The sequence below is a fragment of the Engystomops pustulosus genome, chromosome 3 (genome assembly GCF_040894005.1).
Source record: "Engystomops pustulosus chromosome 3, aEngPut4.maternal, whole genome shotgun sequence".
NCBI classification, from domain to species: domain Eukaryota; kingdom Metazoa; phylum Chordata; class Amphibia; order Anura; family Leptodactylidae; genus Engystomops; species Engystomops pustulosus.
The window spans coordinates 108,056,662-108,119,384 of record NC_092413.1 but is presented as its reverse complement, the minus strand read 5'-3'; the positions used below and the strand labels follow the sequence as shown (position 1 = coordinate 108,119,384).

Below are 62,723 nucleotides of genomic sequence, written 5' to 3'. Positions count from 1 at the left end.
ATTTCTTGAGACGGGCCCTGATATAAGGGGATTTACTTTGGCAACTATATTGGGGGTTGAGCAATTTTTCCCTGCTATAGGCTATTTGGCATAGGCCTTTAGCATCATGCCTTTTCTTCAACAGCACTGTAGGATTATAGAAGGAACTTAATGAACCCGTGTTTGTTTTTTTTCTTAATCTACTATGATTTAACTGAAACCTCTTTGTACCAATTCACACCTTATTCCCATTTTCCATCTCTCTCAGCAGTTTTTTCAAAAACATCCCAAGCTCGACTTTGTGGGGATGCTAAGGCCTCCAATGGCAAGACAAATTCATCATTATTTACATCATATATTGGTGCAAATTATGTCTCAAATCTACATCAGCTTCTAATTGGTATAGATTTTGTTTTGCTGATGTGTGCAGGGTATAGAATGCACCCAATAGGTATAAAGGCATTTGTTCTGCAGCTTCTTTGACTACTACTTTTGTTCATACAATTTGGGTGAAAATTTTACTTTTGGGGTTTGCAGTAAAATATTAAAAAGTTTATATAGTGTTTTTGTGCTGCTTGGGAGGCTGCTGCGGCATTCAGTGAATATGTTTATTTATTTATTTTTAGCTTTTAGATTTAACTGTTCTAGTGTCGACTCCACTCAATTGATCTATGGAAAATGTACATGATAAAAATGTTTAAATATAAAAATCCAATCCATGGAATTTTTTTTGCATGTTTGGTGTGGGGGCAGTTGGATTTCCCTGTACCTCAGTAGCTGGCTTGATGTATGGGCTAGTGCTATTTGTGTCACAGGGAGCTTGATCCAGGTGATCGGACCTATTCCATGCCAGGCAGCGCCAGCATGGGGATGCAAAAAAACGGTGAGGCCGCAATAAGATGGAAGGTTCCCTCTAGGAAACTCCCGCTGTATGTGTGAGGTGTAGGGATACCCAGGCAGATATTGAAGTAGAGACTTGTGATGTTTGCGGCAGCCATGGATCACACGTGGAGACAGGGTTATGAACATAATAAATGAAAGTCTTTTTGTTCACAGACTCCAATATTGCAGCTGGTAGCAGGCTGAGGTAGAAAGGTCCTTCCTGCTTGGTCCATGAGGTAGCTGGTGGTTGAATGAAGTGGGGGTAGCTGGTCCTGTTGGAGAATGGCTACGTTGCTTTGGAGGCAAGTTTAGGCATGCTCTGTGAAAAGGCAGAGCTGCAGGCCTGATGAAGGGGAGGCCCTCTTATAGGGGAGACAGCAGCAGCAGGTTGTTAGTCTCTGCAGACATCTGATAATAGCTGATGGAAAACTCTAGACTGACCTGGAATACAGTCAGAGGGATCATTTATAACTTCCAACCAAGGGCTGACCTAGTTGCATAGAGAGAATTGCGGAACAATGTATCAAAATTATCATCAACAAATAGAACTTCAACAAATAAACCATACCTTCAGGCAGTTAGTAATAACCGCTGCAACGCCAGAAATGAGCAGTACATGGCAGCAAATACTAAGAAAGAACAAGGCTGACCATAGGAAACATCATCTAGATTGGTATAAAAGAGTTGGCCATACTCTACTAGGTTGCTAGGGATCAGATAAATTGCTCAATTACATATGCATGCTAGATTTTATGTATTGTACTAAAGTTTTGTATTTAAAAATATATAAAAATGTTCACACCAGGCTAAAAATACACTACTTGGGACATTTGCAACAGAACATAGGATTAAATGTTCATATTATAAAATAAACAAAAAAAATAAATAAAACAGAATGGAACATTTCTCTTCAATGAGTTTATGGTTGGAAACTTGAAAACAAAGTTAGATTTTGTATAAATGTTATAAATACTAAAAAGTTTTCATCAGCTAATTAATTCTTGAGATTTGGAGTTTTTGCAGACGTCTGAGTCAGGTAGGACAGACTTGGTCCGTATGTCTGCCAGATTTACCAGGTGAAGCATGTACAGCTGGATTAAAAGCAGAAACTCAGTGAAGTTCAGTTCTACTGTTCTGGGATCATGTCAGTAAATTAACAGCCAAAAACAGATTGGGGGAGATTTAACTTAGTGTTGATGATTAGACCAATGCAGAGTTAGACTAAACAGTAGTATTCTGCACATGGCTGCATCTGCCATGAGGATGGATGAAAAATCCACCTCAGGCGCCAGATACGGAGCCCGAAAAAGAGCGGCAGAACAGCGGTGGGTGATTTGGGCACTCGGCCAAATCGCCGACCAGCAGTACGAACCTGCCGCTGATAGTCCACGCTGTCAGTTTACCATCAGTCTTGGCAAGCGGTATAGCACAGCAGTGCAGACTTGTTTGTCTGTGCTGTCGCTGATCTATGTCTAAGGAGGACGCAAGTGGCGGTTGATGACATCCCGCCACCTGCGACCATGCACAGTAGCGCTACACGGCAGAAGAGTCGGGGTAGAGGATAGGACCTTGGTGTGGGAGAGAAGGTAAGTAAAAGTTTTTTATTATTTTTAAACTGGTCATATAATTAATTAAAAAATAAGAGAGGGAGATTTAAATATCAGTGACGGATCCTAACTAAATTAGGGCGGAGGGATCTTATGGGCTCTGTGTATGACAAAACTTGGGGGAAGGGGACGCCATGACTCTCTATGGTGCCCATGATTAAACTGGGGGTGGGGGCTCTATATATTTCTATATAACTAAACTGGGGGATGGAAGAGGCTTTTTTTTTAATAGAGGATGGGTATTAATTGAACTGGCGGGTGGCCTGATGGGCTACGATATATAACTTAAAAGGGGGTGATTATATATGGGGGACATGTCTTAATTAAAAGAGGGACATTTATGGGGTAGGTTGTTATGGGGTACTGTATATAATTTAATTGGGGGCTGTATATACCATAAGTTTATTAGGGTGGTGTTTAATATATTAATTTATTAGGGTGGCACTATTTATTATATTATTAGGTGGTTATATATTAAATTGTGTCGTTTGGCATATATACTACTTATGATCACAAGGGTAGTGGTGTGTAGAGTGGTTTTGAGAGTTCCGTTGGAGCCAGGTGCCTAAAGTTGTGCACAATACAGTCGAATACATACACGGAGGTGTGTTATCAAAACAATGCTGTCAGGAGGGGAAAAAGTTGTTGCAGTGTCAGAGCCTGGTCTGGATGAAATCCAGTATGTGTATGAGTGTAAATGGAAAAAGAAAAAAAGTGGTTGCTATGTGACGCTCTACAACCAAGACAGAAGTCGATATTTATATGGATAAAAGTCTTTTTATTTTGCATTGATTTTTATAAGACTTTTCTGTCTTGGTTGTAGCATGTCACAGAGCAACCCCATTTTTTCATTTTCCATTTACACTTATGAGATCAGTGTTCTCAGGGTGACATTATACTTTAAGTGACTGTTGTATTTTTACAGGCGCAGTGTGGAGATGCTGCACAGAACTGAAGACATCTTCTTGTATATACAACAATGATTGTTATGACCGTGAAAAATAATGAAGTACTAGACACTGATGTCTGTGTCACTGACTGACTACTAGCGTGTGAGACAGTGTCAGTATGTGTAGTATGTGTAGGAATCATCAGTGCTGTGTGAGGATATTGTTAGTAGTTAATCAGGTTTTAGATTATTTTTTAAGATGCATTTGTAAATTAAAGGGGCTGAATATAGGAGGTGATTACAGCTAGTATTTTTCCTTTTTTTGGGGGGGGGGGCAGCATTCCCGTTTTCGACCTCAGGTAGCAAAAAAACTAGAAACGGCCCTGATTCTGCACCAGATAATTCATGCTAGATTTTATGTCTGGAGTACTTTAATCTTGTCAAGTTATACTTTAGACCAGCCATTAGTTGATTAGTTAATTAGAATTTACAACTGAATTTTCTAACATACAGACTGAATTTTTTGGAGATTAAGCTAGACCACCAGCCTTCTCCCGAGGCCAGGTCCCTTTTTAGGACAAGTTAGGCTAATTTCACACTACTGTTCAAACCTCTGTTCCTTACCTAAAGTATGGAGGTTTAACGTATCAGTTAAAAATCCCATTGATATCAATGTAAATCTTTTATGGTCAGTTAGGCAAGTACGCATTATCCATGCGTTTATTTTAAACAGAGGAAAAGTACTGCAGCCTCCTTCTTTTTTTCCATCCTAACAATGCATGAATAACGGAAACCTGCCTAAACAGAACATAATGGATGTCATCAAGTTTACATTGCTGTCCATGGGATATTTCATTGATACATTAACCGGTTAAACCACACGAACATTTTCTAAAACCCTTAATAAATTAGACATTTCAGGTGAAAATGACTCCATAACTTTGGCATGGACATATTGATAACTCTACCCTATGGAGTTTGTGCTCCTAAACTCAGCCTAACTTTCACTGAGAAACATTAGGGAAGCTTTACTAATTCTGTGTTAAAGAGAGACAGGGTAATCCTAGACTAGAATGCACAGCATTTATTGCAGGGGGTGATAAAGGATTATAATTCAAATACCTCTTTGTCCTTTGTACCGTGCACCAGAATGATGTTATCATTAGCATCTTAAACCATACCACTTTCTGGTAGTACAAGGTTTATTTTTATGTTTGTCCCTATAACTTCTAATACATACTTCTATATAATGGAGAATGACATATTCCACACATATTTTAAAATGAACTCCTGCCATGAAACTCCTGACACTCCTGACACTACTATCAGCTCTTTTAGGCATTAGTTCATGCTTGTTTGTATTCCAGATTTAATGTACAGTATGCATTGTTTCTTATTGATTTGCGTGAGTGGTCTAACCAGCACAGATTGTCTTGTAAAGTAGGTCAAGCGAAGTTAATGAAAATGCTTATTAAACACTGTTGTAGCATTCACATTTTAGCACTTTGATTTTAACATCAAGCATGCATAAAATATATTGTTAGATACTGTACATTGCATGCAGCAAGTCTCTCTGTTATTTTATCACATTGTTTTCACATACATCTACGGGTGTTATTAAAGCTGGTCATCTGAGCCAACAGATTTTTATCACTTACATCAGATTTTCTTTTGGATGTGGATCTAGGTAGTTTCCAGTGAAACAAACCACAAATGAGTTACAGACAAAGGAATGAAGCTGATGCATGGCTGGGCATCCAGCACAGTGGGGCTGTGCTCTTCACAACATTCCATTGTCACTATGTTATGTAAATTCAACAGGGGCTTTGGGATTTCTCTTTGTTTCTACTGGGAGAAATTTGTGCACTCCCCAAATGGTACAGAAAATGGACCTCAGAGCTAGGATAGTTAGGGTCAAGAGTATAACACAATCAAACTAAACAAAACACAGTATATGTCCAAGGCAGTTCATCATAAAATGAATATGGCATAATCATTCAATGAGACCTAATATGTCATACATTAATAATGAAGCTGAAGATGAAACACATATGTTGCAGTACAAAATTTGTTCTTTATGGTATCTGTCAGAATTTGATCAGCATTTGGAATCAGGTCCAAAACACATAACAGATACAGACTATTAAACCCTTACTTTGTAAAGGTTTTACCTTCTGGCTTTGCTTTGCAAATACTCATGCACAATACTGATCCAATCATGCAGGTTATTTATCATTGGTTATCCTGGGCTTTATTGGCATAAAAAAATCAAGTATTGAGGTCTTTTGAGACTTTTCACTGCTAAAAAGTCTCACATGACTATTTGACATCTTCATTAATCTGGTGTAAACATAGAACTACCACTAGTGAAGCACCGCAAAGCCAAATTGTAAAAAGTCTCATAGTTACTGTAGTCCCCCACTGGTCTATGTGCTGGGACTTTATATGCATTCTAGACTTTTTGGGACTTTTTAAAAAAAAAATCCTAGACAGAAAATAGACCATAATAACATTTATTAAAGAGCCAAAGTCACTTTAATGAATCTGATGGGCAGTGGAACTCCAAAAATAGACATGTAACTGTCTGAAGGAGCTGGTCTAATGATAAGTCACCCCCTATGTACAAATATTCTTAGATACCGTCTAAGCCTGCCGTTTTATACTGTGCATAATGTGCAATCTTCCTTTAAAAGGGTTATCCAGTATTTTAGATGGTCTATCCAAAGCACATGCCGTCAATATCTGATCAGCACGGTGGCTGAGTGGGTAGCACTTCTGCCTTGCAGCGATGGAGTCCTGGGTTCTAATCTCACCCAGGTCAACATCTGCAAAGAGTTTGTATGTTCTCTCTGTGTTTGCGTGGGTTTCCTCCCATACTCCAAAACATACTGGTAGGTTGTTTAGATTGTGAGCCCCATTGGGGACAGGGACTGATTTACCATGCTTTGTGCAGCACTGTGTAATCTGTAGATGCTATATAAATAAAGAACTATTATTATTAAGGAATTATCAGTAAACTGACCCTGCAGTTACAGATTTTTACCACTACACAGCATACATAGCCTCCTGCTTCTGGCTCCATGCACTTTGTTGTGTCAGACTTGAACACTTGATCAATGTCACTGCTGGATGTCCACCCCCTTCAGATCAGATATGGCCCCTTGATAGTAGATGATTAAAACAAGAGAAATACATTTAAAGAAGCATACCACAGAATTATATAATATAATCAAACAGTATTTTATTAAATTAGATTTCCCCATCTCCTTGATTGTTACAAAGATTTGCATATTATTCAAGAATATAGTTGAAGTATACATGAATTATTTACCTTGACTAGCATTAGTCACTCAGGTACAGCATTACTTTGTATGTTGTACTGATGCACATTTCTGATGCAACAAATGAGACCAAGGTGCTGCTTTCATTAGAGAAAAGTGTTTTCTAAGGTCACGAAAAGAAAATGTGACTGCAAGCTATTAGTGTAAATCAGCAGAGTGAAACATCAGCTCTCAGTCAGACTTTTTGAGTTGGAGCTTAAAGGAAACCTACCACTTGTAGTGGCAGGTTTCCGATGGAAATACCGGGCACCAGCTCAGGGTGAGCTGGTGCCGGAGCTTATTTTAGTTAGTGTTTTAAACCGCGGTATCGCGGTTTAAAACACTTTTTAAACGTTGTAGCCGGCGCAGGCAGGTACACGCTCGGCGCTTACCGTGCACGCGGCTCTCATTCACTTCCTATGTAGCCGCGTGCACGGTAAGCGCCGAGCGCGTACCTGCCTGCGCCGGCTACAACGTTTAAAAAGTGTTTTAAACCGCGATACCGCGGTTTAAAACACTAACTACAATAAGCTCCGGCACCAGCTCACCCTGAGCTGGTGCCCGATATTGCCATCGGAAACCTGCCACTACAAGTGGTAGGTTTCCTTTAAAGGAAATCTACCATCAAAATAGAGCATGCATAAACCAGGGGACACTTACTCACAGATCCAGGCACTGTGACTTTGTTAATCTTTCCTAAAATTATCTTTAAAATTGTGTAACCAGAGGTTGTGCTTCAGTTTCAGTTTAAACATTGATTTTAGAAGGAAGAAGGCAATGGATATCAAATATAAAAAAGATTACCACAATCACACTGCCTCCATCTATGAGTATGACTTTAAACAGAGAAAATCAAGAATGTATATTTATTTTTACAATCATTTTGCACTTAAATAAGTTATATACCTTTAGCTTACTGTCACAGTAAGAAGCAAATACTATATGCTCAGTAATGAGACCCATGTAGGGCCATTCGATGTAACAAATGGAACTATGCTTGTGGCACTAAGATGGCCCAATATCAGTAAAATCTCTCTTTTTTTTAAATGTCAATAAAATTGCAAGTTATACATTGGATATAAGACTGGCCATAAGTGACCTAGCTACCTAAGCTAAATCACTGCCTACTGCTACCTGAGGCATCACTGCAATCATTGTCCTCTGTGCCTATCCCTGACAAATATGTCTACTGAGATGTGATGGAGCAAAGCACCAAAATAGAGACCCAGGGTGCAGGTCAGGATCTAGAAAAATGAGCTGTGTGGGCATAATGGGGATATACAGGAAGCAAATTACAGTGATGAGGACAACTACTGTAAAACCTCATCTTTAGCACATTTACACAATTGTGTTTTTCTCAAAATTTGCATTAGACCACATTTATACACTTTTGTGCAGCGTAAATAACCTTAAATGACATAATCATTTATTAGTCCCACAGTGGTAAAATTCACAGAGTCACAGCAGAGAGAGAGTGTAGTACAAACAATGGCACGACAATAATATTATAGATAAATGAAAAAAAGGAAAAATGTATAAAAAAGACAAAATGAATACCAAACTGTCGATCATTGCTTGTCTTCTGTTTGTGGATGGGACCTGCAGGGACTGGTTAGATGGTGAGCACAGCTTACTCCCATTTGGGCCTTTCCTTTAACATTTGTGGCAAAGCAGTTAGTCACTGATGGTGCTACCCAATGCCACCACAGTGTCATGCGTGAGATGGGAGCTATTCTCTAGAATGGTCACAGCCATGTGTGTCATCACTAAGGGAAATTGCTGATGAATGACTCCCTTTCTAAAAGGATATCCTTCCACATCAGTTTTGTAAAACAACGTATATAAGAAAATTGTCCCGTACCTTTGAAATAATTCATGTTTTCAATAGATACACAACCGCACAAAAGTTTTGGCTCACCTAGAAATTTCCTTATTTTTGAAAGAAATTACATTTTCTTTCAATGAAGCTAACATTAAGTGAATCATAAATACACTTCACAATATGCATTGTTAATGTGGTATGATTCTAGCTGCAAATGTCTGTTTATTAATGCAATATATACAGAGGTGTATATAGGCCCATTTCCAACAACCACCAATCCAGTGGTTTAATGGTACATTAGGACACATTTACTTACCCAGTCCGGAGGATTTCCCAAAAGTGCATTGTCCGACGATCATGCACTGTGCCGCAATTCAATAAGATTTCCTGAATGTGTCGATTCCCCGATCAGGTTCGCTGAAGTTCACCATCTTTCTCCTGGTGCATGTAAGTGCATTGTATGTGACACAATTTTAAAGTTAAATCCCGCGGTTTGTCCGAATCAGTCGGATCGTCCGACGCCCTCCCCCCCCCAATTTGTGTTGCATGAAAGCCAGTGCCAAAATCCCTTTCTAAATGCCTGTCCAAGCAGCACAAATCAAAAAACGTTGGAATATCCGACGAAAGTGTGGTCCGTGGGACCCTTAGTAAATAAGCCCCATTGTGTTCGCTAATTGTGTAAGAAGGCTAATGGATGTTTAGAAAACCCTTAAAAACCCTTGTTCAAGTATGCTAGCACAGCTGAAAACAGTTTAGCTGATTTGAAAAGCTATAAAACTGACCTTCATATGAGCTGGTTGAGAATCTGGAGCATCACATTTGTTTGTTCTATGAAACGCTCACAATAGCCATAAAAAAAGAACTTTCATGTGAAACTCGAAAGTCTATTCCTGTTCTTAGAAATGAAGGCCACTCCATGCGACAAATTGCCAAGAAACTAAAGATTTCCTAAAACAGTTTGTACTGTTTCCTTCAGAGGAGAGCACAGGCTCTAACCAGATTAGAAAGATAAGTGGGAGGCACAGCTTCACAACAAAGCAACAAGACAAGTACATTGGGGTTTCTAGTTTGAGAAACTGACGCCTCACAGAACCTCAACTGGCAGCTTCAGTGTCAGCCTTTACAGTGAAGAGGTGACTCCAGAATGTTGGCCTTCAGAGTAGAGTGGCAAAGAAAAAGTCATATCTGAGACTGACTACTTAAAGGAAAAGATTAATAGGGGCAAAAGACATTGGACAAAGAAAGATTAGAAAAAAGTCTTATGAACAGATAAATCGAAGTTTGAGGTGTTGGGATCACACAAAACAACATTTGTGAGACACAGAACAACTGAAAATGAGATTTGTACAAAGTCAAAGGGATTTTGAATAAGGAAGGGTATCATTCCATTTTGCCACTCCATGCCACACCCTGTGGACAGCACTTGATTGGAGTCATTTTCATCCTACCACAGACAATGACTCAAAGCTCACCTCCAAAATTATGCATGAACTAATAAGGGAAGAATCCTGCCAGTCACCAGATCTCAACCCCATTGAACTGTTGTGGGTGCAGCTGGGCCGTATGGTACACAAAAAGTGACCATCAAGTCAATTTAACTTGTGGATGGGGCTTCTGGAAGCATGGGCTGACATTTTTCCAGATTACCTAGGCAAAAAAAACAGCTAGAATGCCAAATGTCTGCAAGGAGAAAATTATTTATTCAAATGAAAAAAAAATATTTCAAACCTTGTCAATGTCTGGACTATATTTTCTATTCATTTTGAAACTCACTTGAAAAATAAAAGTATGAATTTTCATGGAAAATACAAAATTTTCTGGAATACCCCAAACTTTTGAGTGGCAGTGTACATCTAATCAACAGAAAGACATCTAAGTGAAATAAATGCCATTTATATTTTACGATGCCACATCCAAAGTGTATTTATTTACATTAGTTACAGAAATAACATGTATTTCTATAGGAATGAATGCACATTTTTTATCTTGTATTGAAACATACTTAAAGGGCACCTACCACCACAAATCTACCTATAAAGGTAGATTGGGTGGTAGGTGGATCATTGGGACGTGAGGATAGCCCTTTTAAGGGCTAATCCTCACGTCCCTGCACTTTTTTGAGAACTTTAATTTGATATTTATTCAAATGTACTTATGTGGCTACCGGGGCGTGGAGTAGCCGCTTATGAGATTACACGAGGCGGCTACTCCACGCCCCGGTAGCCACTTTACTCCTCCTACTCACCCATCTTCGGCGCGCAGCTCCGCGTAGCTGCGCGCCCTCGTCCGGCGAGCCTGCCGTCTGCGCATGCGCAGAAGAGCAGGCCCGCGCCTGCGCGGTCACAACTCCGAAACAGGCGCGGGCCTGCTCTTCTGCGCATGCGCAGACGGCAGGCTCGCCGGACGAGGGCGCGCAGCTACGCGGAGCTGCGCGCCGAAGATGGGTGAGTAGGAGGAGTAAAGTGGCTACCGGGGCGTGGAGTAGCCGCCTCGTGTAATCTCATAAGCGGCTACTCCACGCCCCGGTAGCCACATAAGTACATTTGAATAAATATCAAATTAAAGTTCTCAAAAAAGTGCAGGGACGTGAGGATTAGCCCTTAAAAGGGCTCTCCTCACGTCCCATTGATCCACCTACCACCCAATCTACCTTTATAGGTAGATTTGTGGTGGTAGGTTCCCTTTAAAGAACAACTGTAAAGGTTTTTTTTCCACAATCATTAGCTCTCGGGATGTAGAACATCTTTGCCTATTATCTTTGTTACCTATATCCAGCAGTTTCTTTGGTATACCCCTCAGATAATCCCAGTGCTGAAGTAGAGCAGCTCTATGCCGATAGGCTATTAACCCTTAGTGCTCACACAGCGCAGGCTCTAGACTGCATGTAACTGTTTACTGTTTACTTATGATTTCTTCCACTTATTACATGTTTCCTGCTACTCCATGTAATAGAAGTTGCCAGACTGGTCACCATATACATCTTGTATGTGCTCTGTGGATTTAGTTTTGGTAATCTAAATGGATTAAATGGTAAACTACTTTAAGAGAGAACATAAGGCATCATAGGATCTGTGGGCAGATTATATTTGTTTCAACTTAAGAGCAGACACAGGAAGAGGTGAGTCTCTGCCTATGGTGAGAAATAGAAAAATGCCATAATTTTGGGAATAAAAGAGCAAGCAGCAAATATGGGCATAGTTCTGTTTGTTTTAAAATGGGGAATCATTATATTACGATTTAGGGGCATTTATCACTATATTCAGCTTGTTGTATGCTTTTTTGCATCCATTTTATCATATACCTGGCTTTGTGTTTGTGGAAATTTGTGGCACTTTTTGCACCTAAAAAGTCACATATCCCTAATGTGCATTCTGACTTTTTCCACAAAAAGTTACAGATTCACAGCAAATAATTCACAAATACTGCCCATTGGTGAGTTTTGAGGTTTAAGCAGCAACATATGGGGTGCAAATCCCAGTGATTACTGTGATAAGTAAAGTTGAGTGCATTTCATTCAAATGTCGCAATAAACACTGAAACAACCCAAGAGTGACAGATCAGTCTACAAAAAAACAGAAAACAAGCCAAACACAATGATAAATCTTCCCCTATATGCCTGCAGAAACTGCCAAAATTCTAACTTGGACACTGCAGTACATATGTATGTATGGAAACTATTCCAGAAATATGTAACTATTATTTCCAGATTTAGAGACAAGTTTCCATGGGAAATTTACATGCTTGTATATTCAAAAGGAATGTCAGATGAAAACTTCAAGGGCATAATAGGCCATTGGACTCAACATAGTTGCTGTTAAGTTGATAACAAAAGATTTTATTCTTCGAGGACAAGTGAATCAGCTCATTGCATTTTGTTTTCTGTCCCCTACAGAACCACAGAATTTGAGGATGAATTGAGCCCCTTATAAAATGATTCATGCAAGGTCATTCTGAATAGTACTGTTTTGTGTCCAACCAGACCTTAAGAAATTTTGTGATGACCCTCAAAATAGCCACTAAACTATGCAACTATAGTTCTGAACCTCAAGTATTAGCTGAGCATTTAAGGAATGTATCGATGTTTCCACACTGTAAAAGTGTCACTGTTTCAAAAAGACTTCATTATAGAAATTGTATGTTATAGATATGCATCAGATACCCTCAAGTGGAAAGGGTTGTCTCTTGTCATGTATTTCATAATTTTTTTGCTGAAAGAATTTAAATTGATGTTTTATACTTATACCCCCCATGGGACTATGGTAACCAAATCTCTTATATGCAGTTTTCATCAAAAGTTTGAAAAATTATACTGCTATTTTTTTGCTGCTGTTCTTTGGTAAATCAGCTGTACAAATTCTAAAAAATCTTAGCTGAATGTAATTTACTCTAGAGGGACAATCTGGCCAATAGGTGCCTTCTAGTGCAAAACTGGCCATGTATTTTAGATAAAAAAAATGACAGTATTTTTCGGACTTTAAGGAGCACCGGATTATAAGGCACACCATCAATAAATGCCTGCTAAAACGTCTAGGTTCATATATAAGGCGCACCGGATTATAAGGCGCACCTGATTATAAGGATGAATGACCAGCAGGTGGCAGACCGGTGCACAGTTCAAGGCAACTGTTGTCTGTAAGTAAGGTTCATACATAAGGCGCACTGGACTATATTTTTTTGTGTGCCTTATAGTCTGAAAATTATGGTACTGGCTTATTGTTTTTTGGGTTCAGTAACAGAGCAACATGAGCTCATGAGGTATTTTAGTAAAATGTTCTGATCACTGGGGCTACTGGTTCTCATTGTAGAGATCCAGCTGAGATCCTACTTTTTTGAAATAAATAAGAGTAGAAGTGCTATAGAAATACATATCTGATATGGATACAGAAGAGATGATTAAGGATATACACTCACAGCTTAATAATCTCTGCCTCAGGCTGTTAACCTGATTTATGAGAGGAGGTGAACACCTGCCAAAACAATGATTAATAAATGACCATGATAGACGCCTGTGCACGGCTAGTTCGGGAATACTAGAATGACCGAAATGTAAAAGATAAGTCCTTAAATAAAAAATTCTCCAATTAGAAGTTAAAGGGGTTGTCCACTTTCAGCAAATTATTAATATTGTTTGTGTCATTAAAAGTTATACAAATTTCCAATATACTTACTGTATCAATTACTCCCAGATTTCTAGATCTCTGCTTGCTGTCCTTTTAGACCATGGACAGTTTAATGTCCACTGGAAGTAAACATAGAAGCTTTCTATAGCAGGACAGCAAGCAGAGATCTAGAAAAACATGCGGAATTGTTACAAAAAGTATATTGGAAAAATGAATAACTTTTCCTTACACACCATATCAATTAATTTCTGAAAGTGGACAACCCCTTTAAAATGTAAATGCCTAACGTGTGCGTGTGTGTACAAAAACCTTTTACATTGGTTTTCTCTTATACAAATTTACAGATGAACAGTTTTATTTTAATACGAAGTACACAGCAGTGGTAAAAAGAATTGTGACACATCTATCTTTATAGAGAACAGAAATAGGGACACGTAGGATAATAATGCATGTATTCATTGGAAGAATTCTCACACTGCAGTTTTTTTTCACTGATCAGTGGTCAGTTTAGAACCGTTTTTTTTTTTTTTGGGTTCACTGACAACATTGGATCAGTGGAAAAAACTGAAGTTTGAAAAGACCCATTGACAGTGGCATAACTTGAAGTTGATGGGCTCCAGTGCAAAGTCTGTTCCAGGCCCCCGACTATAATCTATGGTTTATAATACTAGTCTCCTCATATGGGAAATTGACACCTTATGGGCCCCCTAACCCTCTTGGTCCCGGTTGCGACTGCACCCCATCAAGTTATGCCCCTGCTCATTGAAAAGAATGAATCAGTAACCCATCAGTGAAAAAAATCACTGAATCATGAAGAGAAAACCAAACTGTATGTGTCCATAAGCCAAAATGGCTTTAGTGAAAGCCCAAAAAAAACACCAATGTGAAACCACCCAAAAGCTGGGATCACTTTTTTTAAAATTTGCACCTAATAAGACACAAAAAAAACATTATTTGACAAAGACAAATCAGGTGCAAAAAATAGACTCACGAAAGGCGCAAAAAGAGCTGTGTGTAGTTAAATTTCAATGATGAAATGGGCTGATCTGCAATACTGAGCACTGCCACTGCACTCCTTATGGTGTTATAATTGGTAAGAGAACTGATTCTGCACAACTCATATAAGTTAATTCAGTGAATATTAAGCTACAAATAAAAATTTGATTTTTGACGACTGCCATATTGAAAGTTATTTTAATAGTACAATGGTAGAATGTAAGACAATTTCTCCCTCATTAGATGGGCAGTCAGTGGTGGCTCAGTAATTATTAGGCATGGCTATTTACTGATTTAACCACCTTATGTCACAATGGATTAATAATCTCCAAATTCAGAGCACCAAGGGACACTTACCTTCCTTTAAGGCTTAAGACACTATTGCCATGTGATAGCCACTGTGAATTTGCTAGTTCCTAACCTCAAGAAATTTATAGTTACTATGCAGTAACTATCCACATGCTGTGTGAAAAATCTACAGTCATCCAAATCAACTTGAACTGTGGGTTTTAAATACACAGTATTTAAATGTATTTTGAACCCTGAATTAAACTTTTGGACCTCAGAGTAAAATCTGCAGCATTACTGCAATGAAATGCACAACCATAATAATATTCACCATGTTGTTTTATTTAGTTTTTTATGCTAGAGAAAGATTTCATACAGATACATCGTAGATCTTGGAGATGTGTAATGTTTCTTCTTAAAGGGGCTTTCCAGTTACTGTATCTCTGCTTGCTGTAATTCAACAGAAAGCTTACACGTTTACTTCCTGTGAATAAAAACCACTCCGTGGTCATGGGATGTCAAACTGGTGCTTGACATATTATAACATACAGCTCAGATTACTGTGCTATGATTGCAACAAGTCTTTACCTGTGTGACATCACACGACTATGGAGAAGGGACCATTTTATGGCATTGAAAGCATTTCGAAGCAAGTGGGTACCATGGTCACAGTATGCCAGTATAGTCACCAATTGGCTGCTGATCCTAAATACAGGGTATATATGAAAAATATGTAAAAAAAATTACAGGCTCTACATAAAAGACAACATTTTATAACAAACATGTGGCGCTTGGCTAAGCCACAACTTGGGTTCCTTCCCTTCTGCATAAATCAGAAGAAGACACAACCCGAAGCTGCCTACCAGATTCCTAAATAGTGGACCACCTGTAGAGGAGCGCTTAACTGACCCCCCACATAAAACATCAATAAGACTTCTGTGTACATATCCATTGAGAAATGACTCCATCACTAAGGTGGGCTATACATTACGTACACTACAGCCTTAACTGTAAACCAAGTCTGTAAAATGGCTCACCTTGTCAAGCTCTGATAACTCTGTAACAGAAGCTGTCTGTCTATTACACCTTTTGCAGATTATTTCACCACAAGGTTAATGATACATCTGACCTGGCAGTCTGAACATGTAAATAAAGGAAAGATAAGCTTTGTTAGCTGGGAAGCATTATTGACACTCAATATACTTAAAAGCAACATAAACATGTCAAAATCACAGCAAGTCTTGCATGAGAAGATGCTTATTGCTGTGGAATGAGTTTCCAATACCATTCATTACATGCTAAATCTTTTCTGTAAGATGGAAGAGCTGCTATAAAGCCACTGATTACTAAATAATAGTTTTTTGTTCTCTCCGGATGTTCACAAAGAATAACAGAAGAATAAAAAAGTTGCTGGTTTTAAATGATATAAAATAAATTCCACTATTTCTATTTATTATTAGCTTTAGATTATGTGGCTGTTTGTGGAGTTAGAGAGTGGCATGGGGGGATCTCCATAACTAAAAGTATTACTTATTGTACAAATAATTTAATATACTCTAGCGTACATTTATCAAAAACAGTGACTGCACTATAGTGTACAGGGGGTGCCAGATTCAGGATTTGTGGCAGCTGTTCATTAAGAATCTGGCACTTCCAACACTGCTCCGCTGGCGTGCACCAACTATTTTTAACACGGGGTGTGTAACATCTGTCTGACTGTGCACCACAGTCTGTGTTGCGTCGGGTATAGTTCATCCACGACACAAATGAGTCACTTGCAGAAATAATGCAATATACTGGGGCACATGTATAATAGTTTCAGCTGGGCAAATTGTCAAATTTTAGCGACTATTGCCGTTTCTGCGCCATTTTTGCGACTTTTAACTCTGTTCTTTTTCAAGTACGCCTTGTCTGCACCTTTGTGCAATTTGCCTTATGTATTTTTGTTTTCCAGATGTTCCTTGCCACTTTTGCCGTTTTTGCACCATTTTGTGCCATTTTTGGCGCAAATCTGTACCTGGTCCAGAGCAGGAGCAAAAGAAGTTTTTTTTCATGGATCTGATTTTTATATGAAATTGGAATTATTTCACATGCTTTAACGGTTTAACATTTTTCACAGCAACCTCTTTTGTCAAAATTCCAAAAAAAAAAATTTTAATGGTTACTTCTAAGGGCAAGGTCACACGTAGCAGTTTAATTGTGTTTTTAATGCATTTTGGAACTAATTACAACAGCTGAGGATAGATGATTTGCCTTATTTCATTACTGTTAACATTTGTGTTTACAAAACGCAATATAAACGCCACGCTAACTTTGTAAATTCCTCAGCTGTTGTAATTGGTTTAAAAATGCATTAAAATGCAACATGTTAAATCCGAAATTAACAGTAGTGTCCACTCCTGTATACAACCCCCTCAGGTGGCTTGTATCCATGTGGATTTGAGACATTTGCAACAAAAATTTTGCACCTGCCGGGATAGGAAAAGCTGAACGTGTATCACAAGTAAAAAGACAGGATCATACATAAGGCGCAAAAAAGAGCTGTCAAATGTCTCAAAAGTTCACCACAGAGAGACAAAACTATACACGTAGCCCAGTATGTTGTTGACTTCATGAACTGCTATTTGATAACTCTTTAGGCACATTACAAATTGCAAATTTCACATTTTAATAGAAGGGTTAAAACCAGACAGCTTTGGGTCTCTGTATGACCCAAGGCTGTCATGTTAACACATCGACGCGCCCCATAATGTCACGGGGAGCAACGATCAGAGCCAAGATGGTGGTGCATGGCTGCCAGCGATCACAGAGTTAACACCTGCAATCGGTGCTAGCAGCAATAATCCCACAACAGCAATAATTCCACCATACTACAAAGTCCTGACATTAAAATATTTTGCCAACAATGTTCTATTTTGTTTTCTGGAAAATTTAGGGAAAATTAAATATTTTATTCTACAATCTAATAGTACAAAAACAAATGAAAATATAAATATGAGAATGAGTATTGTATTAGTACTGCATAAGTACATTAACAACCTTTATAGTATCCAAAACATGAAAAGACTTACAGGTAGCCTCCATTAGTTTTTTAAAACATTGTAGGCACATTCCTTTTCTTATCTGTACAAATTGTACATGAATTAATAAGCAGTTTATAATGGCAGATTTGACTGTTTTGGCAGATGTGGAATCTCAGAGGCATATTTATGGATTACACTGTTAACTAGTCACTTGGACAGAGATTGACTGACAAATCAGCTCAGGCTTTGGTTTTAGTAATTAAACAGAGCTGAACAGCACCAGTCCAAGCACTATTAATGTGCTTATCTCAAGATTAGCTTCTCTGAAATCATGTTTTTCTGGTCAGGTTTCCCATTCTAAAAGCAAATTCTAGTGAGTGTATCTATCCTAAATAAATAAAAAAACCACAATACAAAAATATAACACACCTAAAATTATTTAAATATTTAAATATACAGGCGGTCCCCTACTTAAGAACACTTGACTTACATACGACCCCTAGTTACAAACGGACCTCTGGATTTTGGTAATTTATTGTACTTTAGTCCTAGGCTACAATAATCAGCTGTAACAGTTATCAAAGGCGTCTGTAATTAAGATTTATTGTTAATCCTGATTCTAATGACAACCCAACATTTTTAAAATCCAATTGTCACAGAGACCAAAAAAGTTCTGGCTGGGATTATATTGATAAAATATACCGTTCCGATTTACATACAAATTCAATTTAAGAACAAACCTACACACCCTACCTTGTATTTAACCCGGGGACTGCCTGTATATAAATTTAAAATATAAAATGTGTCAATGATGATTTATTTATGCCTTGTTGGTAGCTATTTAGAGGTTACTAAACTTTTACTATTCGAAATAATGTATGGCACAGTACAGGTTTTCTTGTTGATCATCTAACCATATACAGGCAGTATTTGGGTTACGTACAAAATAGGTTCTGTAGGTTTGTTCTTAAGTTGAATTTTATATTATTTGAATTGTAACCGCAGCCAAATTTTTTTGAGGCCTCTATTACAATTGAATTTTCAAAATGTTGGATTGTCATAAGAAGCAGAATTAACAATAAAGTTTAAAGGGGTATTCCAGGAATCAGCATAATTCATATACAAATGGGTACTCAAAATATAAGCTAATGTGTAATTAGTTTGTATTAAAAATATTGCTCCCCTTAGCAGAAAATGCTGATGACATAGACTGTAATGAAGAATTAAAATGCTACTGGCCCTTTAATCAGTCCGTTAATTTCCTCCGCGCGGTCCGTTGCAGAGCATACATAGGACAGAAGATGGCCGCTGGTCACATGTCCACATCACATGTCCTGCAGCTGCCTGGGCAGGTCATGTGATCACCACTAAGTTTGGCTGTAGTCAGTTGGTTGCAGTGCAGCCAGTATGGCCAGTGTTGTGGTGATGGCAGTTGCACATCATTACCATGGTAACAGAGCAAGAAAACCTATTACATCATCACTGGGAGCAGAGCATAAGAGGGAGGAGGAGTTACTGAGAACTAAAGGATCATGGAACTTGTAGTTTATAGTGGCGGCCATCTTAATGATAACTCCACCTACTTTAGAGAGGCCATAAATTTTGTAAATCAGAAAATCAAACTATTGAAGCTCCATTTTGTGACTAATGACATTGAGCATTGTTGTATTCATTTATTTATATCATTGTGGGTTTTTGTGTCAGATGTTCATATTCCCGGAATACCCCTTTAACTGTAGACACCTATAACTGTTATAGCTGTTTATTGTAGCCTGGTACAGTAAATTACCAATTACCAGAGTTCCGTTTGTAACTAGTGATCATCTGTAAGTCGGGTGTACTTAAGTAGGGGACTGCCTGTATAAAGATGCACTTCCTATAAAGTCATGCCTGGGTTTAGTCCTGCACCAAGCTTCGGAGGAGCCTGTTAGTGATGGTCCTGGACATGAAGACATCAATACAGGAAATAGGGCGTTCTGAGGAGAGGATTGCTTGACTTAAATGCTAAACTTACATCACAAAACTTACTGGAAGCTGTTTAGAAGGTTAATTTCTGATGACAGTCACCCTCTAAAGGGACTGTCTCACTAAATACACTTAATCACTTTAGTCTGCAGTGTTCACTCATGGACCACTCACTAGTTCACTCATGGACCACAGAATATGTGGATTGGAGATATGTGTGATTTCTGGAAAAACCCTTCTTAGCTAGCATATAAAATTTCTTTTAGCATATGTATGATAGTTGGGCAGCATTAATGTAGAACAATATAGTCGGCTAAATTCTTCCTATTATAAAGTGACATAATAATGTGCATGCATTTGTTTAAGCCCATTGTATTACCACTTCCATTGACTCTTCTAACAGATTTGTTACTTATATGTAGTTGTAGTGGTATAAATGTTTGTACTCATAAAAATGTATGGTGTTTCTGTATGGGTTTCTGAAAGTCACTATAACTAGACAGGTAGTTAAAGTGCAAATTGGTGTTATTTATTTGTTTTACTTTTCTAATGACAGTTAGAAAATCTTTACTAAAATACTTCCTGTGAACATTTCCTATCACGGAAATCTGTGACAAAATCCCTCTCCCACTGAACTCCATAGGAAGTCATCGGATCTTTTCTCTATGAGCAGCATTGTCCAATTGAGGCATAAATGAAACAACATCCTTGTATGCTACAATCTGGGAATACTTTGGGCTGTTATTATACTATTTGATAACCACAGCACATTGACATTTTCTATTGCTAATTTAACCAATTAGTAGAAAAAAAATTAAAAATTGTATTTGTATTTTGGAAATCCATTTTGGAAATCTAATGCATCCATAGGGAGCGAGGGGGGCTTTCTATAAAATAACCATGAGGGGGCTGTATATAAGATAACCCAGGAGGGGGCTGTATATAAAATAACCATGATGGAGCTGTTTGGAATGATAAACTAGGGCATATTTTAGGGAACAGGAGTCTGTTTTATTTTCTGAATTTTTAATACCGCAACGTGAGTTCACTGCAAAGGAGCCCACTGGGGCTCTGTCGCCTAGGGGCCTATTGAATCCTGGAGCCAACCCTGACTGGGGTATTCCTTTCTCAGCCTTGATTGATTTGCACCACACCTGTCAGTCTCCTGCAGTGCTTATCCTGTTCATTAATAGTTAACTTGCTGTTACTAGCAGACATTGCATTCACTCATATTACTCCCTTGCAGTTCTTTCTTGTCTGGTTTTCAGAGTTCTGATGTAATTACTTCCTAAGCCTGGGACATTATAAAAGAGGTAAGAATACCCTATGTTCTTTCAACATTTCAAGTATTATTATGTACTCTGTGTCCTTATATTTTGATTGTTAGCTTGTATTCAGACTACCCTCTTGCCTTGTGATTTTGTACTGCCTTTGTCATCTTTGTTCTGACCCAGCTCTAGAGACAATTTTCTGTTTCTACTTTGTCTTTGTCTCTGTGTTTTGCACTTTGGCTTAGGAAAGATAAACTGGTTATCAGCAAGGGTTGGCAAGGCAGCTGGGAAGGGGGTTTAGCCTGAAGGGCTCTCCCCTGATGAAGTCACTTTAGGTGACGGAACGCGTGGGGCATCACGACCCCCTGGCTGTTTCTGGTGTTGTCTGGTAAATTACCATGATTTTGTATATATATGGGTGATACACAGTGCCTTATTTCTTATGATTGTTATGTAGGACAAGTTTACTATACTGTTGTGTTACCATGCACCTTATATAGCTGATTCCCTTTGGGAGCTCTTATTGTACATTCATCAACACCAGATAAGATTTGTTGTAGCCAGGGTGGTTTTCTTGGGATGACTTGGATACTTTTCATCCCATTGAGTCCTGTTTTGTGTACTTGTTACACGTTTTAAGTGTTTTTAAATTGGTCAGTGTTTGTCAAAATCGCATATGTGTAAATAAAGTTTGATATTTTGTTTATAGTTTGGTTGTCTTGACACGCTTTCTTCTTGTATACAATTGCAAGGGTTCACTGTCTTGCTACCTATCATCAGTCTACACACTGGTTTGTAACCACTGAAAGCTAGCTATAATGCTTTCTATAGAATTTCAGTCAAATATTAAGAAATATTGACGGAATATTGGATCACATTTACTAAGAGTAGTGCAAGCTGCACTGAAAGTGTGTTTGCCTGTGTATAATGCAGGGTGTGGCACAAAATATGAAACTTAAGAAAAAAGAAAAGGAAAATATCCGCTCACTCACATTGATGTTTGCAGCATGTGGGGAATCACAGTCTCTTGCACAGCCCCTGGTGCAGGGAATTAGGCAGTCCTGTCGGCTGACCGAAGCATGTTGAAAGGTGAGGAAGTATGTCTTCTAAAATCATAGCATTTTATTTTTCATATTTAAAAACGTACAGCCATGACTTGTGTGACCACCGGTACACGATCTACGCGTTTCGGACTAAATTATTTAGTCCTTAGTCATGATCTGACTAATGACTAAGGACTGAATAATTTAGTCTGAAACACGTAGATCGTGTACCGGTGGTCACACAAGTCATTGCGAGTGCTGGAATACTTCCTTACCTTTCAAAATGCGGCACAAAATGTCGCATGTGCCACAATTTGTGTCACATGCGCCACATTTATGTTGCATGTGCCGGAAATGGGCTCAGACACTTTTTAGATACATGTGGAACAGTTTCCACTGAATAGAACAGGCAAAGTCTGACAGAAAACTGGTGCGGGGGCTTTAATACATGTCCCCATTGTGTAGAGTTTTGGGCATAGTAGAACTAGAACTGGTGCAGAAAAGAGAAACCTAGATTATCAGGGGAATGGGGGGGACTATAATACAATAATTGGTCACTAAACTTGAGGTTATTAAGAAAAAAGACAACGAAGAGGAGATCTTATTACAATGTACAAATACTTGAATTCTCAGTACAACAAAAAAGAAGTGTGCTACAATAGGCCTGAAATACAAACTATCTTTTACTAATTCATTAGAGTACACAAAACACAAACATTTAAAACCAGTACCCCTATAGCCCTGAGGAAGTCGCTTCCAGAGATGATACACGTTGGGAGCCTCCTACCCTGGCCAAGGTGGAGTGTTGGTGTAGTTCAATAACTTTTTTATGCCTTTGTTTGCTGCTCGTACCTAGATGCTGGGCCTTGCATATGGTAACCCTTGACTTGTCTTTTCTCTTCCATACAGGGAAAAACTTCTATCACAAGCACTTTACTCATACTTGCACATATGACACTTACTGTAGGGGAGCTGGCAGGCTGTTTTGTTGACATGTATATGTATATATATATATATATACATATTTTGAGATTGTGGTTGTGGAACTTTATTGATATGGGTACTTAAATGGGGTATTCTCATCTGGGCATTCACATTCAGTTTCATTAATCTGCCATATACATACATTTCTTCAATTAGATGTTATTAAAAAAAATGTTCCTGTGTGAAGATAATTTCTCATAAATGTAGTCATGTTGTCCCTTAGAAACAAGACCCTAGATACGGCCACTTCTGCTGGAGGGATTGCTCAAAGAAAGATACGTTTTTTGTATATGAAATGTCCAGGAGTCACTGCAAGTCCCACAGCCGTCCTGTGGTAATGATCGCTGAAGCCATGTGGTCAGGCAGGGCTCAATAGTGGCATGTCTGGCCACTGCTGCCAGAGTGTGAGGTGGTAGTAACCGAGGAAGCTATCTCGTTTCTAAGGGACGACATGGCTGCATTTATGTGAAATTATCTTCACACAGGAACATTTTTTTTAATAACATCCAATTATTAATAGTGGCATGTCTGGCCACTGCTGCCAGAGTGTGAGGTGGTCGTAACCGAGGAAGCTATCTCGTTTCTAAGGGACGACATGGCTGCATTTATGTGAAATTATCTTCACACAGGAACATTTATTTTAATAACATCGAATTGAAGAAATGTTTATATATGGCAGATTAATGAAACTGAATGTAAATGCCCAGATGAGAATACCCCTTTAACTTATGATTTGAGAACTACTTTTTTGTCCAACACCTTTGGCCAGGGGTGGTGGAGGGAGAATATAAGTATTGTATTTTCTCTCTCATGTGTTCTGTGTAGTACTGGTGTACTTTTGGCCAGGGTGGGAGTCTCCTAACACGTATCATCGCAGGAAGCGACTTCCTCTGGGGTATAGGGGTATTGATTGTAAATGTTTGTGTTTTGTGTACTCTCATGAATTAATAAAATATAGTTTGCATGTCAGGCCTATTGTAGCACACTTCTGGATCAATACAATATAGTTTAATAGGTTTGACTTGATGGACTATGATACTATGAAACGGATACAGAAGGTATATTGGAAAATTCTATACATTTTCATTATACGGACAATAATATGTATTTGCTGAAATGTGTAGCTTACATTTATTTCGAATGTACCTTAACTGTACCTGAAAAATGCATTAGTCAGGTTCCTAGACATTGTATTGATACCTTTGGTTAGGTACAGTTTTTGTGGTCTTGTTAAAGAAACCTGTCTTGTTAAAGAAACCTGTTAAAGAAACCTGTCCAGTAACGATTCTGTTTTATTATACAGATTGTAACAATCTGTATAATAAAACAGAATCGTTACTGGACCCGCACGGTAAACGCCGGAGAAAAAAACCTGCAAAAACGTTCCGAAAAAAGATCATTTTTAAATAAAAAATAAATACATTAAAATATAAGCCCCTAAAATGTCACTTGACATTTTAGGGGCTTATATTTTAATGTATTTATTTTTTATTTATTCTAATGTGTAGTGTTCAGTTTTTTTCACTTTTTTTTTACTTATACTTACTTGAACTTGAACCAGTGATGCTCTGATCGCTGGTTCAAGTTCAATACACTTCTCTACAATACTGTTTTATTGTAGAGCAGTGTAATCTGTCTGGCATGCTCGCGCAGGGAGCACATGCCAGTCCTCGGAGCTGCCCAGAAGTGGATCGGATCCCCCAGTAAGCGGCGCAGGGGATCCGATCCATAGCGCAAACACCCTTACACACCGCAGTCATACTTGACCGTGGCGTGTAAGGGGTTAACATTCGCGATCGGAGTCGGCTCCGATCGTGGGTGTTCGCGCAGGCTGTCAGCTGTGATAGACAGCTGACAGCCGCTGCTTCTGGTGCCGGCTCCGTTCGTGAGCCGGTGCCAGAAGCAGGACGTTATACTACGTCCCGGTGGGCTCAGCATGTAGCCCCGGGGACGTAGTATAACGTCGTGGTGCGCCTGGGGGTTAAAGTAGAATCTCAACTAGCATTGTACAAATAGATTGCCATTGATAGAAAAAAACACCTGCAGGCAGTCCCCGAGTTACATACAAGATAGGGTCCGGAGGTTTGTTCTTAAGTTGACTTTGTATGTAAGTCGAAACTGTATATTTTATAATTGTAGATCCAGACCAAAAAAATTTTGGCCCTAGTGACAATTGGAGTTTAAACATTTTTTGCTGTAATGGGACCAAGGATTATCAATAAAGCTTCATTACAGACACCTTACAGCTGATCATTGCAGTCTGGGACTATAGTAAAGCTATACAGTAGAGCTTCACCAGAGGTCACAGGGGTCTGTCTGTAACTATGGGTTGTCTGTAAGTCGGGTCTCCGCCAGGGAACCCGCCAGTATATCTCTCCCTAATGATATTCAACTGTAGCAACCTCTTACTAAAAGTACTGTATTTTTCTTTATGATATCAAACATTGGATGTTTTCAAATGTTTATTATGACCAAAAACGTACCCAATATCTGCATTTCCACTTATATAGAAAAGATTACATTAGCTGCATTAGATTTTGGTGATTGCATAACTAATATGGAGTCCTGTTAAAAACACAACAATTAGATCACATCTTACGTTTGCCAAAAGAAGAAGCAAGGAAGAAGGTGTGCATCTGTGGAGGATAGTTAGTAAGATGGCCCTACCCTTCTACATGGTCACTTTTCACTTACACCAGGTGTGTACACAAGGACATTTCTACAGATATGTAATGAATGTGGCCTATTATTTTCCTGTGTTTACAAAGTCATCTGTAATAAAAGACCTTCAATAAAAGACACTTTCATGTTTATGGCAGATGGAACCATTTTCGGCTTTTGATCTGTACAGCTACAGGGTCAACATTATAAAATATATTATTTAATTGCATCTACATAGGCCAGAGAAAAACATGACTGCACTGATTAAGCCTCCTGTTAGCTGATAGCAAAACGGTTGTCATGAGAACTGATAAGGAACATGAAGATAGAGAGCCAGTGCCACACACTGTTTACCCAGCCCAGCTTAAACAGTTCTGTGTTGCTGTTAGCTATTTTTATGTTGATCCATCTGCGTCATTGGCATTTTCTCTTCTAGACACAGAGCATTTTATTTGGGTGAGATTACATCTTCGATGAGGTTATTAGTTCTTATACAAAACAACACAATCATAATCTTTTTAATATATTTGGATATCATCTGCTTGAAATTTGAGTTTATTAAAAAATTACACCTATAAATTCATTAGTACAAGAAACAAAGCATAACATATCTTTCTAGTTTGTAAGTCCAGGGTCTGTAATCCTATCTGTAGGCACTGTGAAGTTAGGATGTTATAGAGGTAATATTGAGAATAAGGCTATGATTACACCACATTTTATGTATACGATGAGTGTATACCAACAAATGCTCAGTATATACATACTGAAAGCAGGATGGAACGGGTAACAACCCTGCTACAGAGCAATATGCATGATTAGGGAGGCCATTGAAGTCTGTAGGGGGTGGGTGCTACAGTACTGCATCCCGCCAGGCATCCACAGAGCATAAAAACCAGGAAATCTCCCTATGTATACGCCCGACATATACATAGACATATACTGGCAGACGGAGACATAGAGGGGCATTTATTATTTTTGCCTCAGGGTGGCGCTGGGACTGTGCTAAATTTTTCAGTGGGATGTAAGTTTGTGGTGCAAGGGATTAATGAACTGGTGCATGGACTAAAAGGTTAAGAACTCCCCAGATGCTTCTAGATGCTCTCTTTTTGCGCCATAAATTGCGTCAAAAAAACTTGTTGGAAAAATAGAACCACCAGAAAACTGGTGGATTCAGAAGCGGACTAAAATTTTTGTGCCCACAAATAAAACAGGCACAAGAGGTGCAGAGAGGGAAAAAACACTGCCAGTTTTCATTTGAAAGGCCATAATAAATGACCCCCATAGTTTCGGCCTCCATCTGCCCAGTATAGTTTGCATACTGTGAAGAAAGCAGGATGGACAAAATAGCAATCTACCTCTTTTCAACCTGCTGCTTCGTGCTGAGTGAGATGTACCCTTTGTAGATGCCATTGAAATCTATAAGGAGGGGGGGGGGGTGATGCTGCAGTATTGCACCCCCCAGACTTCTGCTAAACATATACTGTATATTACCCAGCAGGAGGGAGGACCCCAATGATGTGACAATGACATCACTGAGGAAACATCTTGAACATTGGCAGCAGTCAATCACTGCCTGCAGCCGATGTTCACTCCTTCAAGGGGGAGGAGGAGGCACCAGGCAATGTATCCTAGCACATGGACAAAACAAAGTGTTAACCCAGCCTAAAAGAGGTGAGTTCAAATCTCCTATTACAATTGGGTAATGTTAACTATACCAATGAGTGAAAAGCATTCTCAATAGTCAGTTATACCTGACTATTGGGCTCCCTTTCTATTCCTTTAACATGTACCTTTAACATGTACCCTCATATTGCAGCAAATACCCACTGGTAACCTCTTGACTGCAGGAAAAAGCCAGGGTGAGGGAGCAACATCCAGTTGCCATGCCTGCCTTTATAAGACTCCAGGATCTCTCATTGCTTAAGATCTTTTACAGGGTGTCAGTGGCACACTTTTACGGATCTGTAGCACATTTTTCATACAGTAGTATTGCAACATATGGTCGAAGCAATCAGAATCCCTAGGGTCTAAGTACCCTGGTGGGTCTAAAAAATATAAAGGAAAAATATTTACTTTATTTTTGGAGTTAAATGAATAAAAATAAATAAACGTTCAAATCACCCCCTCCCCCCTTCCTATAGAACTGATAAAAAATAAACAAACAAATAAAATCATAAACATGTCACATCCCAATCTATCAAAATATAAAAACGCTCATTCCTAGCGTTTAACACCATAATTGAAAATAGCATCCAAATGTCAGAAACACCACTTTTTCACAAATTTAATAAAAAGTGATCAAAAATCAGCTCCGTAAACTGAAGTATGAAAAAGTTATTATCATCAGGAAAAAAGGATGGAAAAATAAATACATCTATTTTTTTACATACAGAAGGTTTGAATGGTTAAGATGTATTAAAACGCAATAAAACCACATTGAAAGTCCTTAATAACGGAGCCCACAAGAAAATGCCACAAATGCATTTTTTCACCAATTTCAACCCATTTGGATTTTTTTCCAGATTCCCAGCACTGAATTATGTAATAAATACTGTCACTAAGAAGGACATATTGTTACACAGAAAACAAATCATCACACAGCTATGTGCACGGAAAAAATTAAAAAAAAAGGTTATAGATTTTTGAAAAAGTGAAAAATGTAAACACGAAAATAAAAACCAAGTTGTTAGGGGGTTAAATAAATACTAAGCATGTACACTTATAAACTAAGCAGTCATTTCCTTAAATTTCCTGGTTCTGGAGACTGCTGGCCACCTTCCCAGGAAAAGTCCTTGGGGCAAAAGTTATTTTGGCTTATCATAAATATGCACCACCAGTCCTGCTACAATATGCCATGTACCACAGGAGATCTGGCATGGATACCTACTTCCTTCAATAATTATTGTCCATGGGCTGAACATATTAAGTAGCTACCTATTCAGTACAACAGATATAATATCCCTTACGAATTCTAAAAGCCTCCATATTATATGAGTAAAATGAATTCGGGCAGATTTATCAAGCTGTCTAAAAGTCAGAATATTCTTAGTTGCCCGTGGCAACCAATTACTGCTCAGTTTTTATTTTACCAGTTCTCTTGAATATTTTAAAGGGAAGCTGTGATTGGTTACCATGGGCAACTAAGAATATTCTGACTTTTAGACAGCTTGATAAATCTGCCCCATTATGCTCTTTTATTAAGGGGCTATTAAGTCTTCCAGTTGCTACTCAATATTAAAAAGATTTTACAGAGTAGCAAAAGTTTTGGAAACTCTGGTTTATATAGTAAAATATAACAGTGTCTATTTATTAATCATTTATAACCATTTGAGGTGTTTTAGTAGCATTTTGAGGAGAAATGATTTTGAATCTATAAAAGTGAGACATTTTTGATAGGTCTTTTTTTTCCAGAACCTATGTACAAAATAGCATTCGATGAAAACTGTCACAAAAATGCTTGTAAATATATAAAATATTAAACAATATGATCTGTATTAATCTGAAGAAGCACTCGGTTCAAACGTGAAACACAGTTTTATGGAATACAATATTATCTTTGGCTTCCTGACTCCCATCTTGGGCAGAGACGTTGAAAGTGCTCTTCATTTTCTAAAAGTTTAAGTGTGGAGCAGCCAGCCATTTTGACAGCTGCAAGGAAAGTAACCTGCAGCAGCTCCAGCATTGCTTTATTACGCCTTCTTAAAAGTCTATGCACTTAGCATAACTGAAGCTTAAGGTGAGAAAACATCTTCACTACTGCATTGTCTGTGTTTCTATCCATCTATCTAGTAAACAGGGGTGTTTGAACTATGAGAGATATTCACTTCTGCTTTTTAAGCTGACTTACCTAATACTAAATATATTTTAAAAAGTACAGTTGCAAGAAACTGTAAGTAATTCAATTCCCTGAATTTCTGAATTAATAACTAAAAATGCAGTCTGGTTGTTATCAAAGTCCCGTAAAGTCTTTTATTGACACATTGAACAAAATATCCACTGCGCAAGTAGAAAAAGTAAGTGGACCTCTTTGTTAATGACTTCCCCAGCTAATTGCCAAAAGTTGCTTATTTAGGGGATGAATTTGGGAGTATTAATTACACAGGTGCTTTGATCCTGTCAGGACTGGGAGTCTGTGGACCCACTAGACCACCGCGGGAGATGGTACAAGCCGACCTGGAACCGGAATCTAAGTGGCCCCCTGTCTTCACCAGAGCCCGCCGCAAAGCGGGATGGGCTTGCTGCGGTGGGATACCACCAGGTCGTTCCACAGGTGCGACTTGCCCCTGGTGGCTGCCAAGGTAGTAATGCAGGCGGGGTACCCGGGGTGACAGCAGGAGAATAGCACATGAAGGCACACTAGGACTCACATCAGGATTCGCAGGAGCTGGCACACAGGAAGGCAGGGCAGAAACGGACTGGCACACAGGAACGCAGGAACGCAGGAACACAGGAACGGACTGGTACACAGGAACACAGGAACGGACTGGCACACAAGAACGCAGGAACACAGGAACAGACTGGCACACAGGAACGGACTGGCACACAGGAATGTACTGGCACACAGGAAAGCAGGAACACAGGGATGGACTGGCACACAGGAACGCAGGAATCACAGGAACGCAGGAATCACAGGAGAACTTTATCTTCAGGGGAAGTTTGAAGATCCGGCAAGGGTAACAGGAAGAGGCAGGAATTCAAATCAGGCCAGCGGCAATTATCGGTGTGCTGGCCCTTTAAATCTTAGCAAGCCGGCGCGCCCTAGACGGGTACGCGCGCGGAGCCGCGGGAGCAGTGGAGATTGCCTCTGGAGCCAGGGGCGGTAAGCGGTGCAGGGCTCCAGGGGTACATGTAGAGACATGAATGCGCCCGCGATCCGAGACAGGGATCGTGGAAGCACCCATGACAGATCCCTAAATAAAAGGATAGAAAGACTGGTTACAGGCAAATCAATTCTTACAAAGATGGAATGGTTATTGAGGACCAAGGTGAACAATATTTACCAGATCTCAAAAAAGACGTGAATGCAATTCATCCTTGTTTAGAGAAATCATCTACATTGAATCCTGTTAAGATTAGTCCAAGAACAGGACAGGCAAACCTGAGAAAGAAGAGAAAAAAAATCTGAGAAGCCAAAAAAAGACCTCAGTAAGACTCTCCAAACTTGAAAAGCCGTTAACAATAATTCATGGAACAGGACATCAAGAAAAATACAATGGGTTAAAAAATGTATTTGGACCACTGTACAAGACATTGGTTTTACCCGACTTGAAATATTCCATTCAATTCTGGACACCAGTCCATAAAAAAGATTCTCTGAGGTGTAGAGGGAACAATGAAAGACAGAAAGTTTAAAATTATTATTTATAATTTTTAAAATATACAATATTTATTTAGTCTTGAAAAGATATGACTAAGGGAACATGTTTCAAAAGACATGGATCAAAAGACAAGGGGGCCCTGTCTCTCTCTGGAGAAAACAAGGTTTGACTATTAAAAAAAATTAGCAGGTGGGAGGGCTTTAAAAAAAAAAAAGCTTTATTCACCTCCTCCGTTGCTCATGGTGTCCCATGCCACGGTCCACGGTCCGCTCTGACTACTTCTGCTGGCCTGACATGTCCACCCATCTCAGCACTGTATCAAGCATAGAAATGGGTGGGCATGTCAGGTACATGGAAGGTGCCCGGAGCAGAGGTGCCATGCCTCTGTAAACAAACATGGGCACAGCTGTGACAGACTGCAGAGCAGGACACTGGGAGCTCTGGAGGAGGTGAGTAAAACTTTATTTTTTAAAGAACTCCTCCCCAGCCCACCTGCTTATTTTTTCTAATATTCGGACAACCCCTTTAATTTATTGAGGCAACAAGGCTTCTTTACTGTAAGAACTGTGAATCTGTGGAATAGCCTGCTTCAGAACTGGTCATTATAGGGACAACAGAGAGCTTCAAAAAGGGGCTAGATAATAATTCCTTTTTAATAATAATTCCTTAGTGTATATATTTTATTATTTATTATTATTTTTTTATTATTTATTTATATAGTGCACACAGGTTACGCAGTGCTACACAGAGCATGCCCAATTGGTTCTTGTCCCCAATGGGGCTCACAATCTAATCAACCTACCCGTATATTTTGGAGTGTAGGAGGAAACCAGAGGACTCTGAGGTAACCCATGCAAACACAGAGAGAACATACAAACTCTTTGCATATGCCTTTTCACATCAAAATAACATTGGTGTTATGTTATGTTATATTATAGAATAGTTTCCCTTACATCCCTTCCTTGGTTAAACTTCAAGGACATATGTTTTTTTTTTGACTGTATAAATTATGTCCACTATCTAAAACCTCAGAGGTTTACTAGAGGACATTAGTGAACAAATACTATTATGAACAACAAGGAAAACTCCAGACAGGTCTGGGATAAAGCTGTTGGAAAGACACAACTGCTTGCCTAGCCAGACATGGCTTGGAATGCCACTAATGAGAGATGCAGAAAAGAGGCCCTGGGTCACTCTGGAGGGGCAGCAGACATCCACAGGTCAGGTGGAAGAATCCGTGCAATCCAAAATCTGTCCATGTGTAGTTTGCAAAAATCTATGTAGAAGACACAGCAAACATAGAAGATATAGAAGAAGGTGCTTTGGTCAAATGACACCATGAATTCCAAATGCTACGTGTGGAGAAAAGTCAACAATGCACAGTGCCTTCAACATACCATCCCCACCATGAAGTGTTGTGGTAGCATTATGTTATGAGGATGCTTCGTTTTAGCAGCTACTCAAAGCTGGTGAGAGTTGATGGGAAAATGGATGGAGCTAAAGACAGTGCAAACCCGTTACATATTGTAAAAGACTTGAGGCTGGGCTTCACCTTTTAGCAGGGCAATATCCCTAAACATAAAGTTACAACTACAGTCAAAGCATGTCTATGTATAATTTGGCCCAGACAAAATTTGTAAAAGCATGTATCATATTTTTTTACACTGCACAAATACTTAATGTTAATTCACATACAATAAATTTAAGATTGTTGTTGTAACATTACAATGAGGAAAAGTTCTAGGAATAGAAAAACTTGCAGCCCACAGTAGATTTTGCTTTTGTAGAAAAATAAGCAGAACCTCGGTGCTTGTTAGGTTTGACAACTAGATATTCGCTCTAGAAATTTTTGAGAAAATATCCTCAGGATATTTTTGTCTAATTAGCATTAGACAAAAGGGAACTTTTTAAGAAAGTGTAGGGAAAAGAACACCAAAATCCAATCACAACTGTAAATTAGTATTGGGTGATATTTATGGTTTTGAGATGTTTTCCCTTATTGTACCAAAACAAAGTACAATAACATAGGAAAACGTTCATACTGAAGATGTTTTTGTGAATAGTTAATACCCCAAAGCACAAAGTTTCTCCACAACATATGAAAATATTTTATGCAGCTACAAGTAATTTGTGGCAGATGTGATTGATGTTGTTATTAAATCCGAGAATTCACTGAACTTTTCTATTATTGCTCATAATTGTGACATCAGGCAGACCACATTTTATTAGTAATGAAGAATGAAATTAACTGGTTGACGCCATAGGACGATATAGATCTATATCTTCCTCCTGATTATGCTACCACTGTCAGGTCTAATGAAGACCTCCGTGTCTACTCTTTACCAGCAGTACCCTACTTAAGAACACAACCGACTTACAGACCCAAGAGTAGGTCTCATAGGCAAACTGTTGGAAAAATAGCAACAGGTACAATATGTACAATGTATAATGTATTGCATAGGGGGTCAAGGTATCCCTAGTGTAAGTGGGATAGTAGGACAGTAAAAAAAAGAGTTAAGTAAAGTTTTTTTATAAAAAAATAAAAAATTAAAAAACCTACAAAAGTCAACCATTTCCCTATATATAATTATATTTTGTGCTACAAAATAAAATAAACCCTTCCTTCCCCACATAATTGATAAGCGATCAAAAGGTCAGATGTACCCTACAATAGAACTAATCTAACCATTAACTTTTCATGCAATAAACAAGCCCTAAAAATTGTCCTTTGATTGAGGAATCAAGATACATAGGCTAATGTGTTTTTTTTAAGTGTTTTATTTGCTAAAGTAGTAAAACATAAGAAAACCTGTACATGGTGTCTCCTTAATTGTACTTACTACACAGGAAACAGTTAATAAATTTGAATAATTATGATATTTTTACCATAAATATTAACCCATTGAAAAATACAGATCTTACCTCAAAAAACAAGCCTTCATATGTCCATGTCGGATAAAAAAGATCAGTATATACTAAAGTATAAGCCAAGTTTTTCCAGCACAAAAATTGTGCTGAAAAACCCTAACTCGGCTTATACTCTGGTCTATAAAAAAATAACACTGTACTCACTTTTCCGACACCCCCTGCAGGTACTCTTCTTGCTTCGAGTGCTCCAGCTCCGTCTTTCTGTCCTCCTGGTCCTCTTAGGGTTTCTATTGGCTCCTCTTCGGGATCCTCTGGCTCCTATACGGGTCCCCTCGTGATGCCGGCAGTGCACAAGCAATGATGTCGGCAAGCGGCTAACGTCATCATGTGTGCCGGCCGTGCACAGGAACCCACACAGGTGCCAGAGGAACCTGATGAAGACCCAGAGGACACGGAGAAGGAGTACCCAAAGCAAAAGGTGAGTACAGTGTTAATTATTTTTTTTAGAAGCTTGGCATACTCGGGGTCCGTGTCCTGAATGTCCTAAAGGCCATTTTAGGCCATGTCCATAAGGTGCCAAGGTCATTTCAAAGATTTATTAACAATTTGGCTACCATCATACAGATGTAGCACTGCTTAACATTAATTAAAGAGGACCTTTCACCACCTTACACATGTGTAGATGAACATAATATAATGTAGGGGCTGCTTCATAGATTCAGGGGCACTTTGTATTTTCTTTCTAGACCCCTGAGCAGATTATCATAACACATGCTCTGTTTCAGCACCTCCTCTCTGACAGAGGGTTATAGATGTCAGATACTGGGACTGATATCTCAGCAACTGTGAGGGCTAAAAAGAAAATGCAAAGAAAATCTGCAAAGCAGTCACTACATCGAGACATGTTCATCTCCAAATTTGTGAGGTACTCTTTAAGAAGGTGGTGTTTTAATCAGTCAAAACATTATAGGGGTGGTTCCCTGTATTACCTACCACCACAGACTGACTTGCCACTTTTGGTAAACCAGTTAAGCTAATCATGTTAACCAGTATTACATCTCAATGTTATCCTATGGCCCCATTAACTATCTTAATATTAGTAATTGTTATCAGCTCAGTTGTGGTTTGCCCTCAGTTAAAAGAAATCTGTCATAAATTTTTGCTGGTACCACCCCTCGGAGCCCTTTTGGCTCCTTAGCATATTTTTTAGAAATTGTTGATTTTATAAGAAGATTACCAAAGTCACAATGCCTGGATCTATTAGTATTTGCCCATGGTTTATCATGATGGATTTCTCTTAAGCATAATGATAGAGAGTATTATTATCCATATACTTACAACAATATTGTTTTTTTGAATAGTTTCCATCATTAATATATGATATTATTATGAAGAATGTCTTAGGAACCATTTGTCTTTTCAATCATTGTTTCCTTTTCATTCTAGATGAAACTGTAGAAAATAGATGAATAATTAAATGGTTACTAATATCATCTCTCACATACTGAATATTTACAAAAAACATTCCCTAGGAAGATAAAAGCCTTCTTAACCACTGGCCTGGTGCATAGAAAACGTGTGGATTTCTCTCCCAAGGAAATCTTTGTAGAATTTCTAGAACTTGGATATTTTTTGAGAAAATGTTTTTTTTACTTATTAGATTTGGCCGGTGTCCACTGTGTAACAATGGATTATACTGTTACTCACATGTTTAGAGAAGAAACAGTAAATGCTTGCTATCTTATTTTTTCAATAAATGAGAAACAATGTTTTATTTTTCATAAAGAGAAGATTAAAGTTTCAAGGAGAATACCCATTTGACCTTCACAACTAAGCTCTGAAAACTTCAGCAGATCTGATACATTGTATGGTTAGAATTTACAGTCCCAGGAAATGCAGAAAATAGTATTCTGTAGTTGAATTGTGAGATAGTTTAGGTTTAACTGGTTGAGGACATAGAATGAAATACATAGTATAAATTAGCGGCCTGTTGCCCAGCAGTTTAACCCCCTAACTTCTGCAATCAAGCATGATCGGAAGGGAATAGACAGGGGAAACAGGGGTAATAAATTTAAACCATCATGCTATTTTTACCATAAAAATGAACCAATTGGAAAATACAAATCCTACAGCAAAAAACATGCCCTAATGTGCTCATGTCGGATAAAAATTGAAAAAACTCTTTTGGAATTTGAGCAGGGAAAAACAAAAAAAATTGCTGCGTCCTTGAGGCCATTTTAGGCCATGCCCTTAAGGTGTTAGATGCTCTTATTTCTGTTTATAGTCGAATTTACTGCCATGTTTACTGTATAAATTCATAAAGTAAGGGAAATCAAGTTATCTGTAATGGAAAGGACAGTACAATTCAAGAAATGAATAAAAATGATTGTGCTTTCCCATTGGTGGGAGCACAGGTAAATGTTAAGGGATTTTTCTTTTTTTTGTATGCAGACCACAAATTAAGGCAACACATACATTGCATCTGTGAGGTCTGGGACATGTGCTGGTCTCATTGATCCTGAGTGAGGCCAGGTTTCTCACTACCTTCTTTTAACCCATGATGTCATAATGGTGGAATATTTTAGGTGTAGTTTCATTTCTAATTTAAATAGTATATCTTTTATAATTTTAGTATTACAGCAACCAGCAGAGAAAGTAATTTAACAAGTTTAGAAGTAGTAGGAAAAGTGCTAGGTAAGAGGAGAAGGAGGTAATTTTCTCCAATAAGATGCATTATACATGTTGTTATATTTAATACTATTGCCAAAAAGCTCAAAGATCCTGTAAATATGTTTGCTGCCCAGCATAAACTGCATTAGTGACTTTAAAAGTGACTCAATGAAGTTGTGGCCAAAAGCAATGGTAGTCACCACAGAGTGATGTTTCTGTTTCACATGCATCCTAAGTCATGACTGTTTAAAGGGGACATGTGTTAAGCTTCTGTAATTGTGGTTGTTGTCTTCTAATCTGAAGAACTAAAGTAGACGAAGTAAGAACATATGGAAGAGGTATGTAGACTTTTAGCTGATATATATATTTTCTGCCACGGGGTTCACCACCGTGAATAATCGTTTTTATATTATGATAGATCAGGCATTTTGGGACATGGCACCACATGTTAAGGGTTTCATTTATTTATTTTTATATCAGTTATAAGAGAAGTGAGATGATTTGAACTTTTAAGTCATTATTTAAAAAAATATTTTTTTCTAAAGATTTTTGTTTTACTGTATATTTAGACCCTAGAAGGTCTGATTGATCCTAACATATACTGCAATACTACTGTCACACTATTATAGATTTTGCTGAATGACAAGCCTGAGAGTCTTAACTATACTCCTGGTTGTCACAGCAACGGGATTGTCACCCGATGAGTCGCGGGGATGGGGGCAATCCAGACCTAGATGGCCACGCCCATGTGCCTCAACATTTAAATGCTCTTGATCACCTTTGCTGGGTCATTTAAATGGTTAACATTCAGCAAACACTCAGGGTGTATGAAGGGGTCTTAAATAAATGTGGAGGTGCTGGGCCGTCTCATGAATGAATGAGGGAGTGCTGGCACTGTATAAAACTCACTTTGTTTTTGAATGTAGAATCTTTATTGCCACTATATATTTATGTGTGGTACATTCACTGCTCATAAATAATTGTCTGGTTCCTTCACTGCTTATTTACATTTGCTGTGATATATTGATGTGATATTCATTGCTGGTACATATTTATGTCTGCTATATATTCGTGGCACGTTCACGAGGTAGCATGAAACAACTCATTGACAATCCCTCCCTATGACAAAAGGCAAGGCATGTAGACAAGGACAAAAACAATACAAACAGATAGGAATGGTCATCACAGAGGGAACAACAAGTACAAAATCACAAATAAGAAAGGGAAGTCTGAACAAGAGCTGAAATCAGTACAGGCAGTCCCGGGTTACATACAAGATAGGGTCCGAAGGTTTGTTCTTAAGTTGAATTTGTATGTAAGTTGAAACTGTATATTTTATAATTGTAGATCCAGGAAAAAAAAATTTGGCCCCAGTGACAATTGGAGTTTAAACATTTTTTGCTGTAATGAGACCAAGGATTATCAATAAAGCTTCATTACAGACACCTTACAGCTGATTATTGCAATCTAGGACCATAGTAAAGCATTCAGAAAGCTTCACCAGAGGTCAGAGGGGTCCATCTGTAACTATGGGTTGTCTGTAAGTTGGGTGTCCTTAAGTAGGGGACCGCCTGTATACGCAATGAACAAAGTCCCTAACAAGCTATGAATTAACAAAAAAAAAACATAAACAACAGTGAATGAAGGTTGGCATGACTGATATGTGATCTCAGAGGCTGGTCAGAGATCCACACAACACAGGGGAAGTGATTAGTGTGCAAAGCTGTCAATCACAGCGGGTTAAGTAACTGTAAACCAGAGCTAATGCTGTAGGAAAGAGATGGGTGTGGGACTAAAGCAATACCAAAACAACATAGCCAGTTAAATCCATGTTTACACATCAGTGGCATCAAAAGACACAAAGATACAATCAGCGCCTCCTCAGCTGCATACGAAAAACTGAGGATAATGCCGAGACAGGTGTCACAGCTGGCATGTATTCACAGGCTGAATTCTGAATGATTCAACAGCATTTGTCTGCTTAATCTTAATATGGGGGATATTTATGTGGGTATTTATGTGGGGTCCTGCCAATTTATTTTTCACCTCTAGCAGTTGGAAAGTTTAGAGCTGGACCTTTTTATGGATCTTAGCATGTATCAATATAGGAACTCTATGTTTGCTACCAAAAAAAAATGATTAAATTGTTGTTGAGCAAAGCAATGGAACTTTTTCCAAAGAAACCTTTTGTTCCCATCCTAATTTTTCCATGAGCTATATGTTAACAGTAGGTTAAAGTGTTGTACGCATGTTAAAAAAAGTTATCTTGTAGGAAAACTGCCATTAGGAATAAGCAGTGTAATCTGCAGGCAGCATGATATAGTGCAGGAGGAGCTGAGCAGACTGAATTCGAGTTTTGAGAGGTCAAAAATTGTATCGCTGTTTACACAGTCATTGAGAAAACGATTACAATCACTAATAGGGCCACCTTCAACTACTCAGAAAACAAACAGCACAGACATATATAGATAAAAGAAATGTCATTCTGAACGCTTCCCACAAATCTACATAAGAATCTGCTCAGCTTATCTTGCTCTATAACATGCTGCCTGCAGATCATGGTGACCAGTGATATGCCATGACTTTTAGATCATTAAAGGGGTATTCCGGGAATATGAACGTCTGATACAAAAACCCATGATGATATAAATAAATGAATATAACAAAACTCAGTGTCATCTGTCACAAAATGGTGCTTAAATAGTTTGATGTTATGATTCATAAAATTGTATTACCTCTCTATGCAGAGTTTTCACCAAGATGGCTGCCACTGGAAACTACAAGTCCCAAGATCCTTTAGTTCTCATTAACTCCTCCTACCTTATGCTCTGCTCCCGGTGATGGTATAACAGACTTTCTTGTTCTGTTACCATAGTAATGATGTGTAACTGCCATCACCACAACACTGACCATACTGGATGCACTGCAACCAACCAACTACAGCCAAACCTAGTGGTGATCATGTTAAGGTAAACCTGCTGATAGATCAAATCTTGTCATTTCTACTTGTTCTATTTTCCTAAAATCATTGTAACAGAGACTTCATTATAAGATGGCGCCGACATCGTGATCATAATGAAAACAATTAAGGCTAAAGAATGTCAACAAGACTTCAATCCTGACGTCAATAAGCAACAGCAAGGAAGTTCTCCAATCAAGAGACCACATGAGCTGGGAATTCTCCGCCCCTTCTGCTTCTTCCATAATCTCTATATAGTTTTGTGAAGCCAAATAAAGTTCTAGCAGTGCAGATGTGCCATGGCCATGATCGCATGAGTGAGATTTAAATCAGCAAATGTGTCTGAATTAATTTCTTATGATGTGCACGCATGCTTATTGATTAGAAACACACAGCCAACGCACACTAAAAGAGGATGTCTTGAATCCTACCATAACAATCACATGACCTGCCCAGGTAGCCGCAGGACATGTGATGTGGACATGTGACCAATGACCATCTTCTGTCTTGTGTCTTCTCCATGCGGAGGAAATAAACAGACTGATTAAAAGGCCAGTAGCATTTTAATTCTTCATTACAGTGTATGTCACCAGCATTTTCTGCTAAGGGGAGCAAAATTTTGTATAACAACTAATTACATTATTACATTATATTTCACTGACTCATTTGTATATGAAATATGCTGATTCCTGGAATACCCCTTTAAGTATTTACTGGCAGCTCTAGTCAAGTGAGTTTTCTTAATAAGAAAATGTATATGAAATATGTGTTAAGATTTTGGTGCTCAAAAATAAAATGTACTTCTATTAGAAAGGAAATCAGGATCAAATGTGAAAATCCCAAGACATAACTGTTCATGCTTTCTTCCATCTCAATTCAGCAGAACAGTTCATTTGCAATGCTCTGTACGGTTAATGTAAAACAGGCGTTATCCCTATTGTGCACATACACCAAACTGGAGCAGTGCAGAGATTAGCATGGCGCCTGGGCAAGGATGATACGGAAATTTGTGAAGCTTTCCTATTTGTTTCCGTTATTATTCCAGGCTGAAAAATCCACTGGGTGTAAAACAGCCTGGTCTCTTCTCAATCTCTCCTTGGCAATGTTACACTCTGCATGTATTACTATCAATTAGGTAACATAGTGCAGCTAGGGCTGTGATATGCTGAGCTTTTCTGGAAGATATTACCTGTTAGATGTTTGTGATGCTTTTGAAGGAAGTCAAGTAATAGGAGGTCATGCTATATTAATTCCAGATTATAAACTGAGAAGTCTGGGTTCTGGAATAAATAATAGTGTCCCCATATATGTTATTTTCCAAAAAGGAATTTATCGAAATACAACAGATACATGTAAAAGACTAAACATTGCATGGCTGCATTAGCATAAACACATTCCTTAAGGATAAGCAGACTGGACATCACAAAGTTTGTTAATAAATATATTACACTATATTGAACATCTTTGCAAGTTCACGTATGTCACGTATATAGAGGCCTCTGTAGTGTACTGTAGAAGTTCAATGATAACTGATGATGGATCTATTGAACTATTAGTTATAGAATTTTCTGGGGGCTCCATCAGGGCACTGTAGGTAGTAAAGCTGTGAGGGCGACTACTAGGCTCAACTGTGGACTAGCCAACCCCTTTTTACTCACTGGGGCCCATTACAGAATGGACAGCCACTTATGTGTATTCCATCCATATTCTCTTTTGGACCCATGAACCACAAAGTATGGATCCAAGAGACTTCCACTTCATTTCAAAATCATTTGCCACTATAAAGCACCCTTGGGATGTTGCCACCAATTGAACGAAAATGAGTTATCACTACTGGACATAATTGGGAGGTCTTGTTCATTTGCTATGGAGCCCTTTTGGCAGCTTTGTTCGCCAAATGCAACTATAGCCATAATTTAGAAAATATTTTTATTGATAAAATTCTGACAACAACATGTTGAAATGTTAGCACTTTTTCTTATTTATAATGAAATTCCATCTACATTGCAATATATTTATATTTCAATATTTGATCCGAGCAGCTATGATTTTTCTTAATGGCACTGAAAAGAAAAGTACTCAGAACAAGAACAGAACGTCCTACCCCTCAATAACAATGATAGAAATAATAAAGGTTATTCTAGTTTGCACAAATATACAGAATTTTTTTGTAATACAAAAAAATACTTATTCAAAATTGCATTTTTGTCTGATTACAGTATATTTATCAGGGAAGTGCAATATTAGGATTATTACATGACAGATTTTCATCCATTTTCAAGGTTGTTCCCTTTTAAAGACAGCAAGAGGTGACATTAGATGGTATAAGGAACAGTACAAAAATATCCACTTTTTTGCTTTGCTGAACCCTGCTCATCTTAAAAGTGTTTGCAGCACATGGTAGGAGATAAGTACATGGGAGGGGCCTAATAATTTACCGAAGAAACTAGCATAGATTATAATGAAACTAAACACCAGTGCATCAGCCCAAATATGCTCCAAATTTATATAACTGTAAAAAAATTTGATTCAACTCATTCCACATGTACAAACACAACACCCCAGAGAGTCCAGCTTGCCTTCTAGTTGATTAACCCCCTGCATGTGGATCAACCATGAACCCCACGGACTCCAGGCAATCCAGAAAAAAGATGCTCAAGCGCTGTGGGGGAATAAGGTTTATAAAAATATTCTTTTTACTGAGTTCTAAATAAAAGCATATTTCTTGGCAAGGTGCATACCCATACAGATCATGGTATAACAGAAGGCAACCCATTCCACATGCTAATCTTAAAGTGCAACTTAGGTTTTTTAACGAAATTTCATAAATCAGAAAATCTGCATTAATACAGATGAAAATCTTAAACTTTGTGATATATTTTACTAATGAAAAATGTTCTGATATTCTTCTTCACCCTCCTGTACTCCCAACATCTATGGAGAATAACTAATCATGTCCCTGTGTCTTTTTTAAACAGTGTAGTTTAGACTTGGTAAACTGTTTAGATTGATTAGCACCACACTGGTCTCTTACCTGTAGTTTGGCTCTAGTTCATCATTAGTTCAACTTCTATTATTGATAGTTTCTCACACTAGTCACCTTACTTCTTTATCTCTGTATTGTATTAGGGTCTCCTAAGTTTTGGGCAAATCACTATTGATGCCGGAGCTCTGATATTACTTAAGAGTCCTGCCCAACTTTTCTAGGGGGTCGGCTATAAAAGTCTCTATCTTTTTTTCTGCGACACATTCAGTGACATATGTGTGTGCTCATAGTTGCTGTTTGTAAGGTTAGCATACGGCCGCCGTGTTCATATGTGTAAAGGGCCTTAATTGGGATGTTTGTATTAATTTCATTTAATCTGTTTTTCGCCTTTTTCCTGTAGATTTTCTCCTGGTGTGATACTTACCTATGACATCCATCTTCTTCCTTTCAGACAAGACTACTCCCCCTTCCGGACACAAGATTGTCGCAATTTTTTTCATCAGCGCATCTGGGCAATTAATGTTGTTTTGGGGCAAGCCTGCATGGATGAATATGGAGTTGAATCACAGAACATTTGTAATTCATTTAAAGAGATTTCTTTTATTTTTCCCTGTATGCAAATTCTGTAAACATTTTTGTATTTTTTTTAATGGATCTACAATTAAAGGGGTATTCCCATGTAGGCATTCATATTTAATTTAATTCATATTCAATATATATACATTTCTTCAACAACATGTTATTTAAAAAACGTACCAGTGTGAAGTTGATTTCACATAAATGTAGCTATGTTGTTTTTTAGAAACAAGATAGCTATCCTTGGATACGACCAACCGCGCACTATGACAGCACTTTGAGACTGACCACAGGATGGCTTTGGGACATGTGATACCTCCTAGCTATTTCATATGCAAAAACAATTTGTTTCTTTGTGTAATCACTCCAGCAGCGGTGTTTGCATACAATGACAACAATCTCATTTTCTAAGGGACCACATTACTACATTTATGGGAAATTATCTTCACACAGGTACATTTTTTTAATATCATCCAATTAAAGAAATGTATGCATATGGCAGATGAATTAAATTAAACGTGAATGCCCATGTAAGAATAAGCCTTAATGTATCATGTGACCAGATGTTCTGCTCACATTACTTTAGATTATTCCTTTTATACTTAATGCTATCTCGTTTATTTAGACCATGACTAAGACCTGTTGAGTCAAGGCGAAATGCAATGGTCCTTCTGTGGGCTATCTATCTATCTATCTATCTATCTATCTATCTATCTATCTATCTATCTATCTATCTATCTATCTATCATATCTCAAGTGAAGAAGAGTTTATATGCTGACTACTATATGGTGCTGGCATTTTACTGTTTCTTCAGTGCCTACCTTGCTTCAAGATCATGTCAGTGTACCATGGCCAATAGACACAAATGAAAAGTACTTCGTAATTTGTGTATATTTTATATATGTAAAATATTCCTACTCCCTGTTGCTGAGATGGATTTTATTATTGTCCAACAGTAAAGAGAGGAAGACACATCATAAATGCATTATAAAAAATAGGACCTTACATATAATGACAAATATGCAGTCCTCCATAATGTGTCAAATAATGAAATCGTGTAAATAGACAAATATGTGCCCAAAGTGGATGGACGCGTATAAATAACAGCTTGCAGAATTTCGGGTCTGTTAATGATTAAACAGGGTGTTAACTGAAGCTGATTAAGCAAACCACAACATTTATCCAATCAACTTCAATGAATACTTTTGGAGTGTGACTGGTGCCCCAGTAAAATCAGTTACCAGAGTGTTTTGTCTGGAAAATATAGATGTTGTCCCCAGGGTAGGTGAAGATCAGGTTATGCTCCAGATGTAGTCTTCCTGTTTTAGAGCAGTAGGCATTTCATAAGAAAAAGTATTGAATTGTAAATGTAATTAAGCAAAAACATCCACATCCATATGATATCCACTCTCTGGGCCAGGTAAGGCTTTGTTGGAAATAAAATTACATTCACAGTGTGATACTCCCAAAGCAAATGACCTTTAAAGTAAATTTTTGTCTCTACATTCTTCAACACAGTGAAAGCCCCCAGAATATTTGTTTGAAATGGGAGCCTATGGGTAACTGTCCCTAACTACTACTAATTAAAACCCCCCCAAAAAGGAAAACATGTCCTACACTGCTTTCAACAGTCTGCTTCACCTTATTTCAACATAAGGGTATTCCTGGTATGGCCAAATTGAATCAAAGCATATGGAAGAGTATTGTGTCTGTGTTTTCTCAAACTATACCACATGAAGCGGTCCAGACGGAGGTCACATGGGACTAATTTAACTCTGTACGCTTTGAGGCTTAAGTTATTTATCAGCTGATGGCTTCTTCTCGATGATTCCTGGAGGAGAACACATTTGTCTGTAGATGTTTCAGTTGGCTCAACAATACCATTCCTGGGTGAAGGTTTTAAGCTTTTTATCATCCTACAGCCTGAAAGCAGATATCCTCCAGGATGAATTCCTGGAAGCCGCTAAGCTAATGTTTCATCATTTTACAGGCTTTTTTCATGTCCCCAGCTAACATTTACATTGAGCATTCTTGAAATTTTATAGAGATTGTACTAGTGAAGCCTGTATATCACAATAATACAACCATAGGAGAAAGTGCTGAGAAAGCACTTAATAGGTTTGTCAGGAAACTGTACCAATGACTCTCATAAATTGCTCTAACAGCAACTGAGGGTCTTGTCATATGGCAATCCCTTCAATCTTAACTCATTGCAAGATCCCTTTCACAGTCATGTCAAATATATATTTAGCAAAGTTGCTAGCAAATTATAATATGGATAATGTCATGAATGACCCCACACTTTTCTTCTTCATTGCCTATTGAGTAGACTCACAACATACACAATAGTTGTTGCATTGTTGACACACCATATTTAGTAAATAATTACATTGGTCATGAAATAATAATAATGAAGACTAATTTCCTTATAAAATGTGCAGTTCCTTCGTTTCTTCTTCTTATTGGGAATGATACCTTGTGCGTTACTAAGTTAATGTGTACCCAAGCATTTTCTGCTATTATCATCGTGAATGGACTGTATCACAGTAAGCAAGGATACACCCTAATTGTCAATACTGATATACTCCACATCTCCCCTGTAGATATGAAGGCAGAAAGTCAGCAACATTTTTCCTTTTGAGATCTGTACGGTACATGTATGAGCAGTTTCATCCCATTCAGATTTATGGAATTTTGTCATTATGGAATTTGTCACTTGAGAAAACACAATTTTGGGTATTATGTTTAACCTATTTTTAAAAATCTTTGTGTTTTTTGCATTCTCCATAACTGTATATTGAAAAAAAAAATGTTGAGGTTTTGCAGTTTACACTCTAGCCACAAGGTCTAATAATAATTTAGCACTTTCTGTTGTGTGGAGATCACTCCTCGGTGAACAGTAGATGGTGGTCATAGCCACTAATACATCTAAGCTAACAGTATTGAGCAATAACAAATCAACAAAAGGTAGCACTCTCACAATAAACATTTAGGGGAAATTTATTACAGCCAGGATTTGCGACTTTTCAGCCAAGTGGGCATTAAGGGGCGTAGAGTGGGCCTAGGTCATAGCGCATCAGCATCAAGGCACAGGCTATAGCAGAATTTTTCAACAGGCCAGATCTGGCATAGAATTCAAATGGGATCACGATTAACCAAGAAGCAGGAGACTCTTTGTACATCAGACACATAGAAGCACATTTACTAAGGCTTTGCACCGCTTTGCGCCGCACTTTTTCGAACTGTGCCCTTTGTTCAATGTCGTTGCAGTCATGTCTCACGCGACCCTTTTTTTTGCGCAGGGCGCTGGCTTCCACAAGTTAGGGGGCGTGCTGTCAGACAGTCCGACTGATTCTGACTGAGTGCAGGATTTAACTTTCAAATTGTGTTGGACAATACACCTTCTGTGAACTTCGATGACCGGGTAAGTAAATGTGCACAGATAGTTGAGCTTCACGACTGGTGCACGATGAGCCAAGTCATGTCGAGCACATGCCCAGGATAATTTTATAAACACTAATGTTAATTTTAAAAAGTTAATGAGTAAAAAACATGTGAAAACACATACGGACAGTTTTCTGTCAGACCTTGCACAGGTATTTAAGAAGTGCCTGCGCCACATTTGAAGCTGTGCCTAGGCATCATGCAACACAAATTAAGGGGCGTTCCGGTGCTCAGTGTGTTACCGTGTGCCAGATTTAACATGCTAAGTCCAACAGAATTGTGTTGCACGCCCTATGTTAGAGGTGCAGAGAAAACAGTGGTGCCAGATTCATGAACAACGTGCACCTGAATCTGGCGCCCCCTGCATATAGTGCAGTTTGCACTGTTGTTAGTAAATGTGCCCCATAATCTCTGTATATATCAATCAGCTTTTTGAAATATCCTTTGATGATTACTGCCTAGTGTGTATAAAATGCTGTGAATTTTCAGTTTCATGCATAACATGTCTGATGAAGAGAACTAGTATTCTTAAAAGCTCTCCATCAAATATACTCAGTTAACCTCAAAAAGATATCTCCTGATTCCTTCACTCATCTTCTGGTATATTGTTGAACACTTTGTATTAGTCATAGATCACATTTGTGAGCAGTGCTGCCCAACCTCCATCTGTAGGGATTGTTCTCATACTCTAATATCATTGTTTATTATCAAGACCAAAAGTGGACACAGAGGTCAGATCCCCATCAATAATATTGCTATCATATATTCTATTCGCATAGCATAACATTGAAATATTTCTTCAAGCAAAAATGGATTGCTGACTAGATCATGCAAAAAAACTCTCTTCATAAAATCCAGCTTGAAATGTGCAGAATGTGATGCTTTGTGTCCCTTAGGTACAAAGAACTTTGATTTTCCTTGTGCTTTGCCTCTTTTAAGTAGGAAAAAATGGAAGGATTTCATGATTGACTAATATAGTGCAGCAAATGGGTTTTCCTTATGTACATCCTAGCTTATCTCCAGAGACATGCCTCCATATTGTCTCAATTTAGATAAATCTACCACCCATTATTAATCAAACTATATCAGCTGAAAAGTGGATAAACAAGAAAGGGTGAAATGAGAGAGAGAAGGAGAGATATTCGTTCTCATGCCAAAGTTTATTAGTGTGCTGTTTTGTTCTCCTCCTGGAGTTTCCTGTGCTTCAGTAATGAAATCCAGGCACATACTTGAGCTTTCTGTCTGAAGACATCTGCATGTTTAATGCATACAGAGCTATCAGGAAACTAAACATTCAACAGCTTTGCATATAATCAAGACTATTTTTATTTGACATAAAATATTTTCCTTCCATATGCAGTGTTTCCTGAGGTGAATGCTGAAAGCGCACTCGTAGACGCTGAAAACGAAGGTGGTCAAATTAGTCATGAGATGGCCCGATCATGTTTACTGTAACCAGACCGTCAAACTGCAATGTATGAGACGCAAAGAACAAATGCTGCTACATACTTCTACATAATTACTAAGGAAGCCTCATGTTTACTCAGCTTTACAATCATTTTAAGAAAAAAAAGTCTGTGAGTAACTATTTTTTCTAATATATGTACATTGGGAATGACAATACCATATGTCAAGTTAAATTAAACACAAGGACTGGTGATGATTAGTTCTGGCTCATCAAATAAATGACATACATAATCAAAAATGAAATCGGAAATTGTTGGCCCCTCGCATATAATTTTGGTGGAGCCTCTTCTTTTCTACAGAATTTACTCAGGAATAGCCCAAAACATGATGATAAATAACATTAATTCTCTATTAACCCCTAAAGGACACTTCAAGTTTTGACATTCAGAACACTGTGGCTGGATCTAAATCTAAACCAGGGTTGGAGCTGCTTTATATTTTTGCTGTGTCTAGTGCCAACAATACAAACACCAGCCAACACAGAACATGTATTAATTCATTGACCCCAATATAGGATGGATTTTTGTTACTATGACGCCTTAAAATTGTTAAATCAGTATTAGCTTTTGTGTGTGATATATTTAGTCTGTTCTGGATAAATAGTTTACAGCAAGACTAAAAAAAAAGGTGTCAGCCATACATTTAAAGTGCTACATCTCTAAATGATAGAGTTTGTGTCACAGTGTGACACAGTTCACACAGGTAAATGTCTGAAGACACTTAATCTTCTTAGCTGTAGGAGGTGCTGAGCTGTTCTAAATCCCACTGCTCTGGTCAGATTAGTACATAAGAAGTGCTTGGGTAGAAGCGAAAGCGAAGAACTCATAGATCGTAGCATAATAAATGTTGGAGTTACTACAATATTTTGCCTGTGAGTTTACACAGTGTCAACAAAATGTGCATGGATAACCAGACTCTAACTTAATAATTCATGGTGCTTGCAGGAAAATGCCACAGGCTAAAAAGTGGAATGTGTCTCTTTATGGGTTTTGTTAAAATCTCCACAATCAATTACTAATGAAACAATGTATGAAACCAGAGTGAATCTAAGCTTCTATGGAAGGTAGCTGCAGGATGATACTTACCGTACACTCACCGGCCACTTTATTAGGTACACCATGCTAGTAACGGGTTGGACCCCTTTTGCCTTCGGAACTGCCTCAATTCTTCGTGGCATAGATCCAACAAGGTGCTGGAAGCATTCCTCAGAGATTTTGGTCCATATTGACATGATGGCATCACACAGTTGCCGCAGATTTGTCGGCTGCACATCCATGATGCGAATCTCCCGTTCCACCACATCCCAAAGATGCTCTATTGGATTGAGATCTGGTGACTGTGGAGGCCATTTGAGTACAGTGAACTCATTGTCATGTTCAAGAAACCAGTCAGAGATGATTCCAGCTTTATGACATGGCGCATTATCCTGCTGAAAGTAGCCATCAGATGTTACAGTGTACATTGTGGTCATAAAGGGATGGACATGGTGAGCAACAATACTTAGGTAGGCTGTGGCGTTGCAACGATGCTCAATTGGTACCAAGGGGCCCAAAGAGTGCCAAGAAAATATTCCCCACACCATGACACCACCACCACCAGCCTGAACCGTTGATACAAGGCAGGATGGATCCATGCTTTCATGTTGTTGACGCCAAATTTTGACCCTACCATCCAGTTTCTGAAATACTCAGACCAGCCCTTCTGGCACCAACAACCATGCCACGTTCAAAGGCACTCAAATCCCCTTTCTTCCCCATACTGATGCTCAGTTTGAACTGCAGGAGATTGTCTTGACCATGTCTACATGCCTGAGTTGCCGCCATGTGATTGGCTGATTAGAAATTAAGTGTTAATGAGCAGTTGGACAGGTGTACCTAATAAAGTGGCCGGTGAGTGTATATTCCGGCGTATAAGACGACCTGGTGTATAAGACGACCCCCCTACTTTCCTGTTAAAATATAGAGTTTAAGATATATTCGCCGTATAAGACTACCCCTTTTCCAACGCATACAAAACACCGGTAAAAATTAAAAAAAACAGATTTGAATTTAACATGGTCCTTTTTTTAATTTAAATTCTTATGACATGCAGTTATATAGCAGGAAAACTGTCGCTCATAAACATAAGGTATACAACAACAACATTACCATCGTCCATTTTACTGTAAATGTTACCATACTGTACCTTAAATTTTTATTTTATTAAATATTCCATGCCATGTACTCAGAAGCAGGAAAAAAAATTCCAAATGCAATGAAAATGGTGAAAAAACGCATTTGCACCATTTTCTTGTGGGCTTGGATATTACGTCTTTCACTGAGCGCCCCAAATGACATGTCTACTTTATTCTTTCGGTCGGTACGTTTAAGGGGATACCAAATTTGTATAGGTTTTATAATGTTTTCATACATTTACAAAAATGAAAACCTCCTGTACAAAAAATATTTTTTTGATTTTGCCAACTTCTGGCGCTAATAACTTTTTTATACTTTGGTGTATGGAGCTGTGGGTGGTGTCATTTTTTGAGAAATTTGATAATATTTTCAATGATATCATTTTTAGGACTGTACGACCTTTTGATCACTTTTTATAGATATTTTTATATTTTTCAAAATGGCAAAAAAGTGCCATTTCCGACTTTGGGCGCTATTTTCCGTTACAGGGTTAAACGCATTGAAAAACTGTTATCATATTTTGATAGATCGGGCATTTTCGGACGCGTCAATACCTGATGTGTTTATGATTTTTACTGTTTATTTATATTTATGTCAGTTCTAGGGAAATTTTAGGTTTTTTCATCATAATTTTTTTTTTTTATTTATACTATTTTTCAGACTCCCTAGGGTACTTTAACCCTAGATTGTCTGATCGATCCTATCATATACTGCCATACTACAGTATGGCAGTATATGGGGATTTTCCTCCTCATTCATTACAATGTGCTATCAGCACATTGTAATGAAGGGGTTAAAAAGAAATAGCCTCGGGTCTTCGGAAGACCTGAGGCTACCATGGAGACGGATCACCGCCCCCGATGACGTCACGGGGAGCGGCGATCCCAGGTAAGATGGCGACGCCCATGCGCCGCTATCTTTTTGAGGCTGCCGGCAGCTTTGCCGGTAGCCATCGCTGTGAAAACACCCGCGATCGGTGCTAGCAATATGCAGCAAAGACTTAGCGGGCCCGTGAGCCCTCTCCATGCAGCGCGACCCGACCGCCGCCGTGAATACACGGCGGGCGGTCAATTACCGGCATATAAGACGACCCCAGACCAGACAGAAGATTTTTCTGTCTTCAAAAGTCGTCTTATACTTCGGAATATATACAGTAATTTTCATGGTAAGCAAACCTTATTATGTGAAATCTACATATTCCAACTCTCCAGGAAGGGTTTCTCTCTCTCTCTATATATATATATATATATTGACAGACAAACAGAAATGAGGATTTCAGGACTGGAGGTCCTTTTCTTATCTCTACAGGCAGAGATGGTATTTAACTTGGTGGGTGGTGTTGGTGGTCATGAGCTCCTGGCTGCTGCCCAGACCACTCATATCATAATATACTACTGCTTTTTACTAAAAATCTGACATTCAACTTATTGGGTATTATTAATCACTAGGCAGGATCCTTGGAACAGGAATAAGACTGCCTTTGACGTTCTGCTGCCCATCAGATTTATTAAAGGGGCTTTGGCAGTGTTCTTCTGCACTAATGGCTGTTAATCAAATAGTCAAAAAGATAAAATGTTGCATGTGATTCACACACCAGAAGGCAGCTGGAGCGACTTTGCTTCTTTTTGTGGCACTTTTTAAAAAGTCACAGTACATAAATCTGGCCTTGCAATGCCTTTTGGTGGCAAAAACTTCCCTGTGCATTTTTTCACATCAAAAAGTTCCAAAAACAATTGTGAAGTAAAATGTGAAGTATACTTAAAACATTAAAAATGTGGACAAAAATACCATCATCATGGCCATTCAAGTAGAAAAAGTAGCTACCCCAGCAAAATATTTTAAAATAAGAAATGTGTGTTACTTTCCTCTTTAGTTTTGGTACTTTACCAATGATTTCACTGACCATTCCACATGGCCACATGGTTGTGTGAGATAAGGAGGTGACTGCAACGCCTGTCTCTTTAAACTCATGACACATGCTACTTTTTGGCTAGATACTAGTCTACTATTCACACAATCTCTGTATTGAACTCCAACTTTGTTCAGAATGGGATATTTTGAAAGGAAAGGTAATAAGAAGTTATTTTTCCATGCAAAGATCTTTTCATCTGCTCTTTGCTTGTATGGTTCTTCTTTCCGAATGTACTATTATTGTCAATTGTATGTAATCCTTCTTTATAACCATTTGAAATAACCAGCAGAATTTTCTACAAGAAAAGATCAAATGCATTGAGATTATTCATCTTCCATACATTCTATTTCTTCTTGCAGTCCACCCATACCTTTTCTTCTCTTAATCTACAATATGTTACTAACCTCTCCATTCTCTTGTATAATCCACAATTCAAAGGCTGTTTTCTGTGAAAAGAAAACAAATTGAGTTCCTAAAGCCAGGAAAAAATTTGGCAACATAATATTGAAGACACGAGTCCACATACTCAGATATAGAAAACTAATTTTTTTCAATTAAAGTCCTTTATAGTCCATAACTTGGGGTGTTTTCCATAATTTACTTTTCTTCATGCTTTCAAAGAAATCATGGTGGAGGTTCACTCCAAGGGCCCCAGTTTGCCTCTTTCACAGTTAATATCTTTCTCTAATTTTTAAAAGCAAACTCACAGCATAAACCTCAAGCCATAACATAGAAATGGAATGACCTGAATGTAAGGAATGTTACGGTAGTAGGATGAATTCCATTCCAATGCGTAAAAGGATGCTTAAAATTCATCTTCTCTTCTGGATCAAAATGTGGCCCCCATTACACAATGATAACAGGCTGTTGAGATAGTATCTGAGGAATGAGGATTATTTCTGACATTTTCCTCCATAGTTGAACTATTTTATGAAATATTGGTAGTTATGATTCTTTCGTGATGCAGTCCAATAAAAACTAGTAAATCTCTGGAAATTCAAAGATGATGTATTTATGAGTAATTCACTTACAGAGCAATTTCATAGTAGAAGAGTGAACATACACTGCTCAAGTAGGTCAGGAATATTTGGTTTGTTAGAGACATTTCAGGATGAACCTAAAATGAACTGTAACCTTTGCAGATAAACTTTATATGACCTTCTCTAAACTTTTGAATGCACATATCCAAATGTTAGATATTTAATGACTTTTTAGACAGCTCATTGTTACCTAAGTGGCTACATGGCACAACTCACAAGATGAGGCTCATTTACTAAGGGTCCGTCGGACGCATTTTCGTCATGTTTCCTGACGATTTCCATTTTGCACCAAATTGCTCCGGGATTTTGGTGCACGCGATCAGATTTTGGCGCATCAGTGGCGGCTTGCACGCGACAGAAATGGGGGGGGGGCGTTGGACAAACTGCGGAATTTAAAAAAGGATTTGTGTCGCAAGATCAAGCACTCACATGCATCAGGAAGAAGAAGGTGAACTGTGGCGAACCTCAGTGCGGAAGCGACGGATGCAGGAACACGGGCGCACTAGTTTCGTGAATCGCGGCAGACCCAAATCCTCATCGGACAATGCACCGCGGGATCGTGTCAGGACCGGGTAAGTAAATGTGCCCTGAAGTCATTGTTTCATGAATCACCCCATAAATGTCCTGTTACAAGTAGAATTGCTATTTTAGCAGTCCTCCTCATTATGCTGTTCACATTGTGACATCATGAGACCAGGATAACACCTAACCTTATTGATCAACAGTATTTGAGGGTCTTCAAGCATAATGTTCTGAGCCAGAAGTGGCCCCTGAGTTTGGAGTGTCACATGGTGTCATCAGCAGGTTGCAACAGATATATAGAGAGACTGGAAGACTCACAGAAAGGAATATACAGTAGGCATCCATTGGCCAAACCGAGGACTACTTAATTGCAGATGAGCAAGGTCTCCATGTTAGACAATCTGCAAGAGTACCTGACCACACCACTAGGCACAGGCGTCACCTATGCTGGATGAGGTACTAGTGGGTCTTATCAATAGATATCAGTTCTGTCTTATCAGAACTGTCCCACACTTTGCAAATTGTTGAGTGAAAAGCCCAGCTCAATAACTACTGTAGGCTTGTTGAATAACATCTTTAATCCAGTAATTGTGCCTGTGCATGACCTCATTATTAGGGGATGCCTGCTGAAGACTAGGGGTTCCTTAAATGGAATGGCTTGATCTTTCTTTAGACCTGAATCTCATTGAAAACCTATGAATCAGTTAAGTCGCCATGTGGAGGCTCATAACTCTGTAACCCAGAACCTCAATGACACACGCGTCACCATTTAAGAAAGTTGTACACTCAGCAGATAATTTGTAGATTTAGTTAGAAGTTATTGAGACATTGGCATTTTTATGAGGATATATCCACCACTGTTCAATTTCAATAATTTGAGATGAGGAAATCACCATTGCATACTTGTACTTACAGTAAGTGCCCTAGTTTAATAATATAATATCACTGTTGGGTAGGTGTTTAGCTGTCCCTAGAAATAACATGTTCTGTCATTTTGTAAAAGGGTTGTCCTATGAAGGTAAGTCCTTAAAGGAAATCTACCACCAGGATCAGGGATTATAAACCAAGCACACTTACATGCTGGTGTGTCCCATATGGCACTCTTTTTTAGCTTCTTATGCCCTTAATTTTAAAAAAAGGGCTTTAAAAATAATGCAAATGAGTCTGAGAGGCTCTGGGCTCCATTAACAGCTATAAAGCCAGAGCCGCTCAGGTTAATTTGCATAATGTAAACCCTTTAAAAAAAATAAGGGCATAAGAAGCTAATAAAAAGAGTGGATCCTGGCAGAGGGGACACACACCACCATGTACAGGGTGCTTGGTTTACAATCCTTCATCCTGGTGTTAGTTATCCTTTAACATGGTTTCACATATGCTCTGCAATCAAAAAACATTAGTTTAAATAATTTTGAAGTGCATGCATTTATTTAGTATGTAGAGAGAAATAATACAATACCTCGGAAAATGGGAGAAAGGATCAGGCATATTATAATCAGCACGATCTTTCCTCTAATGTTAGTCAATTGCAGATTTGTGGAGGTCTACACACAAACTAAATTGATATTCAACAACCATGGCAGGAGCAAATGTAACACCTACTGCTTGAATTTTTCCTTTTCCAAGATTAAAGTTAAACGGGGTTAACCACTTTCTGATAACATTTTAGAAATATCATGTCAAGCTATCACAGCCGCAGTCACAAGATTTCGCCATGTGACCAGCTCTTTTTAACAATAAATTACATGCTATCAGGAAAGATGTATATGGAAACTATTCATTTTAAAGAAAGGACAATGTTCACTTTAGAACTTCACATGCTAGTACACAGCAATGTATGTCACTTCTAAGAGTGATAGCAAAGAGGCCAATCTCTTTAAAGGTAACATGAAAAAAAAATAAAATAAAAATAAACTTAACCCTTTCCTGTCTCACATAATAAAATATTACAGATCACAAGTTGTCACTTTGCATATTTGGCACATAATTAACAGTTCCTCTTCCCCTGTAATTTACAGTCTGTGGCCCATTTACTTATACCAGGAACTGATTTGTCAGCACTTATTATTATTGTTACAGGGGAACATTCTTCATAACTGGACCCCCTGCTCTATTATTATATATATTACATATAGTGTAAATGGATACAGTATATACTGATAGCAGTCACTGATATTCTGTGGTGAGATGTGTGTGTACTGAAGCCATTGGGTCATTAACATATCAAAAGGCTTTGAACAGTAAGAAGCCACCATGAACCAGGTGTGAGATTCCCTGTGTGTGGGTCTATCCTGAGAGGGTCTTAGGATGGAGTTATAAGGGTGTGGGTAGGGACTACACACAGGGATATTTAAGGTGGAAGAACCAGAAATCAATCTCTCTTGCTTCCTGGCCACCCTGGACAAGCAGCACTTAACTAAGGAACCAGGTCATATATTGTGTGTGCTTTCTGTGTATGTATATAACTTTATCAGAGTAATTATAACATAGTACTCATTATAATATAGTAGACTTTATACGTGTACCTATAGATATCCCAGGTGTTCTGTGTTTTACCATATATACATAACTAAATGTCTACAATGAGTGTGTATATATTAGTGTAACTACATGTACAACCTGTAGCCGTATCCCATTCACTCGTGGATCAGTGCCCTGCACGTGTAGTAAATATATAGATGCTATTGTGCATGAGTCTCTATATGTACATGTATATGGTCAGGTACTGGATGTGACTCCTGCTTCAGGATATATCCAGGAGCTGCTGTAGTGTTAGAATATATTGTATATACATACACACTACTGGGGTCCAGAAGGGGTCAGGAAAAGAGATATGTGTGCAGTTGTGTTCTCTATGTATTTTGTATTTTATGTAGTTACTTTGTCACATGTATGTTGTTAGTAAAGTCTTTTTGTATATAAGTATCTGCGAGGGTTGTATGTTATTCCTGTGATATATGAAGGACTGGAGTAGGTGCTTATGTAAATAGCACAGACTAAGGGGCTGGACAGAACCACTGAAGCCTAGAGGAACTGAGCAAAAACCCAATCCCCAAACTCCCCTTTATCAATTATTATTACTGGAATACTTTTTTCACTGTTGCCAACATGTGACATGTTAGAATTAAATCGCCATTTTTCTATGATGAGATCCACTGGTGGAATCAAGGATGAAATTTTATTTTTAAATGGCGGATCCAGAAGATTGACCACCCAGTAATCAAAACTGGTGGCTATGTAGAAAACCTGCTGCATACTCTCTCTTCGCCTTAAATCATGAAGTGGAAACAAATCTAGCCCTTCTTCTCACTGCCCAGATGCAAGGTCTGTCCTTCACATTCCCCGATCCAAGCTCCAATTATACCCATGAGCTACTCTGGCTTTCTTCCTGTCTGCTGTGAGGAAAACTCTTCCTCCTCTTCCACCTCCTCCTCTAAAACTGTCCCCTGGCTGGACAAGGGATCATCTGGCTGCTGTTGGAGCAACAACCAACCCTAAAGGACATGTGTACCTCCTCTTTATCATGTGCCACCATTACATCCCCATTTTGGCCTAAAGAGCTTTTTTGAGCAGGCATAACATGGGAATGGTAGAGTTGACGATAGGATTATCATCGCTAACCACACTGGTGGCATATTGGAAGTAATGCAGCATGGCAAATATGTCCCTTGTGGAGCCCCAGTCATTGGCGGTGAAGTGCTGTTGGTCACTACTTTGTCTCAACAGGGCAAAAGTGAATTCCACCAAGTTGGTACTTCACAAAAGAGATGGTGATTTGGAAGGCAAAGGTTACTCTGCAATGCAAATAGCCAAGCAGCAGGTTGTGAACATTGAAAATGCACACTTGCCATGCATATGGCAGAGCTGTGTGGTTGGTAAGGAACCGTTGTTGAGCACATGCCAACAGCATAGGAACAAAACTTTTTGTAAAAGATTTTGTTTTTTAAAAAGTTTATTTTTCTAAAAAGGCTTTGTTTTTAAAATGTTGAATTTTGTTTACATTTGATCCTCTGGAGATCCTCTGAGCTGGCGTTTGTAAGCTCAGTCCTGGGCCTCTTCGAGGCTATGGGTTGCCAGTTGCACTTTTGAACCCTTCCACACCTTCTACCTAGGGCTTTGTGACAACCGCCTATTCCTCACTGCTGCCCACCTTGTTATTCTCCACATTGCAAAAAGCCAGCACCTTGGTTTCATCATCATGGTAGATGTCCTGCGATGGTACACTGTACCCATCCTCCAACACAAGTTGTTGGAATCTGGGAACTCTATCTCTGGAACTAGGCCAGGGGCAGGTGAATGGCCGATGGAATCCCAGCTATGAGAGTTATCCTAGAGCATTAGTGACTGTACCATGACCTGTGACTGCGATGTCCTTGTTGTATTGAATGGTGGTGAGGTGGAGGGGTTTGCAAAAAAGAGGTGAAACTTGAGGCCCTCTTTGTAAAGTAATTTACCAATGCCTTAACTTCATATGGTCTCTTCATTCTGGAAATACACACACAGTACTTCACACTATTTAATTAATGTCATTGTAGCTGCCTCCTCTCCAATGAGTGCTGGTCGGGTCCACTTATCACTATCTATACCATCTTCTAGCGCACTGACATTTGCAGCATTTTTCCCTTGATTTGTTACTATTATTTCTTTCTTTATTACTTTGTTATTTTTTAAGGTCCTTCCTTAGCACATTTTAATTTTTAAGTAATCTACCCCTTACTGTCCCCATTTTACAGCCATATTTTTCCCATGATTTTCCCAAATTTTCCCATGAAATTCTGACAAACTCTTTGCATTTCAACCAACCACTCATCTCTACTAGAGATTAATAAATCACATTGGTATAAACTTCCAGTCTAGAAATCAATATGTACAGAATACATACCAATCTTTTAAGGATGCTTTACTCACATGATGCTTGATATAAAAAAGTTATATAGTAATACAAAAAAGCCACATTCCGCTAGGTTTAATTTTTACATACAATATTACATACATATGTATTACAAAATAATGGTTATTTGTAACAAAGATTTTATCTTTTCTAGCCAAGATCTGTAGATTGAGCAAGAACATAAGGGACCAAGTGAAGGCCTTGTGTTGGACACTGCATTTAGTGGGAATAATTCCAGGAACTATTCCCACTACATGTCTTAAAAAAGTTTCACTATGGATCGAAAGGTCATACGTAAACATCTGTGAACCATTATGTTGTATATGACAATATAAAGCATCCATAACAGAGTACCATGGTTTCTGTACATATAGTCCTGCAGAAGCAGGCTGCCATTTATCACTCTGTGGATATTTTCCACCCTGTTCATTGCTGCTGATAGGCTGACATAATCATTTTGGGGGCAATATAACCTATTGTTGCTGCTGCCAATTGGCTGCTATGGTGCAACAACTGTGCTATCCTACTGGTTTGACTTGTGGCTACACACTATGGGATTGTCCCGGTTTACACGGATGCAGGAAACCGTGTTGAAAGAGCTGCAAGGACTAGTGAAACAGGGAAGGAAAAAACTGTACCTTGCTCTATGACTAAGCTAGTCCCTGTCTGTGGGTTATGGTCAGTTTCCCCGGACTTGCTCCGGACCCTTCTCTCTCTTTGAACACAAAGACCTATCTAGAAAGTAGTGGAAAGGACTAAAGAATACTAGGGTCAGGTGTACTAAATTTGGGCCCTCTTGTGAAAAGATTGCTGCAAGTAAAACTTGGAGAACTAGCAATCCCAGCATGCACACAAACACACACCCAAGACTGAAAACAGGAAGGAGGGTGGACAGGAATAAAGGGTAACAACCAGAGCAAGACACCTACAATTAAATAAACAAGGACAAAGGGGAACAGACAGGAAAGTGCACATACAAGATAACAGATAAACTTCAGAATCTCACAAACAAAGTAAAAAGCAACTGGAAAGAATACATGTTCAAACAGAACAGAGCCAAGGAAAAGCTGCAGATAAAACACTACCTAGAAGAGCCCGGCCACTCCTGATAATACAAATTAACACAGCTGAGACCCAAAAAATTCCAGCAGGCAATGCAGAAACACCAAAAAGCAGGTATCAAATAATCAGGCCACATAGCACATTGGTAGAGAAACGACCAGGAAGGCCATAGGACACTGGTTCAAATCCTGACAGGGAGTTATCCCTGGACATCTCCAATATTCACCTTTTCATCCCTATACAGGGATCTGGACTGAGAACTCTCTTGTTGTGGACCCAGTGAAAAAAACAGCTGGCTCAGCAGGCACAGAGACACCGGTAGGTGGCACCAAGGGATCAGGCATGAGAATGGTCAAAGTCAGTCTGAAGTCGAGACAGGTAGTCTACAAGCAAAGTTGAGGGTCAAACAAGGTTAGTTGATGTCATTAAAAGCAGATACACCATACTGAATGACTAGACAAGCTTGGAACCTTTTCTCATGAACAGGACTATATAGCCCAAGGTGAGCGCTGATAGGCATGTGCAGGTGCACACAATGTTTCCTTAAGATGGCGATAGGGCCGGCGCGTGGATTCTATGGGAGTTGGAGGAGTATGAGCCAGGATGCTGAAACCGTGGAAAGCATCCATGGTTGAAAACCATCGTCAGTGTAACACATGGATAGTTTTGGGTGTCAATATACCTTGTTCATTGTTACTGTTGATATTGAGTTTATTGAGTTTAAATAAACTTTTGGCATGTGTGTTATACAGAAAGAAAACTTTGGTAAGGATTGGCTTCGATTCTTAAAAATAAGTATTAGTCTATATCCTACATTCTTGGAGGATACCCAACATAGAAAAACATCACAAACAATTCATATTCTCAGTACATAAAGTTAATAAGTTGAAAAGGGTAAAATATGTGCCAGGAATAAAATACAATGGATACAATATAATTGTATGAAGATCGAGGGAGATAGAAATAGTCACTGGAAGTGGTCTAGATATGATTTAAATACATATAATATGTGACATACTGTTTGATGGGTATCTGGTAAAAGATAAAAAGTAAAAAAAATCCTCCTTAATGTCTCCAGTAAGTCTTAATTGAAGGAAATTATTACATTATATGTTCTGGAAAATTGTAGTATTGTAATGTACATCTCATCAAAAAACAAAAACAATTCCTTAAGTGGCCATGTCAATACATAGTAAAAAGTTATTCCTCACAGAATGCAATAACTTAAAAATTCCTGTGGTCCTGAGAGACCAAAATAGGTTTACAGCTACAGGGGTAAGATTGTATAGGTAAATAAAGTAAACCACATATTTAATTGCTTAACCCCTACGGGACTCAGCCTCTTTTGGCCTTAAAGGGGTATTCTCATCTGGGCACTTACATTCAGTTTCAATAATCTGCCATATATAAACATTTCTTCAATTAGATGTTATTAAAAAAACTGTTCCTGTGTGAAGATAATTTCTCATAAATGTAGCCATGTTGTCCCTTAGAAACGAGATAGCTTCCTCGGAAACGACCACGTCTGATGGATTGAGTGCACAAAGAAACAAAAGGTTATTGTATATAAAATGTCCGGGAGTTACTGTATGTCCTACAGCCACCCTGTGGTAATGACCGCTGAATCCTGGTGGTTTGCCAGGACTCTATAGTGCAAGTCTGGCCACCGCTGCCAGAGTATGACGTGGTCGTTTCCGAGGAAGCAATCTCGTTTCTAAGGGACAGCATAGCTACATTATCTTCACACAGGAACATTTTTTTTTAATAACATCCAATTGAAGAAATGTTTACAAATGGCAAATGAATTTAATTAAATGTAAATGCCCAGATGGGAATACCCCTTTAAGGACGCGGCCCCATTCTTTAAATCTGATCTGTGTCACTATAAGTGGTTATAGTTTTGGAACGCTATGAGATATCCAGGGGATTTTGAGATTGTTTTCTCGTGACACATTGTACTTCAAATTAGTTTAAAAATTTGGATGATATCTTTTGTGTTTAGTTATGAAAAAAAACAAAATTTGGCAAAAATTTGGAAAAATTCTTTATTTTCAACGTTCTAAATTCTCTACTTTTGATGCAGATAGTCATAGCTCCCAAATAAATTCATAACTTACATTTCCCAAATGTCTGCTTTATGTTGGATGGTTTTTTAAGATTCCACATATTTTACTAGAATGTTATGAGGCTCAGAATTTAGGTATCATTTTTCACATTTTTTGTAAAATCACCAAAACCTGTATTTAGATGGACCTGCTCAACTTCTAATTGACACTGAGAGGCCTAAATAATAGTGAGACTCGTAAATTACCCCATTGTGGAAACTACACACCTCAACGTATGAAAAACCACTTTTAAGAAGTTTGTTAACGCTTTACGTGTTTTATAGGGGTTAAAACAAAATGGAGGTGCAGTCTGCAAATTGTAATATTTTTTCACAATACACCCATTTTGGGTGGAAAATTAAACATTTACAATGGATTAAATGAATAAAGGCTCCTCAAAGTTTGTTACCCAATCTCTCCCGAGTACACGGATACTCTACATGTGGTGGTAACCTGCTGTATGGGCGCACGGCCGGGCATAGAAGGGAAGGAGGCGCCATCCAGAGCAGATTTGCTATGTCACATTGTACAGGCTATAATTTTTTCCTTTTTTTTAATGTGGACCTATAGGGGCTTATTTCTTTTGCCACATGAGATGCACTTTTCTGGTACGTAATTTGGGGGAATCTATAGGCTAATTGGTGAGATTTTATTAACTCTTTGTTGGTGGAGGAAATGAAAATCATCACTTTTCAGGAAGATTTTTATGGGGGGTTTTTTGGCTGTTTACCATACCATAAAAATAGTATATTATTTTTATTCTATGGGTCGCCACGATTACAAAAAGACCTCATTTATATAGATTTTTTATTTTTTTCCCATCTTTACTGCATAAAAAGTAATTTGGCAAAAATCTTGTTAATTTTAGCATCACCGTCTTT

General features: G+C 38.4%; 1 long non-coding RNA gene and 1 other non-coding gene across 2 annotated transcripts; one reads left to right on the top strand and one right to left on the bottom strand.

Annotated features, from left to right (window-relative positions):
* Positions 1-15,246: 15,246 nt before the first annotated feature.
* LOC140120537 (uncharacterized) lies at positions 15,247-39,528 on the bottom strand. Its single transcript, XR_011853853.1, has 6 exons — positions 39,442-39,528; positions 35,375-35,488; positions 30,851-30,948; positions 15,941-16,040; positions 15,492-15,608; positions 15,247-15,387 (listed from the first exon to the last, which is right to left on the bottom strand). It is a non-coding gene; the product is annotated as an uncharacterized lncRNA (long non-coding RNA).
* Positions 39,529-40,590: 1,062 nt separating this feature from the next.
* On the top strand, positions 40,591-40,694 carry LOC140123268 (U6 spliceosomal RNA). The gene has a single exon (XR_011854598.1). It is a non-coding gene; the product is annotated as a U6 spliceosomal RNA (small nuclear RNA).
* Positions 40,695-62,723: the final 22,029 nt, after the last annotated feature.